Here is a 60,948-nt window from a genome sequence, read left to right as displayed (position 1 = left end):
AATCCGCGCCTTAGTGATTTCCGCATATCCCTTCGTGGACTTCTCTCATGACATAGTTAGATTCGGAAGCTCCCAAACATCGGGCCAACATGCCTTGGAAAGATCTTCTATACAATTGACCTCCCTTGAAGTTGTATCGAGCTGCTTTAGTGCATAGCGCCCAAGATTCCTTGGGATCTTCACATATTTTTTCATGCTCGAGATAGTCAATGATCTCATTTCTCCACTCCCAGACTAAATTGGTCGCGTTTACTTCGTAATAGCCATCTATGTCCAATACCGAATGCATAAGCTGCACGACCATACCAGAGTCGGATCCCTTCATTTCGTGGACAATCCCAGATTGGCTAATGCGTCTGCCTCCGCATTTTCTTCCCTTGGGTCGTGGGTAATTGACCATTCCTTGAACCGTGCGAGCAGAGCCTGGACTTTCACTACATATTGTAGCATGCGTTCCTCTTTGGCTTCGAAGACCCCGTAGACCTGACTTACTACTAATTTGGAATCACATTTGATTTCTATGACCTCGGAGTCCACTCCCCGGTCCAGCTCGAGTCCTGCAATCAAGGCTTCATACTCCGCTTCATTGTTAGTCAGAGGAACAGTTCTTATGGCCTGCCTTAGGGTTTCCCCCGACGACGTGATTAGCACTACGCCGAGCCCGGACCCTTTCACATTGGAAGCTCCGTCTGTGAACAAGATCCAAACTCCTAATGTCGATTCTGACACCATCACTGCCTCTTTGGTAGCCAAAGCTAATAGTCCCGGACTGAAAATCGGCCACAAAGTTGGCCAAAACTTGTGACTTAATCGCAGTCCTAGGTTTATACTCTATGTCAAATTCACTCATCTTGACTGCCCAATTGGCCAGCCTACTTGAAAGTTCAGGTTTATGAAGGATATTCCGCAGGGGAAAGGTTTTCACCACGGCTATCGGATGACATTGGAAATAAGGCCTAAGCTTCCGAGCGGCGACACGAGAGCTAGGGCCAATTTTTCCATATGTGGGTAGTGAGTTTCTGCTCCCATTAAAATTTTACTAACATAATAGATAGGAGATTGCGTACCTTTATTTTTACGAACTAAAACGACACTTACCGCTACCTCCGAGACTGCTAAGTAAATCAGCAATTGTTCGCCTTCCTCCGATTTCGACAATAATGGAGGGCTTGACAAATACCTTTTCAAATCCTTCAGAGCCTACTGGTATTCCGGAGTCCAATCGAAGTTGTTCTTATTTTTGAGGAGTGAAAAGAAGTGATGATATTTTTTCGAAGACCGGGTAATAAATCTGCTTAAAGTAGCCAATCTTCCAGTCAAACTTTGAACCTCTTTCACGCTTGATAATTGGTCAGGGATGTCTTCAATGGCTTTAGTTTTATCAGGGTTGACTTCGATCCCCTTTTGCGACACCAGGAATCCCAAGAAATTATCGGAGCTGACTCCGAATGCACACTTTTTGGGGTTAAGCTTCATGTTATGCTTCCTTAGGATGTCAAAGGTTTCTTGCAAGTGTTTAAGATGATCACCTGCATTCAAAGACTTAACCAGCATATCATCTATGTAAACTTCCATGGGGTTCCCTATTTGTTTCTCAAACATTTTGTTTTCGAGTCGCTGATGAGTGGCTCCGGTGTTCTTTAGCCTGAAAGGCATCACATTATAGCAATATGTGCCGAAGTTTGTTATGAACGAAGCTTTTTCCTGATCCTCCGGGTTCATCTTGATTTGGTTGTACCCGGAGTAAGCATTTGAGAAAACTCATTATCTCGTGCATGGTCGTCGCATCAATCATTTGATCAATGTTTGACAATGGGAACGAGTCTTTTGGGCACACTTTATTTAGATCCTTATAGTCTATGCACATGTAAAATTTATTAATATTCTTTGGAACTACTACTACGTTAGCTAGCCAATCAGAATACTTTACCTCTCGGATTGAACCGATATCAAGCAAACACGTTACCTCTTCTTTGACTAATTTATTTCTCACCTCGGCAATAGGGCATTTTTTCTGCCTCACCGGAGGGATGTTGGGATCCAGGCTTAGTTTGTGCACGACCACTTCTGGCGAGATACCTGTCATACCCGCATGCAACCACGCAAAACAATCAACGTTAAATTTAAGAAATTCTATGAATCCTGACCTGAGCTCGGGGTTTAATCCTGTCCCCAAGTGGAACTTCTTCTCCAAGAACTTTTCGAACAACGCGACTTGCTCAAGTTCTTCTACTGTGGACTTTGTTGTGTCCGTTTCTTCTGGCACCCGAAAATATCTTGGTACCTGATAAGATTTCGACGACTCCCCTCCCTGGTCGACTTTGTTCGGTTCGGGAGCAGGTGTCGGTTCCTATAATTGATATGCTGCATGCTCCTTCCCTTTGCTACTGGAAACTGAGATTGCGTTCATCTCCCTTTCCGCCGGTTGGTCTCCTCTTATTTGTTTAATACCCTCTGGAGTTGGGAATTTTAGAAGTTGATGATATGTTGACAGTACAACCTTCATCTCGTGCATCCATGGTCTCCCAAGGATAATATTGTAGCCCATATCGCCGTCTACTATCTCAAAAAAGACCATTTTCATTACCCTCTCGGCATTCGTGGGCAACATTATCTCTTCTCGGGTTGTCACGCTTGCTAAGTTAAACCCTACGAGGAGTTTTGTGTCCATAATGTCAGCTTGGCTTGCTCTAGCACTCTTCATTGGATAATATTGGCTGAACTTCCTGGGTCCACCAAAATATGTTTAATTTTAAAATCTAAGACATTAAGAGAGATTAGCAGTGCATTGTTGTGCGGCAGCAGTAGTCCATATGCGTCTTCCTCCGTGAAAGTAATATCGTCCTCAGTGACTTCCCAGAGTCTCTTACTGTGGGTTACTGACACCTTCGACTTTTTTTCCACCGAAAATGTCACACCATTAATTTCGTTCCCCCTGAAAATCATGTTGATCGTCAGACGAGGAGGATCTTCTCCCTCTTTCGAGGGTTCCGCGTTATTCCGGTTGCGGCCGTAGTTGTTTTTGGCCCGGTCGCTTAAGAATTCTCTGAGGTGGCCATTTTTTAGCAATGTCGCCACCTCCTCGCACAGATGCCGACAGTCCCTAGTCCAGTGGTTGTTGGTCCCATGGTATTCGCACCACAAATTAGGATCCCTCTCACTGGGATCAGATCTCATTGGCTTCGGGAATCGTGCTTCCTTAGTGTTCCTTATAGCCGACACTAGCTCCACTATGCTAACGTTGAAGTTGTATTCGAATAGCCTGGGGTAGGAGGAATCTCAGAAACCCGATATCTCCTTGTCCTGTAATGATCTGTTGCTCCGGCCGCGATCAACTCTCTTATCGATAGCGAATCTATTCACCGACCGAAAACCTCTACCGCATCCTTCGGCCCTTTCATAGGGCAAAAACCATCCTCCAGAAGATTGTCGATATGTGTCTTAATCATCCTTCGATTTCTCCTTATTCTTCTCCAGGTCTCGACCATTGGCTGATGCCAGGAAACCGAGCTGGTCATCCTCAATTCTTATCTTCGACTCGTACCGGTTGTGAACATCCACCCATGTTGTAGCCTGAAACTCGAGCAATCTTTCTTTCAATTTTTCAAAAGTGTCGGAACTTCTTGGATTCAGCCCTTTAGTAAAATGCTTTAGCTACCTATTCATCTGGTACGACCGGAAGTATCATCTTTTCTTTCTGGAATCTGGTCACGAACACCCGCAGCAATTCAGATTCTCCTTCTGCAATCCTGAATATGTCGGCCTTTCGGGCCTGTACCCTTCTAGACTCGGCATGGGCCTTGATTAAAGAATATCTCGAAAGAATCTATTGAGTGCTCGGGTAAAAGTGAATACCATGTCAGGGCCCTCTTCGTGAGGTTCTCCCCAAATTTTTCAGTTAGACTGACTCAATCTCGTGCGGAGCTAAATCGTTCCCCTTCACCACCATTGTATAGGTGGTGATGTACTCCTGAGGATCTGAAGTCCCATCATACTTTAGCACGTCTGGCATTTTGAACCGCTTTAGGATCAATTCTGGTGCCGCACTTGGTTTGAACGACAACTAGGTGTATTTCTTTGAGTCCAGTCCTTTCAATATTGGTGGTGCACCGGGAATTTGATCCATTCGGGCATTTATTTCTCTCATAAACCACATGACTTCGATTTTAAAGGGATCATTCTCATTGTTATTACCAGATCTGTTGTAGTTTCCCCAGTCCCTGTCGAAGCCGACTTCGCCTCTCGGGGTGTTGTTGTCAACCCTCTACGTTGTTTGATTTGCATGAGCACCGGGAGGATTTGGACCTCGTCCATTTGTGTTGTTGGAAGCACCCGAAAACACATGTCTCAACTCCGTCATGACATGATCCTGTCGCGAGAGGTGGCCCATAATAGCCTTTTGTTGCTCCCTTAAGATCCTCACTATTTCAGCGACATGATCATCTTCAGCATCATCAGAAGTTGCCTCTCGAACATGTCGTGTATATTGCCCCCATGGAACGGCGTGGCCTTATCCCCCTCATTGTGGGTATCACTGATCGAGTCTTTGTGCTGAGGCTGATTTTCTTAGGCCTCAACGTTGTGTATGATGTTGACATTGTTATCTGCCATTTTTATGATTTTTGCTAAGAACAAAGAATCAAACAAGTTAGTAATAGATGTAAGGATCAACTCAATTACACAACTGTCTAAGCCCCACGGTGGGCGGCAAACTGTTTACCCGTAAAATGGTACAGTTGAATTTTTACGTTGTTTATAGACAAGTGAATCGATTTGATCCCAAAATGATAAATAAATTAAACAAGAATGTAAGACTTAGCGTTGAAATCGAGATAAGACCGCAGAAATCTTGGTTCCGGGAGCAGAGCTTCCGGAGGCAGTAGTAACGATATTAATAAGCAAGAAGATAAAATATTATTGAGCTTTGAACAGTATATAACATAAGCTTGTCAGAAAATTCGTGTCCCTTACAATGATTGTTGAACTCACTAGTTATAGTTGCTTCTAGGGAACAAGGTCCTAGGATCAAGCCCATCTTAAATGACAATTATGGGGGCCATTGAAGAATGTGTAACGGTAGGCTATGAATGCATATTCTCTGTAACGGACTACATACTTAATGCTATAAAATATTTTTCATTAAATATTATCGGGTGGCAGACATTTATTTTATCTTTATGAGTAACATTCCCTTCGGGAACCAATGAGATTGCTGCCCTTGAACTTGATTGCCATTTGTCTCGCTTTCCATCTGTCTTCGGTTCCACGCGTCGCTTTATTATGCGAGCATTTAATATGAATATATTTTATCCTATACAATTTGACTCCTTAAATAGTAATATATTCACATAAAATGAAACAACATGAGTAATATTTAAAATATTATTAATATTGTTTTTTAAAAAAAAGCTAAATTTATTGATAATCTTACTATTGTAGTATGTTTACAAAAGCTTAAGAGATTTTGGGCAAAATTTAATATTGACCACTACCAATAAGGTTTACAAATATATTAAGATAGAGAAGGCATCTATTACTCTTTTCGATCAAGTTTAAATTATCTATTTTACACTTTGAAAATTTATTCTCAACCGCATTAGTGAACAATGAACTTTAGAGCAACCAAAAAAAAAAAGGAAAAAAAAAGCTCTCGAAATCATCTTTACACTCCATTTGTTCTTTGCATAGCCAAATCCCATGGCACATGCCTTATTCAATTTTTATTAATCAACAATCAAGTATTACAAAACCATATCTAAACTACCTCAGCTAACTATACAACTAACCAAACCAAAGCAGTGGTGGCTCAATCCATATTGTGGCCTAAAGCCGAGCTTTATTAAAAGGCCTTAAGCCATTAAATCTAACTAGTTTTAGTGTACGCGCGTTACGCGTGTTTTCCATCTCAATGAGTAATATTTTTGTAAGAAACTTACATATTTAAAAAAGAATTGCGTTTGAGTAATAAAGTAAAGTGTAAGCTTATGAAATTGTTGAATATTGATCCTATATAGCTAACACAATAAAAGAAAAAAATTGTTCATATGAAAGTCCTCAATCATTTTATGTTTAATTTCACAAGTTATCATACTTTCTTTTTTGGTTTCGGTAAAACACATAGCCCTTGAAGATTTAAAAAATAATTCTGATTTTTTATTCAAAAGCTATTCTCAAGTTCATTCGAGAAGACACAAACATGGTATAGACTTTTATTATGATTCTTTAAAAATTTGTCAAATAACATATATTAAAAAATTAAATCATATATCTTCTTAATTTATCTCCCTTTAAATATTTCAACGTTACCCATTTAGTGAAGTTTTAGTTGTTGAAACAAAAAAGATATATAATATGAGTACCTAACTTTGTCTAAACATGTGTGTTCAAAGTAAGTATTATTAAAATATGAAAATTTTATAGAAAGAATAAATTACTATAACAAGTTATTGAATTCACTAAGTGCGTGTGTGACTATATATATATATATATATATATATATATATATATATATATATATATATATATATATATATTAATTAAACATTTTCTTATATATAATTTATTTTTAATTCCTAAATATTTGAACTTCCTACATAGTTCAAATAAGAAAAGATTCAATAAGTAAAATTCTAATTGATCTTAAGATCTTAAAAATTAGTAAAATATTTTAATTAAAATTTTATTCAGTATAAGATTTATTTTTAATGGATAAAAGATCAATTAACATTTCGTGTAGAGGTTTCGTACTTTATAATATAAATTTAGGCTTGTACGGTTTAATATGATTGAATATGGTATCAAATAATTATTTTGGGTACTTAATTGAACATGGATTAATTATTTTATATGATTAAAAGAAGAATTTTTAAATATATATTCAATTAGTTTGCGTTAAAATAATTTTAATTTAAACGTTATTGTACTATAATTTTAATGGAATATGTGACTTTATGTCCCCATATTTTAATTTTGTAATTAGAAATCAATTGAATTCACCATATAAGTTCATTTTTATATTGGTTCTACGTATTGCACAAAGGATTTATTTTCAAATGGTACGATATATAAGGTAATACTCATTGATTTTAAATTCCTAAATATTAGGACTTCTTACATTTAATGTATAATATTTTATTGATTTCAAAGTCCTAAATGTTAGAAAAGTAACTTAAATTATAATTTTCTATATTGTAAAAGCTATTTTTAAAGGGTAAAAAAGGCGAACGACATTTCGCTAAGGACCTTCGTGCTTTTAATATAGTATAGATTAAATATATATATATATACTTTTATTTGAAATTATTCTTCTAGCTTTTCGATATACAAAGTTATTATTATTTTTAATCACTTTTTTCTAATATTTCTTCTGAATTTATATTCAATCCATGTAATATATCACTGATATAGGCTATGATTTTATCAATACTAAAAAAGGATTAAATTCAAGTCCGAGAAAATCAATATGGAATTTCACTATTATACTACAAACTCTTCTAGTGTTTGAATTCATTAAGATTACAATAACAAGTATTCTAATTCCATACATAATCTAAAAGGACCTGCTCTCTGATTTATGAATAAATCAAACATGTTAAGAGAAATAGTTGATTCACAAAAATTGAATTGAAATTGAAATTGAAAAGTCAACTCATTATAAACAGAAAAATGAACAGATATACGTGAGGGAGAAAAATGAAACGGGGTGATTGGGAAAGTTAATGCACTGCATGATTGTATCTGTCACGACCCAAAATCTCAACCCGTTATGATAACGCCTAACACACTTGCTAGGCAAGCAGAACATAACAATAAAGAATCAAAATAGTGGAAAAGACAGAAATAACATGAATCTGAAACCTTAATATAGCACAATACCGCTAATACATGATAAATCCCCCAGAAACTGATAAATACAGAGTCATGAGTTCTAATATGGAAATACAAGTCTGAAATGATCAAATACAATACTGTATGAAATAAAGACAACAGTACATAAGAAAAGAGACGCCAAGACTGCGGGCAAGAATACAGCTCTATCTCGTCTCTCGATACTCAGCTCAACAAGCAACTCCGATATTGATGACTGGTCCCAACACCTGGATCTGCACAATTAAGTGCAGAGTATAGCATGAGTACGACCGACCCAATGTACTCAGTAAATATCATAGCTAACATCGGCGAGGTAAAAGAAGCAAGAATTATAAATGATACTTGCTATAACCTGTACAGTTTCACAAATCCAACAAGTACAGACCAATAATGTGATCAAGTATAAATCACAGAAAGAACTACCTCTATGTGTGTGTACAATTATTCAAGTACTCTGCTCGGTCAATGTTACAGCATGTAAAGATGATATACAATTAAATCAGGTAATTGACCACAAAAATTGCAAGTAAAGATGAAATGCAAAATCCAAAACATACACTGGCCAAATTTTCCTCAATACTTTCATAACCGTATCAAACCACTAATCAGTTTTCTCAAATCCGCGTGTACACCATCAAGAGAGAAGCATGAGAGGGTGACCCCAGGGGGATGGATCCATATCCACACGCTGCACGGACAACTCACGCGGTGCACGGACAACTCACGTGCTGCACGGACAACTCACGTGCTAATAATATCAATCGCAAGGACAACTCACATGCTAAAAATATTAATATTTGGATCTGCACAGATAACTCACGTTCTGCATGGACAACAAACGTGCTAATAATATCAACTGCACGGACAACTCACGTGCCAATAATTATAATCCGCCTGGAGTGTTCACAGGCTACTCGTCCAGCTCATAACACACAAAAAGCAAATATACGAGAATACATGTACATGATCAATGATTATCAAGTTCATACTCTTGAACTAGTATAAATAACATACTATAGTGTAAGCATGTGCAATGTGTGCTATCACAACTAGAACAGACAATTTCACCTTGAAATAACAGTTTATCAAGTTCAATTGGGGAATAATCTCAACGAAATCTCAAATGTGATACAAATAACTAACAGAGGGTACAAATAGGAGAAACATCACAAATTGAAGTTTAATAATCAATTCAAGGCATATCATAGCTTAAGCACTACCTCGAGCATGAAAATAGTACCCCGGTGCACGCATATGGGCTCAACCCCATACATATGCGCCACTCATAGCACATATCTATCATAAATAATTCAGGCAACTAGTGTCTCAACCAAGTTTAGGTAAGATACTTACCTCAATCAAGCCAAATCACTCCTCTAACAAGCCCTTCCCACATGTATCAACCTCCGGACGGCTTGAATCTAGTCAAAATAACTTAATACCATCAATAATAGCCATATGAAACAATTCTAAATGATAAAGCTAAAGTCTTGAATCAAATATGTAAAGTCAACCCCTGACCTGCACTCCGGAACCCGAAAAAATTCATAAATTCCGAACACCCATTTAATTACGAGTCCAACTATACTAATTTCATCTAATTCCATCCACAAATCGACCCTCAAACCACCAAATCTTACTCTCCAATACCATGGTTTAAAACCCCCAAATTCCATTTCAAATTCACATAAAGTAGGTATAATAATCAATGGGTAATCAATATTTCTCAACAAAAGTGATTAAAATTTACTTACCTCTTCAATTGTAGCAACCCCCCCCCTCGAAAATTGCCCTTAGCCGAGTTCAAAATCTCCCAAAATGAGAAAACACTCAAACCCTTCGATTTATAATTCTACCCAGTGATCCCGCATCTGCGCTCCAAATGTCCGCCTATCCGGTCTAAAACGCGTATCTGCGCACTTCCCTTAAGTACCGACCTACCGCTTCTGCGGTCCAACTCCCACTTCTGTGAGTTCGCATCTGCGGTCCTAATCCCATCCATCCATACTCCGCTTCTGCGAAAACTTCCTCACATAAGCGCATGCGCTTCTGCGGAACTCTACGCGCATCTGCGAAGCTCCCTTGACCAGACCATCTTGCGCTTCTGCGACCCTTCAGCCGCACCTGCGGCCAAGCCCACCGCAGATGCGATCACACCAGAAACCATAAGCTTCAGCAATAATCACCAAGTCTAAAATGATCCGTTAACCATCCGAAATACCTTCGAGGCCCCCGGGACCCCATCTAAACATACCAACAAGTCCTTAAACACATTATGCACTTACTCGAAGCCTCAAATCACATCAAACAACATCAAAATCATGAATCACACCCTAATTCAAGCCTAATGAAACTAATAAACTTCTAACTTCTAAAACTAATATCGAACCATATCAAATCAACTCCGAATGACCTCAAATTTTGCACACTAGTCCCAAATGACACAACGGACCTATTCCAACTCTCAGAATCGAAATTCGAACCCCGGTATCATCAAAGTCAACTCTCGGTTTAACCTCTCAACCTTCCAAACCTTCAACTTTCCAACTTTCACCAAAAAGCCTCAAACCAACCTACGGACCTCCAAATCAATATCTGCACATACGCCTGAGTTCAAAATTACCATATGAAGCTATCATAACCATCAAAAATTCATTCTGGAGTCGTCTACACAAAAGTCAAACTCCGGTCAACTCTTTCAACTTAAGTCTCCAACCTTGAGACCAAGTGTCCCAATTCACTCTGAAACATCTCTGAAACCAAACCAACCATCCCAACAAGTCACATAACCACAAATGAACATAGAAGAAGCAGTAAATATGGGAATGAGGCTACAATACACAAAAAGATCGGCCAGATCATTACAATGTCTCTATAACCATGCCAAAATTCTGTTCAAGAAGATCTTAGAGAATTTACATTGCATAAACAAATGCTCATTTGATTCATCATAAGCTTAGCACAAAGCACAACATAAATCCACATTCATTCCCCATTTGAATATCTGTAAGCACTCAATAACTTGGCATGCATTAATAACCATATTGTAAATGTGGTCTTTGAGCATGACATTGACGAGCGCAAACACGCACTTAAATTATGCTCGCTAGTCAAAGATAGTATAGTATGATATCGTCTCCACATGGATTGGATTTAAACAGTATTCTCGTAGTTTGTAGCTAGACTTCTATCCAGGAGGATCAACAATGGAGATTTATATAATTACTAATTTGAAATCTACAACTATTGACTAATGACAATCGCAACAAAAGTAAGCAAGGAAGTTATCAATGGGAGAAAATATGGATTGATATGATAGGTGCAAGATAATTATTCGGGATCTAACTCTAGATAATTCACTTCTAATGTTCAAGTGAGTCTCTCGAATTCACTTAATTATCAGTACAATGTTTTAGTAGAAACTCCTCTTTCGATTAAGTCTCAACCTCACAATATGAACCAATTTCATCTCGGTGAAGATATGCAAGAATTCGTAATGGATTGGTCTTTAGGAGAACCTCTTTCGATTATCCTCCTAACTAAGTTTAATCAAGGATTCAACTAGCATCTTTTGATTACTTCGAAGAATCTATGAACTCAACCAACAATATAGGGAAAATATATCACAAGTTATGCCTCTCTCGATTACAAGAACAAGTGAACATAGATGCAACAGTTTAATCTTCCCAAAACGATTCAAATACATAAAAATAGAGTTATAATCTACAAACAACCATCAATACACCAAATCCATCAAAACCCAAAAGGTTCTACTCCATAGATATTGAGAAGTTCTTCACAAATGAAATAAAAGTATAGGAAAACATAAATACAATCCAAACCCGGATCTTGAGTGAGGAAGGAATGATGAAATCCTTGTGCTCTTGCTTCTCCTTCTTCTCCTGTTTCCTTAGTCTAAGGTATGTCAAAAGTCCAGAAATGGTGTTTTCCCTTGTATTTCAACTATCCCCAAATAAGCCCCGGATGAAAATACCTTTTTAGCGAAATTGGGAACATACTCTAACATTTTTGCACTACCACGCCGCATGCCACGCCGCGGCATTGGCGCGCTTGCGGGAAATTCCAGAACGAATTGCAAATCACTTTCTGGGCATATATTACACAGTCGCGCCTCCCCATGCGGCGCGGTAGTGTATTTTTCATAGATTAATTCATTTTTCCAGTTTTTGACATCTGGACTTGGTACTCGACCCCCGAACGCGATCCCGGTTTAATCCCTTGGGCTTCTACTCAGACTTCAAAGCTCCAATTAGCTCCGCAAAATCTAAATAACTCGGAATTACTCCTACACGGCATAAAACACATAATAAGTGTAAAACACTACTAATTAAAGCTCAACATAAGTAAAGTGCTGTGAATTAGAGTGCAATAAGCGACTAAAATACGGCTTTCTAGCCTACCATCAACACCCCGCACTTAAACCATTGCTTGTCCTCGAGCTATCAAACTACACTTTACATAGACACGACCTTTTTAAACAACTGTCCTAACTCATCACACCAAGAATACTAGAACAGACTAAGCACAATACCGTAATATCTTTGCCTCAAGAGTTGACTCTAAAGCACCACACATTTTTCATAACCTGCTCACTTACTCTACAGAGGTCAATGCCATTACCTTTCCTTCATAAATCAAGTGCCCTCAAACAACAATAGAGAGTAGTTCCAAAGATAATAAAGTTTAAGAACAATTAGGAACTCAAGATAGAAAGAATTCACTCACTCTTAGAAGTAATATTCATATGCCACAAAGAATGTACCATAAGCTTTCCCGTAGTGTACTACTCTACTAATTGAGCTTATTCAGTCAATGATCAAGTAGGATTTTATTTGGTTGTAATATAGGCTGTGGGACGGGTAGGATACATTTGGATATATTGGCTACACCTCCCCAAGCACTTTAATACATACAATTGGCCGTTCAAAATCCCACACTTTTGTCAAACCATAACTCCACCCTTACATCAATCTATGTCAACTCCCCACTTCTTTAAGCACACATACATCAAAAGTTACCACTATCAATGAATATTTACACAAAAAATGCAACTATATTATTATTATTATTATTATTATTATTATTATTTTTTATTTTTTATTTTTTTTCAATTCACGTGGCTCTTATTTTTTCAAAACAGTGCACCTTTCTCCTTATTTCATTAGTTCCACTCAAAAGCCAACCAACATCCCACACTTTAACTTTTACAAAGTTCATAACAATTTCAAGTGCTCGCGAGAGGTAAAATGGGTAAGGCTTGTAACGTGGTTGCCAAAGAAACAGGATTGCATGCTCAAAGGGGTTAACTAAGATACATAATAATTAGGTGGGTACAATATATAACTGGCTCAATAAAGAAATGCCTATATCACTTTCAAGACTGAATAAAACTACTATTTCGCTTTGCAAATACACCGGGCAAGTTCTAGACATCAAATGTAATGCACAGAATACATAAAATCTCTCTCACACACGGCACAAAACTCACTCAGGATCAGACTCATCAAGACACTCTAATCAAAGTAGTTAAGCAAAGTTAAGATCATACAATTTAAGGTGCTTATACATGAGTCAAAAATGAACTTAAGCGTCACAACTAAAGCACTTACTATTCTCAAGGCATAATAAAGTCAAGAGATATTGCTTTCATTTAAAATTACAGCACAAGATCTCCTACTCCTAAAAAAATAAAACTAACTACACCCGGTTGAAAACAAAATCCTTGAAAAAAAATCGCGGCACAAAGAAAAACCAAGGGAGAATTATTATACTACCTAAAGAAAATAATATATATATATATTTTTCTTCGACTTAATCCCTCAAGAAACCTGTCAAATGACATCCATCATCGGAAAAAATTAAAAAAATTAAAATTTTCAATCAAATGAACTACAAAAATACACATAAACATTTATATATTCTATACATATATACATCCCCACCCTACACTTTAAATTGTGTCATCTCCCTATGGCACACAAATAAAAAGAAAGAGGTAAGGACAATTTCCCTGAACGTCTAGTCGGGGTTTGAGTCAAAGTTGGGCTCTATCCCTCGCGCCCGAACTAGTGCACTCATCCATGCATATAGCTTCTTCTTAGACTTCATGGGGTACACCCCACACTTATCTTTTTCACTCATTGCAGCATTCTCTGTCACACCCTTCACTTTCCACACAATACTAGCAGCTTGCTTTTCTTTTTTTACCCCCGTTTCTACATCCATCTCAAAAGTCACAGTTTCCTCGCCCACTCTAAGCATGAGTTTTCTTTCATGTATATCTAATATTTCTCTACCCATTGCTAGGAATGGTCTTCCTAGGATGAGGGGGACCTCCTTGTTCTCTTCCATATTAACCACTATGAAATCCATAGGAAATACAAACTTATCTACCCGAACTAAGACATCTTCAACTATTCCCTTGGGTATTAGAGTCGTTTGGTCTGCCAACTGTAAAAATATTGGGTACAGACCTTATCTCTCCAATATCCTTCTCTAGTTTCCTGTAAATAGATAGAGGCATTAAATTAACTGAGGCACCAAAATCACATAGAGACTTATCAAAATTAGTAGTGCCTAAAGAGCAAGGTATGGTAAAACTCCCTGGATCTCCACACTTTTGGGAGAGTTTATTTTGCAATATTGCACTGCAATGCTATGTGAGCTTGACAACTGATGTATCTTCTATTTTCCTCTTCTTTGTCAGGATCTTCTTCAGCAACTTGGCATAAGTCGGCATTTGTGAGAGCACTTCTGTGAATGGTAGGTTTACATGAACCTGTTTCAACACATCTAGAAATCTCTCGAACTGCTTGTCCAGCTTTTCTCTACTTAGCTTTTAGGGAAAAGGCAGCGCAGGCATATGCTTGCTCGCCTCAGGTTCCTCCCTTATCGAGTTTTCTTCCTTCTTCTTTTCGACATTACTTTTCAGCTGCTCCCCGCTTTCTTTTTCATGTCTCACATTCTTGTGGATTGGGCTGAGATATTTCAACACTTGCCCACTTCTCAAAGTTACAACATTCATTGATTCTTTGGGATTTCTTTCTGTATCAGCCGGGAGTGTTCCTGGGGCTCACTCAGACATTAGAGTAGCTAAGTGCCCAACCTGTCTTTCCAGACTTCGAAAAGATGTACCCAATTCTTTGATAGCTGCATCATGGGCGTCAAGCCTCTCATCCGTCTTGATAATGAAGGTCTTCACAAGATCTTCCATGCTGGGTTGATTTGACTGTGGAGATTGATACTGCTGCCTCTGCTGATTTTGAAAACCTGGAGGTCCCTGTTCCTGGAATCTGGGGTTGTTTTGTTGCCATGCATTTGCAGTACCCCCAGGTGAACTCCATGAAAAACCGGGGTGCCTCTGACCCATTGCATTAAAATTATTGTTTCCTACAACATTCACTTCCTCAGTTGAGGCTTGACACTCATGAGTAGGGTGTCCTCTTCCACATATATCACAAGCTGTGTGGTGTACATTTTGCATCAAAGCTACAGTTAGCTTTCGTATTTCTTTAGCCATAGCATCAAGCTGTACTTGCGCAGATATAGTAGCATCAACTTGGTGAACACCAGTTGATTTTCTTCTTTCCACACTATCAGAGGTCCACTGATTAGCATCTTCGGATAACTCAACAAGAATAGTAAATATCTCCTCTGGAGTCTTCTTCATAAAGGGGCCTCCAACTACATTGCTCACTAATCTACGCGAGGTCGGTGTCAATCCATCCCAAAAGTCCTGGAGTTGCATCCAGAGTTCAATTCCTCTATGTTGACACCTCTTAACTATCTCCTTAAACCTCTCCCATGCTTCAAAAATAGTTTCATTCTCTTTCTGGAAGAAGTTATGGATTTCTCTTCTAAAGTTGACCGTCTTAGCTGAGGAGAAATATTTATCAAGAAATTTTCTGGTCATTTCCTCCCATGTTCTAATTGATCCATTTGGCAAGCTTCGAAGCCACTACTTTGCATCATCTTTAAGTGAAAAGGGGAATGCCCTTAAATACACTGCATCTTATGACACCCCATTGTATTGAAAGGTGTTCATAATCTCCTCGAAGTCCGTCAGATGCGTGTTTGGATCTTCGTTCATCTTCCCTCTGAAAACACAGCTGTTTTGGATGGTTTGAAGCAAACCTTACTTCAGCTCGAAATTATTGGCTGCAATTGGAGGTGGTCTAACACTTGACAATCCTTGATTGTAGACTGGTCTGGCGTAGTCACCTAATGCTCTACCAAGCCTTGGTACCACATTCTCGCACTGGTCATCAATCAAGGGTCGATTTAGATTGAATCTTCGACCCCTATTGTCTTCGACAGTTTCCTCAGCAGCTCTATGGGCTGCCTCAACAACTATCCTTGCAGCTGTCTCTACCTCATTTTCATCATTATTAGCCATGTGTTCTTGGGTTGAAGGTTGGCCCAAGAACCTTACGGTTCACTCTTTCTCCTTCCTCAGTTGCCGCAGGTATTTTTCCAATTCTGGGTTGTAAGGTATTACTTCTTTACAAGAAGATCGTATCATACACTACGAACTTAACCTGTTGCCCTGCACACGGAGGAGAAACCCGTGAAGAATAAAATAAAAGTAAAAATAAAAATGAATTCCTGAATTAGCACTACAAACTAATTCAAATACTATTGATTGCCAATCCCCGGCAACGATGCCATTTGACGAGCACAAAATACGTACTTAAATTGTGCTCGCTAGTCAGAGATAGTACAGTATGATATCGTCTCCATAGGGATTGGATTTAAACAGTATTCTCGTAGTTTGTAGCTAAATTGCTATCCAGAAGGATCAACAATGGGGATTTATATAATTACTAATCTAAACTCTACAACTATTGACTAATGACAATCGCAACAAAGGTAAGCAAGGAAGTTATCAATGGGAGAAAATATGGGTTGATATGATAGGTGCAAGATAATTATTCGGGATCTAACTCTAGATAATTCACTTATAATGTTCAAGTGAGTCTCTCGAATTCACTTATTATCAGTACAATTATTTAGTAGAAACTCCTCTCTCGATTAAGTCTCAACCTCACAATATGAACCAATTTCAGCTCGGTGAAGATATGCAAGAATTCGTAATAGATTGGTCTTTAGGAGAACCTCTTTCGATTATCCTCCTAACTAGGTTTAATCAAGGATTCAACTAGCCTCTTTCGATTATTTCGAAGAATCTATGAACTCAATCAACAATATAGTACAAATATATCACAAGTTATACCTCTCTTAATTACAAGAACAAGTGAACATAGATGCAATAATTTAATCTTCCCAAAACAAATCAAATACATAAAAATAGAGTTATAATCCACAAACAACTATCAATATACCAAATCCATCAAAACCCAAAAGGTTCTACTCCATAGACATGGAGAAGTTCTTCACAAATGAAATAAAAGTATAGGAAAACATAAATACAATCCAAACGTGGATCTTGAGTAAGGAAGGAAGGATGAAATCCTTGTGCTCTTGCTTCTCCTATTTTCTTAGGTCTAAGGTATGCCAAAAGTCCAGAAATGGTATTTTTCCCGTGTATTTTAACTATCCCCAAATGAACCCCAGACGAAAATACCCTTTTTAGCGGAATTGAGAACATACTCTAATATTTTTGCACTACCGCGCCGCATGCGGCGCGCTTGTGGGAAATTCTAGAACAAATTGCAAATCACTTTCTGGGCATATATTACACAGCTGCCCCGCCCCATGCGGCGCGGTAGTGTATTTTTCGTAGATTAATTCGTTTTTCCAGTTTTTGGCATCCGGACTTGGTACTCGACCCCCGAACGCGATCCCGGTTTAATCCCTTGGGCTTCTACTCAGATTTCAAAGCTCTAATTAGCTCCGCAATATCTAAATAACTCGGAATCACTCCTACACGGCATAAAACACATAATAAGTGCAAAGCACTACTAATTAAAGCTCAACATAAGTAAAGTGCAGTGGATTAGAGTGCAATAAGCGACTAAAATACGACTTTCTAGCCTACCATCAGACATCATTCTTGAACATCATATGGTAAATTTGCCTAATCATGCTCCTTTTAGCTATATGATTGCATTGTACCTGGTCCAAAATTTCTCTAACATCCAATACTTCCTGATTATTTGTTGGAGTATTGGACTGGTGTTAAATTGCAGTCCTTTGATATAATAAGTAAGGATCTATTTCATCCATAGCTTATCCTGTTCATGAGCCAAATTCCAATAAGTTTTCACTATAGCAGCCTTATTCCAAAGCTATGGATTAGTTAAATTCAACCCACGTGTAGATTTAGGATTGCACATTATGTCCCAGGCTACTAAAGCATTCTTTTTTATCACACTTTCCCTTGGCTAAACATAGCTTCTGCATAATGCATCAATTGCTTTTAATACTTTAGCAGGAATAAAAAACAATTGAGTCCATATAATTTGTATGCCAAAGAGTAGTTTGTACTATTTGTACCTTCTAGCATAGGTTAACTTATTGCATGCCATGAGGAAATTTTGTCTGTAATGTTCTCTATTAGGGGTTGCCACTGTAATAGAGTGAATTTCCTTGTGGATAGAGGAATACTAAGGTATCTAAAGGGTAGTTCATCACAAGCAAATCCCAAATGTTCTAAGATCTTCTCTCTTTTATATTGTAGTACTCCTTCAAAATACACTGAGCTCTTAGTCGAATTTATCTATAACCCAGATACACTAAATTAGACTTTCCTACTTATGATGGAACTGAAGATCCTCTTATTTGGCTTCACCGTTGTGAGAAATTCTTTGTTAACCAGCGTACTCCCAACCAAGAAAAAGTAGGGTTAGCTTCTTTTCACATGTTGGGGAGGCACAATTATGGGTTAATCAACTGGAACTGGAGGAACCCAATTTAACACGGGGTGTGTTCAAGAATATTGTACCCTTCGTTTTGGCCAACCAATGAAAAGTAACCCATTAGGAGAGTTTTTCAACTTGAAACAAACTAGTTCTGTGGAAGAATATCAGAGAAACTTCCAAAATCGGTTGGTTCGTGCTTCATCTATGCGTATAGACCAACAAGTTGATATGTTTACAACTGGGTTAGTTGATTCAATTCATCTCGATGTTGAAATGCATAATCCATCTAAGTTAGTGCAAGCAATGAGTCTGGCAAGAGCATTTGAGAAGAAAATACAGATTTCTTCTGCCACACAAAGGGGCTATGGTTCAACCTCAAACGACAGTGTCAAAGTTTTCGGTACAACGGTGACTTTGAGTGCTAAGACTACTACTTATTCTTATCCTTTTGTGAAAAGGTTGACTCGCACCGAGGTGGTTGCACGACGTGCAACAGGATTGTGCTACAACTATGATGATCCTTATGTTGCAGGCCATCAATGAAAAGAGTTATTTTGGATGGAAATAGAGGATGGAGAATCGGGGGACATAACAACGGACAACGAAGAGCCCGCCATCTCACACTCATGCCATCACAGGCAAATAACATGCAAATACTATGCAATTGCAAGTTGTAATTGATATGTAGTTGTTGCTTAACTTAGTGGATTCGAGAGCACACACAATTTTATTAGCTCTACTGCTACCCAACCTTTAGGATTGCCTATCCATCATCAGGAAAATCTCAATGTATCAGTGGCAAATGGCGAAAAAATCTCCAGTTTGGGCATTTGCAAAGGAGTGTAATTTTCTGTAATTACCCATTCTTTTATTGCTGATTTTTATGTGATTCCTTTGGATGGTTTTAATATTGTCCTAGGTGTCAAGTGGCTGCAAACACTCGAGCCTATCTTATGGGACTTTACCTCATTGACAATGATATTTGAAGTAAATGAAAGGCAGATCACCTTACAGGGACAACAACAACTATTCCAGCCGCACCTACATCTTTCGCTGGATTCCAAGCAAGGTGACCTCGAGAAGATATTGGCCAAATTTGATGACATATTCCAAGAACCTACAGGTCTGCCTCCTATACGTTCCTGCGACCATCGCATTTGTTTACTACCAGGAACTGATCCGGTGGTAGTTCGACCCTATCGCTACCCTCACTTCCAGAAAGATGAGATTGAAATATAGTATGATCAAATGCATCATCAAGGCATTATCCGACCCAGTCGTTCTCCATTCTCATCACCTGTACTGTTAGTTCGGAAACATGATGGAACATGGCACTTTTGCATGGACTATAAGGATCTTAATTCCAAAATAGTAAAAGACAAATTCCCTATTCCAGTAGTAGATGAATTACTTGAAGAATTACATGGAGCACAATTTTTCACCAAGCTCGATCTTCGCTCTAGTTACCATCAAGTCCGCATGGACTCTATGGATGTTGAGAAGACGGCTTTCAGAATGCACCATGGCTATTTTGAGTTCTTTGTCATGCCATTTGGATTGACCAATGCCCCCTCTACCTTTCAAGAAATGATGAATGAGGTATTCCGAAATTACCTACATCAATTTACTTTTGTATTTTTTGATGACATCCTTGTGTATAGCAAGACTTGGAAGGATCATTTGTCGCACATGCGAATCATCCTTGAGTTACTGCAAGCTCATCGCCTTTGTTTTAAAAAATCCAAATGTTCCTTTGGCGAAAAACAAGTAGCTTATCTGGGCCACATAGTTTCAAACACAAGTGTTTCAGCTGATGACAACAAGATCAAGGCCGTGGTGGACTGGCCTCAACCGCAATCAACAAAAATATTGCATGGATTCTTGGGCTTGGCAGGATATTACCACAAATTCATCCAGAATTTTGGTCTGATTGCTGCTCCCTTAACAAGTATGCTTAAGCGACATTCTTTTAAGTGGAATGATGATACACTTGCTTCTTTTGAAGCTCTTAAAAAGGCATTAATTGCTGCCCCAATCTTACAGTTGCCAAATTTTGACGAAGAATTTGTTATTGAGTGTGATGCTTCAGGTGATGGAATAGGAGCAGTCCTTTAACAGAAGGGACATCCAATTGCTTTTTATTAGTTGTAAGCTAGCTGATCTAAACCTAAAACTTCCAGCTTATGAACGTGAATTGATAGGCTTGACAAAGGCAATTCAACATTGGAGACGTTATCTTTTGGGTCGAGCCTTTCTAATTCGAACTGATCATTATAATATTAAATACTTGTTAGATCAACGTCTTACTACTTCTCCTCAACAACATTGGCTTAGCAAGTTGACGAGGTATGCGGGTTGAATACAAGGTCAGGCGCTTGAATACTGCTGCATATGCATTATCACGACGAGAAGGGACTGAAGATATGTTATTTGTTATTTCCCAGCCTCAGGTTTTGATATTTGATGAAGTCTGGGCAGAAGTCAAGCAGTCACCAATTCTTCGAGAACTTCAAACTAAAATTAAATAGGGAGAGATGGATGCCGATTGAGTATTTCGAGATGGATTGTTGTTCTTTAGAGACGAGATTTATCTCTTGTCAAATTCACCATTGGTAGCTTCTGTCTTGTCCGGGTTTCATGATAGCACACATGAAGGTGTTCAGAATACCATGCAACGTATTCGCAAGGATGTTTATTGGCCAACTATGAAGACATCTATCAAGGATTATATTGCTGCTTGTTCGGTTTGCCAACGTAATAAGGCTGTTAATTTGAGTCCAGCAGGACTGTTACAACCTTTACAACTACCTAATCAGATCTGGTCGGATATCTCAATGGATTTTATTGATGGGCTGCCAAAATCATTAGGTAAAATAGTGTTATTGGTGATTGTGGACCGGTTCTCTAAATATGCACATTTTATTCCTCTTGCTCATCCATATAATGCGTCTTCTATAGCAAGACTTTTCTATGAGAATATTGTTCGTTTGCATGGTATCCCAGAATCAATTGTCAATGATCGAGATCCCCTCTTCACAAGTACGTTCTAAAAAGAATTATTTCATTTATGTGGGATTAAATTAAATTTTATCTGCTTATCATCCACAGTCGGACAACCAAACCGAGGTTGTTAATCACACAATCGAGATGTATTTGCGATGCTTGGTGGGTTATCGTCCTACAAAATGGGTAGAATAGATTTCGGAAGCTGAATTTTGCTATAACACTTATTTCCATTCAACACTTCACACGTCTCCATTTCTAGTTGTTTATGGCTGCGAACCTCCCAGATTGCAATCCTACATGACTGGTTCATCTCGAGTTGATGTTGTTGACCGAACATTAATAGACCGAGATGTTGTCTTACAGGATATTCGAGCCAAGCTACAACAAGCTCTGGCTAGCCGTGTTTATCATAAACTTGCACCACAGTATTATGGCCCCTTTGCAGTTTTGAAGCGCATAGAATCTGTAGCTTATCAACTTGATCTACCTGCAGGTTACAAGCTTCATGATATGTTTCATGTGTCACTTCTTAAGCCATTCAAGGGTGAGATACATGCAACTCTACCTACTCTTCCACCAGTTGAAGAATAACGCATTGTTCCCACCCCTTGCTCTGTCCTCCGATCACGCCCGAATCATGGTAATTGGGAACTTTTGGTTCAGTGGTGTGGTTTCTCTGTTGAGGATTCCACTTGGGAGAATGTGAATCATTTCAAATCTGCCTTTCCAGACTTCAAGCTTGAGGACAAGCTTTTTCTACAGGAAGGGAGTAATGTTATGGATGCGTTTGTTGGCAGACCATATACTAGACGAAAGAATTAATAGGATAGATAATGATTGATATTTTCTGAATTATTTTGTCAGCTTGAATAAAATATCCCTTAGGGATTTAGGACTTGTTATTTCTTTTAGTTAGGACTCTTTTCTGAGTTAGGACTCTTGCTATGTAACCCTCTATTTAAAAGAGTTGACGCTTATCAGGTTGAATTTCTTCAAGTCATAGAGATTTGGAGCTTTTCTCAAACAAGTTCTAGGTGTGCAATTCCTTGATTGAATTGCAAATCCAGCAATCATAGGCAAGTCTAGGAACAAGAACAAGGGCATAGACTTTCGTGTTGGGCCTGACTTTCGTGTTAATCGTCTAGCGACTCGATCCAAAATTAGGGACCATAACAATTCCCGCTATAGGTCGTGTTGGGCTGCTATAGGTCGTGATGGAGCCCAACGTTGCCGCTAGGTAAGCCAACAATGAACTATCAACTTAATTATTCATTTTATTATTTTTGAAATTATGGATTTTATTAAGTAAAGGAAATTAGGCGTAGAAAAATATGGAGATATAAAGCATTAATAAAAACTAGTATAGTCGGCCTAACAACTACTCTATAGAACTTACATTTAAGTCTTGGTGGCACATTCTTATCACACAAGATACTAGATGCGAGCCCCTATTTCATTTATCCCCCAAATACAATGGATGACATCATTGTCAATCTCCCAATTACCTTGAATTAATGACCCACGCTACTTGAAACTTTCTCTCTTGGGATGACTTGTGTATCAAGTCTCACTTCCAAGTCCACTTCATAAGTTGCGTCACTGAACTTGCACTCAGGTATTCTGTCTAAATCCCGCTTAACCTGAAACCCTTAGACTTTAGGGTTTGTCTCCAAACCTCCAGCCTAGTGTAACATCGCCTCACGTCTCGTTAATCAGTACTATGTCATCTGCAATGTGACGCGTCAATTCATCCATCACTAAGGAAAATAAGAACATGCTAAGGCTTCATCCTTGGTGCAACCTCATCAAGACCGGAAAGTAGCCTGAGTTTCCTCCTACTGTCCTTACACGGGTCTTGGCTCCCTCGTACATGTCTTTAAGATCAAATGATTTAAAATCTTCCTATCAATTTCTTGGCTTAAAAAGTACTAATATTTGTCGGTGTAGTTGGATGATTAGGGTAAAAATGAATATGTTAGATACTATTATATTCCTTTTGATGCATACACATCAAAATTGTGAAAGATTTTAGTCCCTTTCACTTTTCCTTCTAAAAAGATCCTTTCTTACTTCTAACAATTAGATATGTTTTCTTTGATTTTATGACAAAGTCAAGTTTTAATTCATTTGTTCAATATTTAGATATTCAATGGAAGAAGGGGATCCTTGGCAAAAAGGCAAAATTGGTTCAAGCTATGGAAATAGCCTTTTGTAGAGATGCAAGGTAAAATTGCTTACATAAGATCCAATTTGATCCGGCCTTTCATCGGCCTCCTTGCATAGCGGAAGCTTAAAAATATAATGTACAATATAGTGATGAAGTTTCTTTCATTTAAATGACGATCATAATGAATATCAGCTCAAGGAAATTACTCAGAAGCTTTGCAAAATTAAGGTACACGACTAAAAATTGATTTGCGTGATCGAACTTATGAACAATGCGGATCTTATTTGAAATGAGCAGGGCGATAAAGTGTCATTTCAATGAGCATTTGTTCTTTATTTCTTCAATAGTTACCCTTGGGAAAAGAAAAGAAAGGAAATGAAAGAAAAAAACATTGAGCATTTTACATACAGTTAAAAACAGGCTCTGCTAGTTTGTTATTGAGGAATACATTTCGAGGAAAATAAAACAAAACAATACAGAGACGTGATTTCCAATGTTTCGACAATCAAATTGATAGTTTCTTACAAAGAAACTCATGCAACAACTGAATGTAACTTTTAGAAGCTTTTTCTTCTGGTAACTTCAGAAGGCGAGCAACCTCTTGAAATCCTGCATGTTGCTTTACATACAAAGAATTCTCACTTGCACTGTGCTTCATCTCCTGATTGTGAAGCTTTGTCTTTGACAGAGCCCATTGCATTGCCCAAATTGCTAAGGGCCTCATGTAACACAGTGATCTATAGTGATCATATGTGTTCCATCCCTCAGGCGTTTGGAAACCAAACCTGCGCATACAAGAACCTACAGTTGATCTCTGCTAAATGGTTAAGAAGATCTACTACTTTAATTCCTGTTTCAAAACATGAAATCACCTATCAAACTGTATAAAGGCGAGTGCAGAACTATGAACAGGAGACATTGTACGAGTATCTACATGCCCTAAAATATCAACAGACTTTCTAAGGATGTTAAAATTTCGTTGCAGAGTCGTTTCATGAACTGGAACACCTAAAACTGTAAAGAAAGAGTATGAAATCTCTTAGCCATTAATTAAATTAGAAACTAAATGAAAGTGAAATTAGTAGTGAGGTGTCAGTATGGAGTTGCGTCAACAGTGGATATAAGCTAGACTAGGCTAAATGAAAGCGGAAGCTCACAAAGTTTAGGGAGCTAATCAACTAGTCAATAGAGATGTCATTATAGCTTTGGATTCATATTTCTTCATAGCTTGGCACACATTATTGTGATGCTTCTCTTATGAACAGGCTGAAGCTATGAGCAATTTCATTAAATAATCTATCAAACAAAGGCATAAACATATATTCGTTTTAACAGTGATGCTTAATGGTATGACCAACCTACAACTATTAGCTTGATAAATGGTGATCCTTGACACCCGTAGCAATATAGCCTTTTTCTCTATTCTTGATAGTCAGAATAGTAGTGACTAAGGGAATTTTGGAAATGAAAAAAAAAAAAAGAATGTCACAAGCATCACAAAATAGTAGCACCAAAACTAACTTCCTCTTCCTTAAATAATAGATATCTAACAGAACTTCACGGTTCTGGGTAATGTCTTGCTAAAACAATCTATGCATATCTAAATGGATGCAATCTTTACTAGTATCTAGTTTATCGCAAACAATCACCAAGCCTAGAATAGGTTTTCCCTGATTCACTAGGTGACTTGTAATCATATGATAATGGAAAACTTCTCAACAAAGAGTGGTTTCCAATTTGTATTGCTAAAATGCTGTTTGGTTGATTTGTCCAACAAATAGCTCACTAGAAACCTCATCTTATCCGGACCCACTCAAGTCCCCGAACAATTCATGTATCAGAAAATAAAAGAAGAAAATTATAGTTGCTACGCAATGAAATCAGTATTTCAAGTTGAATGACAACTCATCATTTCAGCCTGGAAATGATAACCTCCAAGCAAAGAGAAAAAAGTAGAGAAAAAAGAAACTTACCCAAAACCTTCTTCTGACCAAGCTGTGGAGTGTATTCCACTTGCTGTATGAAATGCTATGTCCACCAAGCCCTCTTGTATCATATTAGCAGCAAGAGAATATGTGACTCCTGTCCATATTTCTCTTGACTGCATAGCAGACATATCAGGTTTTCCATTTGGTTGCATCCCGTTTACAGCCCCTCGAATCCCTCCTTTATGCTTTAACACATTGAAATCATAGATTTTCTTGAGAGCAGTTCTTATCTTCTCTTCATCAGCAATAGGTGAAAGACCACTCGCTCTCGCATACCTATGAGATAGCATACTAATGAGAAACAGGTTTTATGGTAAAGTTTCAAGTTATCACGGGTCTATCAACCATATGAAACTTCAAAGAACATGAAAAACGCAATATATTCATAGGTGGTGAATTTCAAGTTCTTTTCTCTAAATTTAGAAAAAATTCATCAGTTTAAAGCCATTAGTTCCTCTTGCCCCGTAAGATGAAGAAATAACTCACCATTGACCAGCCAACTGATCAGCGTGAATTGAAGAACTTGATCTACGACCACTATTGTCATAATTAAAGTAAGAACCATTCCATAACTTGTCATATACGGATTTTGCCTTCTGAAACTTTGCCCAAAGGTAATCAGCAGCTTCAGCATCACCAACCTCACGAGCCATCGCCGAGGCAGCTTGCAGAGCTGCTACCCAGAGCCCACCACAATATGTGCTCACTCCACTAACAGTCCATGCATCGTACGTCTGATCAGGGAACCCTTCATTTTCAATCATGCCATCCCCATCCTTATCAAACTGATCCATATATGCTATAGCTATGTATACTGATGGCCAAACAGATTTTCCAAAATTTTTATCACCGGTAGCAACAAAATCCCTGTAAACTTGAAGGACAAATTTCGAATTTAAGTCCTTCCATCTGTCTGAGTTGAAGAAATTGTATGCATTTACTTCAAACCATGGATCATTAAGTCCAATATCATGAGGGACGGCTCCAAGCACTTTTCTGGAGGCCCATGTTCCATCACTCATAATATTCATTTTAGATGGATCATGCATCATTACCGCCATTGCGCAGTCTCTTTGGATGCTCAGCTCAAGTTTTGGGAAGAGCATTAATAGTGCATATGATGCATAAAAATGAACATCATAGGTATTAAACATGTGATATTCAATCCCTTCAAGATAAAGAAACTGGCCAATGTTCTCCTCTCCATCTTGAAGTAGATAAGTGCCAAAAGCAGAGTTTGATGCCACCGGAGTCTGAAGTTCGTTAACAGTAGATTTCATCCTAGAAAGTAATCCCATATAGGTCTCATGTTTTTCATCCAATTTTAATGTTTTCTCAGAATCCAATTTGGCTTTATCGAGGGAAAACTTTTTCTCCCCAATGGTTCCAAAGTTTTGCATGGGTAAGGATCCATCTATGACATTAAAATATAGCGTTAATTAGACACAGTAACATAGCATGCTAACAGAATTTCCTTTCCGTTTACCTGTCCAAATCGTGCCCCCTGCATTAAGATAATAAAGCTCGTTGAAAAGAGTGATGCGGTACCTGATGCAAATGGTTGACACTTCAGAAGTTTATTTAGAAACTGCAATGACATGTATATATTCTGAGGAAAAAGCACTTAAAATCTATGTTTCACCATTCTGGCAGGTTTGTGTCTTCAAGTATTGGATTCTGCCACGCTTCAATCTCACGCTCCCAATTGTTATGTTCTAGTTTAAAGATAGACGAACAATGAAATTAGAATGCTTATATAATGTATGTTCACATCCATCCATTCACAGAAAGCCAGTTTGTTCATAACAAAATCATTGGAGATCATGAGTCATTAGTCATATCTGTCAAATTGAGTAAATTTGCTGTTTAATGATACTTTTGTAATGGAAATTTTTTGTTGAAGCCATTCTCCCTTTTGTTGTGCAGCTCCAAAACATAAATAATACACTAATACTGGAAATACCATAAAATGTACATTACAATTCCATGATTGATATAATTACCTAGAATAGCGTCATGGGCAATAATAGCTGAACCATCACCTTGAACATCATAGAATTTTGTATATCGTCTGAGACAATGTTTAACATCCAAATATATTTAGCAATGAACAATTTTAATCATAAGACTCTAGATACAAGAACTGATTTATGACCTGTGGTAAGTCTTGCCGCTGGGAAATCTTATTTCTGGGCAGTCCCAGGCAAGTGAAAAAGTAACTGTCCGAACAGCACCAGGTGGAATTTTAACAGATGCTGCTAAGGAAGCTCCAATAGATGATCCCTTTTCCGATGTTATCAAGGTCTGAGCATCCTTAAGATGGTCAAATGAACCATGCTGTTATAAAGAAAAATTGCAAAGGAATTAGGAGTCCAGAATAGACATAATGTTAATGCTCATATTCATCATAATCATTTGAATAAACAAAAAGGTTGAGCTTTAAAGTAATGATATAAAAATTAATAACATGCGTAGCTGTTGTTTATATGCAAGAACCAGGAAAACAAACTAACCTTCTCGATTTCCCTCCACATGTCCCTTGCTGTCATAATCTCAGACTCTCCAGATATCAAAAAGCATGGACATTCTGAGACACGGACATCCGCAGTTTCTTGAGCTGCAATGGCAAAGTTCACCGGAGGGAGTCCATCTGAAGTGCTGAACGGAAAAATACAGTTGTATTGTAATAAAACTATCAAGCATGTGGGGAAAAGAAAAGGATTGTAGCTATAGAATAGAGGACAGTTTACACAAAACATACTTGTGATGGAGGAGTATGCCATGGACACAGTCTTCCATCCTACAGAGGCCAATACATATTGATCAGAATTAATCATCCAATACAATTAGCAACGAAACCAAACTGATTCCATTAGACGCTTAATATTTGTGAGAAGACACGGGAGAAAATATGTTATTGATATTGGATGATAAATACAATACAAGATGTCCCTATTTATAGCTATACACTGCAAGGAGATATTACTCCTCTTCCAATGTGGGACAAGACTACACTATACATATTTGTAAACTAACACTCCCCCTCAAGCCGGTGCATACACATCATATGTACCGAGTTTGTTACACATGTAACTAATACGAGAACCAGTAAGAGACTTAGTGAAAATATCTGCTAGTTGATCATTCGACTTTACAAACTTTGTAACAATATCTCCTGAAATTATTTTTTCTCTGACAAAGTGACAGTCGATCTCAATGTGTTTAGTCCTCTCATGGAACACCGGATTTGACGCAATATGAAGAGCAGCTTTATTATCCCACACTAGTTCCATCTTGCCGATTTCTCCGAACTTTAACTCCTTGAGCAACTGCTTGACCCAAACTAACTCACATGTCGCCAAAGCCATGGCCCGATATTCGGCTTCGGCGCTAGATCGAGCAACTACATTCTGTTTCTTGCTCTTCCACGAGACCAAATTACCTCCTACTAGAACACAATATACAGACGTAGAACGTCTATCAATAGGCGATCCTGCCCAATCAACATCTGTGTACCCAACAATCTGCTCGTGCCTCGATCCTCGAATAGTAATCCTTTGCCTGGAGCTGACTTTATATACCGAAGAATGCGAACAACTGCATCCCAGTGACTATCACACGGAGAATCCATAAACTGACTTACAACACCCACCGGAAAAGAAATATCAGGTCTAGTCACTATGAGGTAATTCAATTTGCCAACCAGCCTCCTATATCTCGTAGGGTCTTTAAGAGGCTCCCCCTGTCCAGGCAGAAGCTTAGCATTCGGATCCATAGGAGAGTCAATAGGACTGCAACCCATCATTCCTGTCTCCTCAAGAATGTCTAAGGCATACTTCCGCTGTGAAATAACAATACCTGAGCTAAACTGAGCGACCTCAATACCTAGAAAATACTTCAATCTGCCCAGATCCTTAGTCTGGAAGTGCTGAAAGAGATGTTGCTTCAGATTAATAATATCATCTTGATCATTACCAGTAATAACAATATCATCAACATAAACCACTAGATAAATACACAAATTAGGAGCAGAATGCCGATAAAACACAGAGTGATCAGCCTCACTACGAGTCATGCCGAACTCCTGAATAATTGTGCTGAACTTACCAAACCAAGCTCGAGGGGACTGTTTCAAACAATTTAGTGACATGCGCAATCTGCACACACAACCATTAAACTCCCCCTGAGCAACAAAATCAGGTGGTTGCTCCATATAAACTTCTTCCTCAAGATCAACGTGGAGAAAAACATTCTTAATGTCTAACTGATAAAGAGGCCAATGACGTACAACAACCATGGACAAAAAGAGACGAACAAATGCTACTTTAGCCACGGGAGAGAAAGTATCACTATAATCAAGCCCAAAAATCTGAGTATATCCTTTTGCAACAAGACAAGCCTTAAGCCGATCAACCTGGCCATCCGGGGCGACTTTGACTGCATAAACCCAACGACAACCAACGGTAGACTTACCTGCAGGAAGAGGAACAAGCTCCCAAGTGTCACTCGCATGTAAAGCAGACATCTCGTCAATCATAGCATGTCGCCATCCTGGATGAGATAGTGCCTCACCTGTAGACTTAGGGATAGAAACATTGGACAAAGAAGATATAAAAGTATAATGAGGTGACGATAGACGATGATAACTTAAACCGACATAGTGGGGATTAGGATTAAGTGTGGATTGTACACCTTTGCGGAGTGCAATTGGTTGACTAAGAGGAGACAAGTCCGCAGTAGGTGCAGAATCTGATGCGGGTCGTGAATCACCTGGGCCTAATACTGGATGTGGACGACGATGATAAGTCAAGAGTGGTGGAGCTGCAGAAGATTGAACTGGATTATGTGAAGGAACTGGAGCTATAGGTGGTGGAGCTACAACCAGAGCTGTAGGTGGTGGAACTGGAGCTATAGGTGGTGGAGCTACAACTGGAGCTGTAGGTGGTGGAGCTAGAGTGACTGAATCTCCAAAAGATGAAACTGGTAGTACCTCAGAAATATCTAAGTGATGACCTGAACCTGTGAAGTATGATTGGGTTTCAAAGAAGGTAACATCAGCGGACATAAGGTACCGCTGGAGGTCAGGAGAGTAGCATCGATACCCCTTTTGTGTTCTCGAGAAACCCAGAAATACGCACTTAAGAGCACGAGGAGCTAACTTATCTGTTCCTGGAGTAAGGTTATGGACTAAACAAGTGCTTCCAAAGATACGGGGTGGAAGAGAGAACAAAGGTAAATGGGAAAATATGACAGAGAATGGAACTTGGTTCTGGATAGCTGAAGATGGCATACGATTAATAAGATAGCAAGATGTAAGAATTGCATCCCCCCAAAAACGAAATGGAACATGAGATTGTATGAGTAGGGTACGAGCAGTTTCAATAAGATGTCTATTCTTTCTATCAACTACCCCATTTTGTTAAGATGTGTACGGACAAGATGTTTGATGAATAATCCCATGAAATTTCATAAACTGCTGAAATAGGGAAGACAAATACTCTCGGGCATTATCACTATGAAATGTGCGAATAGAAACCCCAAATTGATTTTGAATTTCAGCGTGGAAGGTCTGGAAAATAGAAAACAGTTCAGATCGATTTTTTATCAAAAATATCCAAGTGCACCTGGAATAATCATCAATGAAATTGACAAAGTAGCGGAATCCCAAGATGGAACAGACCCGACTAGGACCCCAAACATTTGAATGGACTAAAGTAAAATGTGACTTTGCTCGATTATCAAGACGCCGAGGGAAATGGGAGCGGGTATGCTTACCGAGATGACATGACTCACACTCTAGAGCTGACAAGTGAGATAAACCAGATACCATTTTCTGAAGTTTTGACAAACTGGGATGTCCCAACCGTTTATGTAATAAATCTGGTGAATCAGTAACAGGATAAATTGTAGAAGGAAGACAAGATGTGAGTCCATATGATTTAGCAAGGATAAGGTAATAAAGTCCGTTTGATTCACACCTGGTACCAATGATCCGCCTCGTACTGCGTTCCTGTATAAAAACATGGTCATCAAGAAATAAAACAACACATTTAAGCGATTTGGCTAAGCGACTAACAACAATGAGATTAAAAGGACTATTGGGAACATAAAGAACTGAATCTAAAGGTAAGAAAAGAAGTGGGCTTGCTTGATCTATTGCAGTTGCCATGGTTTGAGACCCATTGGCCATTGTGACTTTTGGAAGAGATTGAGAATACGAAATAGTAGTGAAAAGAGATTTGTTACCAGAAATATGATCTGATGTACCTGAATCAATGACCCAAGACTCAGAGGATGAAGATGGGAGAAACAAGTCACGCTATTACCTGTTTGAACAACAAAAACTATCTTAGAAGATGTCTGCTTACATGCTATATACTGAAGGAACTCTATATACTCTGCTAAAGAAACCATCCGACTATTCAAAGTATCGATTCCCATGTCGCTACAATTTGTAGTAGTAGGGTTAACTTGAAATAGAGGAAATAAGTAACTCCTGTGAGAAAACTGAAGAAATAGCTTGGAAAACACTGTTTACAGTAGGAAAACAAAACACTGTTCTGTGCCGGAAACACTGTTCACGCTGGAAACACTGTAGCTCGCCGGAAAATTCTAAAGTTGTCGGATTTTGTCGTAACCAAGATGGATAGACTCGGAATTCCTTTGCGAGCAAGCTGTCCTGAAGAAATGTTTTCAAAAAATGGCTGGAAAGGTCACTGTTCACGCCGGAAAAATATAAAAGTGGTCGGAATTTGATTTAAACTAGATGAGTAGGCTCGGAATTTTGAGGAAAGCATACTGTCCTGAAGAAGCTTCGCGAAAAAATGGCCGGAACCCTCGCCGGAAAAGTTGTTGTTGACGGCGCGTGGAGGAGCACGGCGACTTTTCTGCTGGATAAAATTTCAGGGGTTGGTCGTCGGAGGGTGATCTACCTCGTGGTGGTGTTGGTTTTAGCACAACACCGACAGAAAGTGACTTTCACTTAGACAAGCCTTAGGTCACCGGAAAAATTGCACGATGACTAAGTTCTTTCTTCCCGGTTAACGCTGGAATGACGCACAACGATTTTTTCTCACTAATGCTCTGATACCATGTGAGAAGGCACGAGAGAAAATATGTTATTGATATTGGATGATAAATACAATACAAGATGTCCCTATATATAGCTATACACTACAAGGAGATATTACTCCTCTTCCAATGTGGGACAAGACTACACTATACATATCTGTAAACTAACAATATTAATTGATGATGAAGTAGGAAATATTCTTACAAAATCTTCTTATTAACATGTCCGCCAGAGAATTCTGAGATTCCACCCACCGAATTCTGAAGATAAGATAGTAAACATGCTGAAATAAGTTGCACAGAAAATTCATGATAAGCATTCATTTGATACAGTAAGGAATGCTTCTACTAGAAAGAAAAATGCGTCGACATACAGCCCATGTGAAAAGTAAGGTCACATCAGCATCAGTCTTCCCAGAGTTAGAAAGCTGCAGAAATTTTCTTGAATAAGATTTAACATATAAAAATGTTAAGACTGGTCAAGCTATTTGTAAAACGTCTTCTACATGCTTAAACCTACCGTAAACGTGAATACAGTGACCGGCAAGCTGCTATCCTTATAATTATGTGGAATAAATGGTGAAAGCTGACGACAAACAATGCTGAGTTCGGGATCTGGAACACCTGCTTGATGAATGATTTAAAATATCATTTATTAGTCTGAATTAGATAAGAGATTCAGACTTTATACTTTTGATTTATCTGTACATAATACCATCATAGACAGTCCATGCTCTTGGATACAAAGCGTGATATGTGCATTTCTCCCCGTCTAGCTTCCATTTCCATGATTCAATACCCAATCCTGTGTTCGTTCTGTATGACTAGCTGATTCAGTATCATTTTATAATGTTTCTACAGCACTAGGCTCCAACTAGAGCCTTTGTGTGTCATTTGATGTCTTGCATCAGTTAAGCTGGTCACTTACTTGAGCTCTTCCGGACCTCTAGAGCATAGTACTGTTGAAAACTTTTCTCCGTTTGGGCGAGAAATGAATACCTGTTAAAGGAAAATTACAAATCTGTTAAATGTCTTCCCATAACGAAGGCCCTTACTCTGCATATCTTTATTCCTTTAGAATTGCCTACATATCAACAGCTATTTTTACATGAATTAATAAGACGTTAAGAAATCAAAAACCTCTTTGGAGTTTGCTACCTTAATCAACTTTCGAGATAAATGTTTATGTATTTATAACATTGCAGCAGCATGATAAAAAGGTTCTGTTGCCAGCTAATGTGGTATCACAAAGAAAAGTGAGAGTATTATCTTTGATTAAAAGCAGTAGTATTAAGTGAATTACTTACTGAAAACTGGTTTGCAAGAATAGGTGTATCTTCACATTTTCTGGGGAATAATTGAAAGCGCTGAAATTCACCTCTCAAACTTCTTCCAATACTTCCTGCACTGCAGATTGATGTTTCTATTACAAAGGTCATACACATTTGCAAGACTCAAAACTATGTGGAGACAATGAAGTGTAAAGTTCAACAGAGTTCTATATCAATTCAACATCCATCAATGGAAATAAATTTGCATTTGCTTCAACAGAGTTCCCATTGTACCCTTCATGAGATGATTTATAGCCACACAAATATCTAAAGCTTGTTTTAGACAACAAGTTTAAAAAGTCTTCATTTCTTACTTAAAACTCCGTGCCAAGTCAAATGGTGCCACATAAATTGGGACGGAGAGAGTACTATTTGCACTTTCAATAGATTGTTAGTAGTCAAGAACCTTAATACATGGTGAAGTACTTTCCTGTTAAACTGAAACACCGTCGACTGACCTTTACTGGAATGAATGTTACCATTCATCATTTAGCACACTTTATTTCACAGTTCAATTATTTTTCTATTAGATTATTTCTACTATTAAGCTACAAAATCATTTTCGTCCGCTCCCCATACTTTACATTAGTGATTAGATTGATACAAATTATATGAGAACTCACCCAATACCACCTAATGGAACGCCATGATAACATGAGAGAAGACGCTTGTTGTACGGATCCATGATTGATGGCTGAAAACATAAATTAGAGGACAATGGTGGTAAAGGGCAGAAGATAAGTACACCATTCATATGGTCTGCTACGTTATGAAACTTTAGAACATGGGTAACAGGTATTACACATTACCGTTCCTTTTGCAGCTTCTTCATTTATATGCCTCCACAACCTAAGACCAAGTGGAAGCTATCCACCAAAAATAAAACGATAATTATATTACTTCAAAAGAAAGATAATAAAGGTTTGTCTTAGGTAGATATACAACAAATTACCTACTAAGTGTAGCACAAATATATGCAGATGAAGACTGGCTAAGAACAAAATCGGTCAAGATTTCTGATGCTACTGATGTAACCAATATTTAAAGCATAAAAAGAACTAATTATGGCCAAAATGCAAGTGTTTTTCTGAGTGAATACTTAAGCGTGTTCCCAGTAGAACAGAGATAGGAAATATGAAAGCTTACGAGGTGTAAAATTTCTCGAATGCTAGGAGCAAAATGTGTAGGGGTACTTCCTGAACAATTTAGCTTCCGCTGCCATGCGAGTAAAGGAGGTTTTCCAGGATCAACCTATATGCAAAAGGATGAGACATGATACATTTATATAACAACAGTTGCGTTCTCTTATAAGAAAAAGCTAAACAAATTAAAAAAAGTTCCCGATATCAAGCGCTTCACATACAGTAGCATAATTTTTCAACGATAACAAAGGAACCAAGAATCATAAGAAAGGACCAAAGGCATCATGAAGGTTAAGACACTACTCGTCTTTCCTTCTCTTTTTGTTTTACTATTATTATCATTAAATTAAATTTCTTTCATTTCTTTGGGTTTTGAGAGGTTGGAGGGGGCCTTGCAAAAGCGAACCAAGAAGATGCTCAGAGAACCCTCCAGCAGATGCAAAGCAGACAAATACATTAACACATGCTAACCTACTCTTTAAGACAAAATCAACTTTTTCCAAAATCCAAAATGTCACTTCAGATTTTTGTCATAAAAATACCCAACTACAAGAAATTGATTCATCAAAGTATATACTCTTGCGAATGGTCTACTGAAGCATCTTTAATACTAGTAGTATAGTAGTATAACAACTTGTATAAAAATTTGTACCACCATGATAAAAGCTTTCGAAGATCCCAATGTTTTTAGCCAAGATTGATAATTAGGGGATTGTGCAGATCTTATTCCATCATACACAATTTCCTAAAGAAGGAAATTCAGTATTTGATTAAACTAAGAACTTTTCTGCCAAATGGTTGCATAATTTCAGTTAACAGTTTCACCTTCTGCAACAATGAATCACGTCCTTCTTCCTCATCGACTCCATTTTCCAACATCTTGCCTAAGAAAGAACAGAGGAACAACTTAGCTAATGTCGCAATGGAACTTGTAGTACTAGAAACAACTTAGCTATAACATTCCAGAAAAGAAATAAAGGGCTGTCATCCACCATTCAACTTGCTTTTCGTCTCTTACCTACAAGTAGTACAAGAGGACAAGATAATGAAACACAAAAAGGAATCAAATTTAACCTGAGAAGAGATAACTACCCCACGAGATATTTTTTTTATATAACCATCTGGTATTCGGAATCCACTGGCCGACTAATCCAGATACCCCAAGAGAAGTGGCTTCAAGCTTTAATCTTATCGAGATAAAAATATCTGAACGATAACTAACAATGTAAAAAGAAAAGACTTCAATGGTCTTTTCAAGAAATGAGAATAAAACCTGATCATCATCAACTTATTTTTGCCAAGAAGCATACTTCTTGAAGGTTTGGTATTAGCTGTAAGTCAAACTTTTTGACACTTATGGCTAAAATTGGATAAGAAATAGTTTGATTAGAAGACTTAAATCGGTCCAAAGAGGCAAAGAAGTGAGGACTTTTTCTTCCATTCTTATCCTCTTCATTAAAATCCAACTTCCAAACAGTCCCCTCATCCACTTGAGAAAAGTCAAGATTCTAGATATTACTCTTCCAAGAACTTGAAATCTACTCATCAAAACAAAGTTAATCATTCGCCAGATTAATGCAGTAAGAAGAGAAAACAAATAAATATAATGCAACTGGTATATACATTGAGAGAACTATTTCGTCATGATTAAACTCTGATGAACATAAGACTTTAATTCAAGCAAATGTAGACTAATTTCAACTTTAACCACAACAATAGAACTAAAAAGCCGCAATTCAAATCAATGATGATCAACATTTGAAACTACAGCAATATAGTAAAAATGAGAGAAAATTCATATTTTTTTACTTTAAACAAAAGGGAACACAAATATGTAAGTAAACGTCAAGAAACTACTAAAAACTTACCTGGACTAGAAGAAGAAGAAGTGGCAGTTCTATTTTTGTTTCCTTAAGTTTCAATTGCCAACTCATTTTATAGTAGAACTTTATTAAAAAGGCGACAATAAGCAATGGGGTTGGTGGAGGGATAGCATCTTCTCAAGGTGGTGCAAAAAAAGTCCAAAAATATTTCTTTCGTTACGACTAACACATAATAATTGAAAGGTAGCAAAAGCGTCATTTTCAGTAGTGGACCCTTGACAACAACTAATCCAAATTCCCAACATGAAGATTTATATGCTAGGGATAAGTTGCGCTCAATATTAAAGAAATTATAATAGCTGTAATTTTCATAGAATAATGATCTAAATAAATCGTTTTCCCTCATCAAGTCGTAACCCGGCCAAAGTTTAATATTCTTTTTACGTTGTGTAAAAGTTAGGAAAAAGATGATGTACATATATTGTCGGATTTAACTTTTCTATATTGATAGTATAAAGTATAATTTAACATCTCATTGTAACCTTTATTTTTTCAAGCAACTGATTTTACTCACAGACAGAGACAGTTAACCACACGATGTTATATTGATAGTGTAATGACCTTTGTACGTAGGTCGATCCCCAACTTTTTTAATTTGTAGTTTTAATAACCTCGTAGCTATGGTGCATCTGGGCACCTTTCTCCCTGCACGTCTTTAACTTAGTTAAATTAATATATACTAGAACTTATAGAATCCTTTTGGTGACGTAATGGTACAAAAGTTCTCTCCTCTGTCAGTTTAATTATAGAAGTTAAATTATATATTTTTTTAACGTACCAACAAAGCGTGGGCATACCAAGATAGCTAAGATTAGGAATAAAGTTATTCAGAACAAAGTGGGAGTGGCCCCGTAGAGGACAATATGCGGGAGTCGAGACTGAGATGGTTCAGGCACGTTAAGAGAAGAAGCATTGATGATCCTGTTAGGAGGCCTGAGAGGTTGGCCATGGGGGTTTGAGAAGAGGTAGAGGTAAGTCAAAGGAGTATCGAAGAAATGTGATTAGGCAGGACATAACGCTGCTTTAGCTTACTGATGACATGACCCTTGGTAGGAGTTTGTGGAACTCGAGAATTAGGGTAGAAGGTTAGTTGGTAGTCGAGAGTTTCCCCTTTCCTTACCAGTAGTATTAGTAGCTCTCTTGTATTTTCATATTCTTATATTTCTATTACGTCATGTTATTTCGTTCGCTTTAGGTAGAAGGTTAGTTGGTAGTCGAGAGTTTACACTTTCCTTACCAGTAGTATTAGTAGCTCTCTTGTATTTTCATATTCTTATATCGCTTTAGCTCTCGTTTCGTACTACTTCTTTTCTTCTTCTTCTTTTCCTTTTTCTTCTTTCTTTCTTTCTTTCTTTCTTTCTTTCTTTCTTTCCTCCTCCTCCTTTTCATATTTTTCTGAGCCCATAGTCTATCTGAAATAGCCTCTCTATCTTCACTAGGTAGGGATAATGTATGCATACACACTACCCTCTCCAGACTACACCTGTCAGATTATACTGGGTTTGTTGTTGTTGTTGTACCAACAAACAAAATGTTATTTATTTAATACGATGTTGATTAGAAAAATTAAGTGAAATCAAAGTTTATTGATATGCATTATTAGAGTTTGAAAGCAAATACAGTCTAGAGAGAAACCTTCTCTCTAACTTCCCACTCCCAAACTCTCCCGTCATTTTAGATTCACACCACCAGATCTAACCAAATTGAAAATTGATGAGCATCTCCATTGACATATTTGGGGCCCCACTCCTCGACTCCCAGAACCCCCAGACCCAAATACCAGCGAAAATGTAGCCAGAATTAAAAACCCCTAATTCAACAAAGCCAGTGGGGCTTTGGAAGGAAGCTCTGATCTGAGCCAACAAAACTCATATATTGATGTATTGGGAAACATGAGAACAAATTCTAACAAAAATAGAGTCTGATTACCGGCGTGCACTTATGAGATGGTGAATAGTAAAGCCACAGTGATTTTCACAGAAGAAAAGCATGCAATGCTTGCAGAAACATGTTGGGGGACGATAATTGGAAAATTTCTCAGAGGTAAGCCTGCAATTGAAAAAATTAGAACTGATTTCGCTAGAGCTATTTCTCTTAAAGGAAAAGTTAAAATTGGTGCAAAAGACCTCAAATATGTCTTCATTGATGTTGAAAATGAAGATGACTTTAATATTATCTCCTCTAAGAGCTGGATACACTTGGATGGGGATAACAACATGAAAATTGTTAAATGGTCTCCTAAGTTCAAACCTGATGCTGACTCCACCTTAGCTCTACTGTAGATTAACTTACCCGACTTACCATGACACTACTACGAGTGGGATGCGCTGTGTAGAATTGATAGTCCCATAGGAACCCCAATAATCATGGACAAAGCAACTCTTGCAAAGTCAAGATCTACTACTGCTAAATTAAGGGTTGAGATTGATTTGGCCAAACCCTTTATATCAAAAGTCTTTGTTGAGATAAGGAACTCACAAGGCAAAATGGAAGTATTTGAACATAAAATTGACTATGAAACCGTCCTTTCATATTGTTCACATTGCAAAAAGCAAGGACATATTGATGAAAAATGCAGAATCTTACATCCTAAAATATAAAAGGTTAATAACCTTGGCAAAGGAGGGACATATACAAAGAGGGGAAACGCCATTAGTAGACAACAAAATATTGAGAGGGGGAACAAAAATGAACAGAGATTCAACCAGAGCAAAGGGGACAACCAACAGAGGAACAACTCAACTAGAGACCAACATGACAGAGGACTAAACCAAAGAAATGAGGAAGGAGCTCAAATGATCGATGACGAAGGATGGCAACAAGTGGAAAAGAAAAAAGGGAAAGGAAGGAATTATAGAAACCAAGGGGAGAATGTCCCTAGAAATAGACACAATGAAGCATCGGAAACATCTACCACTAAAAGCAAAGTCCAACAAAAAACCAGTAACAAAGAGGGAAGTAGCAATAGTATTGTAGACATTGAAGAGATGGAAACTACATGGTACAACAAGACTATGGAAAAGGCACAAGAAATTTTCCACCAAAGACAACAAGTTTCAAAACACACTAGACTGGATAAGGCTCAAGTTGCAAAAGAAAAGGAAAAAACAAAAAAATAATAGGCTAAACTCAGTGTCAAAATAAATAGATATGAAAATGCTCTAATTCTACAAGATGCACAAGTCCAACTCCGGGGTGATATGGACAACCTGCTGACAATTAATAAGGAGGCGATTAAGGAGCTCAGCAAGAATAGGAAAAGTAAAAAGAAAAAATAAATATACCCAAAGGTGTTGTCCTAGAAGGGAAAACGAATCAAATAGCAGGAGGAGGTACTCAAGGTAGCCTATCTCTAGAATGGCCAACTCTAGAATTGGAAATGATGATTCCTTCTTATAGATATCACCGGCGGCTTGAAAGCTTACCTTATTATTAGAAAAAGGTTTGGAACCCTAACCAAGGAAGGTGGAAGAAATGAAGTCTCTCTTCTTTTTTTTTTTTGGGAGGGGAGGGGAGGGGGGAGCAGAGTAGTCAAAGAATGAACCAAACCAAATGATTGTTCTAGAATGGCTATTCCTCACAATTGCTCCTTGTGATGCAGCGAAACCATGGCAATTAGGATCTCAAGACGCAGCAACACCTATAATGCAAGGAATAACAGACTTAGACAAGTTGAACTGGAGTACACCATGGACCTCTCAAATGATGGAAATAAAGCTTCTAAATCTGATGATAAAATCATTAGAGAAAAGAGCAATCATGGGAAGTACAATGAAGCTATTGAGCTCTCTAATCAAGTCCAACACAATATCACACACTAAAACAACCTATCTCCAAGGAATAGTCAGAACACTGGAGGTAATTTTTGCCCCAATAATAACCTGGAAAACATACAAAAAGATGATCAAAGTGAACCTACTCCTTCTGTTTCTAATGATTAATACAATCTCATAGAACATTAGGGGGATAGGCTCAATGGGATCTCTAGAGAGACTCCTCTTATTGAAACAACAATTTCAACTTTCTTTAATCTGCATTCAAGAACCCATGGTGGATAGCAGGAAATTGGAGAAATATAAGAGAAGATTGAGAATGCAATATGGCTTCTACAATTGCTATAACAAGATATGGATCTTTTGGACAAACGAGGTTGACGTGAACATTATCCAGGACAAAGAACAATATATTCTCATCAGAGTGGCACACCTTAATGATCCTTATTTTTCCCTATCAGTGGTCCATGCCAAATGCTCAGAAGACTTCAGGAATGAGTTATGGGATGACATGAGAGGTACTGCTGACACTATTCAAGGGCCCTGGGGAGTCATTGGGGACTTCAATATAATTACTTCCAGGGAAGAAAAACAAGGGGGAGAAGCCACGCATAGAATTAAGGACAACTTGTACTTCTTAAGTTGCCTGAAAAATTATGGTCTTCAAGATACGGGATATAGTAGTTCTATATTCACATGGTGTGATAATAGGGATCCTCCTCCTACTATTTGGAAGAGACTTGAAAAATTGGTGTATAATTCAGTCTGGTTTGATGCTTTTAACTCTTCCTCTGGTACGCATTTATCCAGAGCTTGCTCTGACCATGCCCCTCTCCTGGTTAGGATGAATAATAAGACTGTTAACACTACTAAGTATTTCAAATTCCTTAATTTCTGGACTGACCATCCCATCTATATTCAGACAGTCTAGAATGTCTGGGAAGAAGAAGTCCATGTGAATCCTCTTTACATTCTCCACCAGAAACTCAAGAGCACCTCTAAGGTCCTCAACATATTGTCTAGACACACTTTGGGGACATCTATGAGGAACCTAAAAATCTTGAAATTCAGATGAGGACCTTAGAAGAGAACTTCCTGAATTCCAACAATGCTGATAATAGGAATGAATTGTCTTAGTATAGAGTTGATTATACAAGGTACTTAAAGCTCCAGGACTCTATCCTTAGACAAAATGCTAGAGTCAAATGGATCCAAGAAGACGATGTCAACATAGCCTACTTTCATGCCATCATCAAAGGCAGAAGAAGAAGGCTATCCATTAAGAAAATCATGGATGAGCAGGATCAATGGATTGAGGGTAATGATGCTATAGTTAAAGCTGCAGTGAGGTATTATCAGAAGATCTTCACCCCAGAAAATCAAAGCTCAGACTTTGATGTTCTCAATTGTCTTGAAAGATGCATAAATGAAGAAGACAATGATCTTCTAACAACAACTCCTACTATGCAAGAAGTGAAAGATTGTGTAATTTTCATAGACCCAGACAGTGCACCTGGCCCTGATGGACTTAGTATATATTTCTATCAGAAATCTTGGCATATTATTGCTCATGATCTATACAAGGCTATGGTATCTTTCTTTTGTGGTGCTACCCTCCCTAAGTACTTCACTCACACATGTATTTAAATGTCGCTAATAGTGAAAGAGTACCTCTTGGTGGAAACAAAGGTAGCAAATGCTAGAAAACATATTACTATTAATTCATAAAATAAAATATATCTCATTGAATCTAAACAATCCAAAGGAAGTACTAGTCGAAAATATTAATATCACAACTTTTAAATTAAACTTGTATTGATTGAACTGATATAATTAATCCTATCAAATAATATCTTCAAATAGTTTCGGCAACTCTTCATCATATTGAAATCTTTCACTTCCGAAAACAAATGACCTGGAAAAATAAAATAAATATGTCAAAACATGGAATGTAATGTATAAAATATCATGAGTCTATCATCTAAATATATTGTGAATTCTCAAAACAATGTGAAAAATGAGGCTGCATGCGAACTAGGGTACCAAATTCATCATGGTTAAAGATATTGAAATGTAGTTTCTAATAAGACAAATCGTTCTTAAGTTGAAGCTCCCTACATCAAGTTATAGTATTGGAATACAATAAAAATATTTTGTCTAAGAAAGAACAAAGGATGACAAAAGGAAGAAAAAAGAGTTAGCTAATGTGGCAAATGAAACTTGTAGTATTAGAATACAACTTAGATGTAAGAATTGAAGTTTAAAAGTGAAGATATGAGGTTCTGGGTTGAAAATCCAAGAAAATGTATAAAGGTTGGAGGTTGGAGGTTGAAGATGAAGATATTAAGGTTCAAGAAACAAGGTATGAATATTTGAGAAAGACGAAATCCTTTGTGGAGTTCGAAGGTAAAGACTAGGATCAGAAAGTGAAGGAAGTAAAGGGGGGCGAAACTTTTATAGAGGGAAATTCGCGACATTTCGCATTCGAAGGTGACCAGCCATTGAGTGACACATGTCTGAAGTCAGAGTGAAGCGACTGATGAGATGTTTCGGCTTATCCGCCATCTCGTATGAAAATAGGGAAAGAAGGAACCAGGTTTCATCTATCGTCTCCCATTATTTCTGTCACGACCCAAACCAATAGGCCGTGACGGGCACCCGGTACATTACTCAACCGAGTACCAACGTAATGTATCTTTCTTATTACATCATCATGGGTAAGTGGGTCAGAAGGGGCGTCATGAAATAACTAGAGTATATATGAGAAAATGCCTGACATAGAACAACCCAACCTGATATATTGATTTATACATATGACGTACGGGCCTATAAGGCCAAAATAATCACTCATACACTGAACATAGTCCGACAAGGCCATACAATCTTTCATATACATGACATATGTCTACAAGCCTCTAAGAGTACATAAACGTCATAAGGCCGTGACAGGGCCCCGACATACCAATCAATACATGTCTAAATCATACTAACCAAATAAGCAACTCCCGAGCAAATCTAGCACACCAACATCTTCCGCTGAGCTGATAGCCTACTTGGAGGACTCTCAACCTGTCTATCGGGACCTGCAGGCATGAAACGCAGCGTTCCCAAGCAAAAGGGACGTTAGTACAAATAATGTACCAAGTATGTAAGGAATGAAAATCAGTAAACAATAGACATGAGAGAAACATGGAGTAAAAGACTCAACATGTACATATGAATATCTATGTGAATCATTTAATATTATAATGTCATGCATATGCGTATAAATGTCATACCATGCATGGGTATGTACGTTTATAACATCATCAAGCCTCTCAGGGCATCCCATCATATCATCTCTGTCACTGTGGGCAAATCATCAGCGTATACCAGCTGATCAGGTGGTGGTGCGTATATAACAACGTAACCTTTTCCCATATCCCATATATATATATATATACGTGTATATAACGTTGTCTGGTCATGGATCAATGTAAATGAATGCAATGCATGAGAAGTATGTCAATAAAATCTTTCGGAGTGTCATAAGACCATTATGCCTTTGATTAATATCATGAAATAAACTTTATCAACTTACGTATTTTCTGAGACTCACAAATAGATGATAGAATAATAAGACATATGGGAAATCAATAATATAAGCATCTCTAGTATTTCTATGAATAGAATCATTTATGGAAATTGTGCATTTGCTCGTTTCGTTTGTGTCATATAGATCATGCCAAAAGAAAGAAGGGATAGCCTTAACATACCTGAGCCGATTCTCTGACAATCCCTCTAACACATGCTGAATGCGACAAAATATGTAACGGCAGATCGAAGTAGTGGAAAATCTGTATGATATTCTTGAGAAAGATTACATTGTATTCCCTTAGAATCGCAAAATCACGTTACTATTTACACAGTATAACATTGTGTGAAATTTTATTGAAGCTATCTATGTTGCCATAGCAGATCCGTTATGCTATCTTTCCTAAGTGAATGAATAAGTTAGAAAGGTCTCTTATTAGAGTGGTGTGGGACCCATTTATAAGGCTTACTTTAGCCACCTATCAATCCCTTATAATGCCACCTTTCTCATGATTTTAAGAGTAATTAAATTGGCTTTATCTTGCTGCCAAGTCTTCCTAAATCACACGTGGATTTGTCCCCCCCTAACAATTATCCACAAAATTCAATTTACAAGTTAATCTCCCACTTAAAAATTCATAATTACCCAATTATCCACATAATTAAGAATTATCTCAATTTACTTAAAATACTACTCACTTTTAATACACTTTATACATCTTACTATCATGACCATGTGGTACCTTGTATGGTACTAGTACATGAATACCGGGTATTTTAGCTCGCATCGTATTTTATTCAAAAATGTCAAACTTCGACAAAAATTCATTTTCTTCGATTTTCTTACCCTATCACCTTCACGAATTTACTCATCACTTGTTTGAAATAGTATAATGCCTATAATCTCAAAATAATCTCATTCCCGAACTTACGTCGATTAGCTTACGACGAAACTTTACCGTACAAAAATGCGGAATGTAACATCTCATTTCCGAGATTATATCAATTTACTTATGGAGTACTTCTACGTACGAAAACATGGGGTGTAACATCATTCCCCCTTTGGAATATTCGTCCTCGAATGTTGACTGATGCACTTATCATTCTCATAACCCATAGCTCTTGTGAATACTTTTTACCCTTCTTGCCATTTAGGTAACTGTTCTTTGAATAAATCCAAAGTTCAGGGCATTCCCCCTTTTAGGCCTCTTTCTCACACCACGGTCTGTGGTCAGAATTCTTCCAATCTCTTAACTCTTGCTACCTTCTGTCATGTAGCCTATACGACTTTTTTCTTGTATGTGCGCCTATGCGACTCTTCTTTCCTTTTTCCTCCAGTTTTTAACCAATCTCTAGGCTTCACTTTGTAAGCATATACAGAGCTTAATAAGATGTCTCTCTCGGCATCTATAGGTATACCAAAGTTTTTTGCTCGATACTTTGTTGAACTTACGAATATTGTTGTATCTTATTTCATAGACCCGGTTATCCATCCGTATGACTTTACTACATCTAGGTAGGTCATACTATACCATAACTCTTACTTCGATTTATCGTTACTTAGGTCTACTACCGAACTCCAGGTTACTTTCGTTGCTTATCCCATATGTATAAATCTAAGTCCTTTAATGCTTCCTCATTATTGTCCATCTTAAGAATGACGGCCTAATCTCATCTCATACTTTGTGACTTTTGTCCATCCATTGTTGATTCATCTCAATATTGATCTGCAATCTACCACTGATAACTTGATCTCTTATGTAACACTGTCGCTAGTAATTAGATTGATCCACCTATGGCGATACTATACTTCCATAACCGTATGTTATAACATCCCACTATGACTCACCTTACATGGTTATTTTAATCATGTACAATTCATGAAATCCTCTTCAAGTTATTACTTAATCGAAGTCCCAAACGTCATCCTTTATCTATCACAATCACACCCTCATTCTACTACCTGGGCAACATTCCATTTCTTCTAGATGCTATTAGTCTTAGACTCCTTTGAGTTCATTCAGGATATACTGAACTTTCTATAACTTAGAGAAACCATTAGCTCTCTTGTTTTTATGGGCTTAATACCGAGGACTTATCCATTCTTGTCCCCTTCTCACTCGCCCTTTCTCATCCTTACTCCTGTCCTAAAACCTTGTCGCTTTACTATACTTTAGCTTGCGACCTATACGTATTTATTTATACTATTCGCAACCTTCCTTAAACTTGCTTGCACCATAGATTTACTTATTCTATTCTGGAACATCAAGCGAGACATCACATCGTCTCTAACTCTTCTTTACTCACTTGGCTAGATCTCTCAGTACCTAGAAACCATAGGCTAGGCCACTGACGATGCCGCTATCATTCCTGGATACCGAATCCCCGCACTTCTAGCCTTTTATCCGCAGTATGGACTATTCACAACCTTCTGTATTTGAGTATTTCGTACGTTGTTCACCTTTACCTTACTACCTTAAAATCTTGCATCGTATATTCTATTTCTTTCATCACCTCTCTTCCACATAGGTATAATTCATATCCATAACTTGAAGCTTTATTATAATACTTGCACCTCTGGTGCATACACAATCCGTTAAGAGCTTTGTACTAACTTCTTATGAGGCTGGTACTTTTCTAACTGGCTTTATCGTAGGGCCGTTATAGAATATGGTTGTTGTACTATCTCTCTTGTACCTCTGATATTAAGAGTAATCCTGCAATGTTCTCAATCACGATGTCTATAATTTTCTGTGTTCAATAATCAGACTCCTTATTTACTTGGTTGATGTAACTTTTTAGTCTCCTCCTCTTTCTGATCAGCCTTTATGTAGGCTTAAGCTATCTTCCGATCGGCGGCTTATGGTATTAGTTATTACTTTAGCCTTCTGTGGACGCATGGAATATCCATGATACAATCTTCTAACAATTCAATCCTTTGTCTATGACCTGAACTTAATTCTATCTTTTAACTTATACTAGAGTCTTCTACGGATGTATGATTGCCAACATATATGTTGCATGGATAATACTATGAAATATTGAGTGCATTCATAACGTAACTAACTCTGGATCATTGATCGAATTATTCCTTTCGTTCCTTCTCAGCTTTCTTTAAATGTAAGCAATTATTTTCCCTGGTTGTTCTGCCACTTGTTGCATGAATACTTGGCTTATCTTAGTGCCCACACATATTGAAATTCCATACAACCCATATGATCTTGAATATCACCCTTTTGATTTTGTTTTTCTTCTTCCCGTTCATTAACCACGATAGGTGCCACTTTCTTATGGAGTACATACAATGTTGTTGTGAGACTATTGTTATAAGACCATTTCCTCTTTAGGTCACTGTGCTTAAGTTGAAGCCTTCTTTCTTATTTCCTCAGCTAATCTTTCATTGTAGTACTTAGGAAGGACCCTCTGACTCTTATAAAGCTGCGAGTTTATTACATCGTATTCCCGATAGAATTTTTGATGTTCGTGCTCACTTGTAATTATCCTTAGTTACTTACCTCCACACTCATATGCTCGTACGGTTGCTTCTGAACTGAAGTTTTGACTGTTTTCCTAGTGGAACTCTCTTTTATTTCTGTAACACTCATACGGTACCTTTAACTACCCCAACTCCTATCTGAATATTTCTCAAGGATTACCTTGCCATAACTGCGAGGCTGAATTCACTATATTGGGGTTTACTATGTTTATCTTGCACGATCTGTTGATTTGTCTGTATCTTCTTGTCTAGCCATAACTAGGCTCTTCCTGAATTAACTACTAACTACTCATTGGCCCATTCTTATATCAACATTCTGTGTAATCTTTCTTGGGTTATTTCCTTTGCATTAACTTACGTCTCGCACTGGATCCTTATTTATCAATAACATCTAGGGCAGAAACCCTTACTTCCTCTCCTTGACGTTGTGTTTGCATAATGTTCTGGAATCGTAGCATATCTGTAGGATTTGGGTAAGTGTAAGCTCACTCCTTTTTCATTTTTATCGCATTCTTCCTTTACCATTCCATAATTACTAGAACCATTTAATTCAGACTTAATGCCACATCACTCCATAGCCCTCCCCCCCCCAAGGGAGTACTAAGAGTTAGAGCTACGGCGATCTACCTATAGATGTTTTACCTCTTTATCTTTAGCGTCTTTTCACATCATCGACGACCCTTACTCACTTTGCGGTAATCCTTCTGTACCAAGGATAACAAAATTTCTTACTCACGAGGGTGACACTTAGTATAACAGGAACATACAGTCCCTTAAGCTTGACCATTGCTTGCTTTAGGGAAGCGTCTTCCTGAATGACCATTCCCTGAATTTCTCATGAATCTTCTTCTGTTGTCCATTCTATTATCGCCGGAACGAAATCCAAAATTCTCATGATGTCGACCATTATCAAATCACTCAATCCCTAATTCATGTTTAGTTTACCTTGTTCACCAGTTCATACTAATTTCTATTACTCTGGGGTCTAACTTTTCCTTTTGGTAATCACGTTAGAGTCACGAACTTATTTTTCAAAATGAGGACATGACTTTATGGCCTATATTCTTTTGTGGTCTCAAGGCTTGTCACCTATCATATTTTTCTTCACTTGATTATAGACTCTGTAATACTGTCATCATTTTTTTAATCTACCGTTGTCATCCATGTATCATATCTTACTCATAATGCTTCATTGACCCTCTTCTTATTTTTCGCTAACATCTATGTCTATCACTTTATTCTAAAAACTCGAACAAGACATTCTTTTACTTTTAGCTCCCCTTGCTCCATCCATTGGCTCTTTGGGTTGCCTAACATTCTTTATTCACTAGGGAAGGGAACTACACTAAGGTAATATTTATCCCTTCAAGGCTTTTAGTGTCTATCTTTGTAGTATTCATATCTAGTTGTATTATTTTAGAGTGCACCATATGGGTATCTCACAAGGAGATCTATTAGCACATTTGCAATATCCTTCGGAAATGTCAGCTAACGCTAATAATCCATCCACCATTTTGGGTTACCCTAACCTCAGCTAGATCCTGACATCATGCCTTCTCTTATACTAATTCTGTTAGCCCCCATAGGGTATAAATGAGATGGGTGTGGCCGATTGTACATACCTCTACTACTGTTGAAGGTAACTTAAAATGCTTATATCTCCCTTCTTGAATGGTAAATAATGATAATCTTCACTAGCTGGGTACCTCGTACCCTTTTTCATCTTGCTTCTTTTACTTGTTGAAGCTTGTATCTACCTTCTAAATCTCTCCTTGCTTTTTACCATATGGGTGGATAGATATTCATGCCTTAGGGCTCCTTTTCCAGAAGCTTACACATTTTAGTACACACATGATCTGCTGAAGATCTCATATTTATCCATCATAAGCATGATGCAAAAATCGAGCTCCTCTGACTCAATTCTTCCATGGCTATATCTCTTACCAATCGTCTTTCTGGATATAGGCATCGTCGTATTATGAATAAGATAGAGTTTAGGAAATTGAGTTCTTATAAATGAGCTCTACCACACGATCTAGAGTAAGAAGAAAGAGTGACAGTCCTAAATGCCATGTAGCCTCCTGCTTATAAGTGTGGTGCACGACACACCCATAAACAAGACTCTACTAGACATGACTTGTAGACTCCCTAGGACAGAACTACTTTGATACCACTTTTGTCAAGACCGAAACCGATGGGCCGCGATGGGCACCCGGTACCTTACTCAACCGAGTACCAATGTAACGTATCTTTCTTATTACATCATCATGGGTAAGTGGGCCAGAAGGGGTGTCATGAAATAACTAGAGTAAACATGAGGGAATGCCCGACATAAAACAACCCAACCTGATATACTAACTTATACATATGACGTACGGGCCTATAGGGCCAAAATAATCACTCATATACTGAATATAGGCCGACAAGGCCATACAATCTTTCATATACATGATATATATCTACAAGCCTCTAATAGTACATAAACGTCATAAGGTCGGGACAGGGCCCCAACATACCAATCAATACATGTCTAAATCATACTAACCAAATAAGCAACTCCCGAGCAAATCTAGCACACCAACATCTTCCGCTGAGCTGATAGCCTACTTGGAGGACTCTCAACCTGTCTATCGGGACCTGCAGGCATGAAACGCAGCGTTCCCAAGCAAAAGGGACGTTAGTACAAATAATGTACCAAGTATGTAAGGAATGAAAATCAGTAAACAATAGACATGAGAGAAACATGGAGTAAAAGACTCAACATGTACATATGAATATCTATGTGAATCATTTAATATTATAATGTCATGCATATGCGTATAAATGTCATACCATGCATGGGTATGTACGTTTATAACATCATCAAGCCTCTCAGGGCATCCCATCATATCATCTCTGTCACTGTGGGCAAATCATCAGCGTATACCAGCTGATCAGGTGGTGGTGCGTATATAACAACGTAACCTTTTCCCATATCCCATATATATATATATATACGTGTATATAACGTTGTCTGGTCATGGATCAATGTAAATGAATGCAATGCATGAGAAGTATGTCAATAAAATCTTTCGGAGTGTCATAAGACCATTATGCTTTTGATTAATATCATGAAATAAACTTTATCAACTTACGTATTTTCTGAGACCCACGAACAGATGATAGAATAATAAGACATATGGGAAATCAATAATATAAGCATCTCTAGTATTTCTATGAATAGAGTCATTTATGGAAATTGTGCATTTGCTCGTTTCATTTGTATCGTATAGATCATGCCAAAAGAAATAAGGGATAGCCTTAACATACCTGAGCTGATTCTCTTGACAATCCCTCCAACACACGTTGATTGCGATAAAACATGTAACGGCGGATCGAAGTAGGAAAAAATCTGTATGATATTCTTGAGAAATATTACACCGTATTCTCTTAGAATCGCAAAATCCCGTTGCTATTACACAGTATAACATCGTGTGGGCCCCACTTATAAGGCTTACTTTAGCTACCTATAAATCTCTTAAAATGCCAACTTTCTCATGATTTTAAGAGTCATTAAATTGGCTTTATCTTTCTTCCAAGTCTTCCTAAATCACACGTGGATTTGTTTATGTCCCCCCCCCAACAATTATCCAAATAATTATCCATAAAATTCAATTTACAAGTTAATCTCCCACTTAAAAATCCATAATTACCCAATTATCCATATAATTAAGAATTATCTCAATTTACCTAAAATACTACTCACTTTTAATACACTTTATACACCTTACTATCATGGTCATGTAGTACCTTGTATGGTATTAGTCCATGAATACCGGGTATTTTAGCTCGGATCGTATTTTATCCAAAAATGTCAAACTTCGACAAAAATTTATTTTCTTCGATTTGCTTACCTCTCACCTTCAGAAATTTACTCATCACTTGTTTGAAATAGCATAATGCCTATAATCTCATTCCCGAACTTATGTCGATTAGCTTACGACGATACTTTACCGTATGAAAATGCGGAATATAACATCTCATTTTCGAGCTTATATCAATTTACTTATGGCATACTTTCACGTACGAAAACATGGGGTGTAACAGTTTCGGCAAACCTACTCTCTGAGAAACAAGGGGACTATCTGTATACGGGTAACATCGGGGGTAACATATACCCCGATTTCCCGGTGGGTCAAACGAAGTAAAGATATGATTGCATGGGATCAGAATCGAAGCCAGGGACTTCTCGTACCAGGGCCGAACGGAGTGTTCGCCACGAGGCCTGGCAATTCAACACTCCCCGAACCTAGAGCGAGCTCCTAAACCTCGGAAAGAACTATGAACACGACGTCGATAGCATATCAGTAATTGACGAGAAAGGAGGAATTTTTACCTTTTTTAGAATTGTACTAGGGAAGAAACTCTCCTACTATATAACGGGGAAGCTTTTTCATTCAATATAGATTGTAACATGCATATCAAGGCAATACAAAATTATTTCTCTGCTTTCTAGCTATTAAAATCTTCTTATTTTAATCATAGTTCTTCATTCGTATTTGGCTTCGAATCGAGGGTCCGATCGAGGGCAAAACCATTGCCCGGACCCAACATCATAACTGGTTTGGTTATTTATCTCATCCTTAATCCGTTTATCTAATATTTTTGATTACTTGTGTTGAATCAATCAACATATCCTTAAAATCGTGTATAAATATAATTGTTATCCGTTTTAAGGGTAAACAATTTGTAGACATTTATGGCCAGAATAATATTTTTAAATATTTAATATTTACTATTTGTAATTTGAAACTTTAATTTGTAGTAATATGCCAAGATTTCTGATAGAAACATGCTTGGAATTACTTAGGGAGGGTAATAACATCACAACTCCTCTTTTTAGGTAATAACATATAGAGTAATTTTATTGTCAGATTAATTGCCTCTGTTTTATTTACAATATACTGATACTTTGTGCTGTAAATGATGGTAGGCAGGGGGTATACTTAGAAGTTAGGTTAGTCTTGTTTAATTGTATTCGGCTCTGTTATGTTTAACTAGATCTCTGAACCATATGTTCTTTATTTTAATGAATTCTTGTTCTTTAAGTTCCACAGTTGCAATGGTTGTTATGGTATTGCAATTACGTGTCTTTATTTTTGAAGTATTAATGAATAGCAACAAATATCTTTGACAAGTTATGTTGTTAGTTTCTAGACATAAAATAGAAGACTGATTGTTGCAACTTTGAAATTAGTTAAGGGATGTTTGTTGTCTACTATAATAATAGAAGGATATACCTTTGGTTTGGGTCATACTTTTAAGGATGTTTTTAGCCGAAAACTCTCCCCTTCCATGTCCAACTGAATAAAATGATCTTTTTACTATGCTACACCTAGTTTTTGAGGGATTAACATCAGTAACTTGCCTTTGCTGATGTTGTATAATCTCTTGAACTGCTAAGTAAAGTTGTCCTTCGCTGAATCCATGGAAATGATTTTCTTATAAGCTAATTTGCAGATTCATCATCTTCTTCCTCATGTTAATGCACTCATTTTCCATACTTGTAAGATGGAACTGTACAAATTATATCAAAAAGATGAGATTAACAACACTCACATTGTTCACTTCAAAAGTATATAACCAACAGAACATGTATATCTATGGCAGACAAGTATCGTTTATATGAAATGGTAGCATCTTGAATTCTTGTCAGATGTTGGCTCTTTATTTTTTTTTCATGTTGGAGTCACAAACTTATTTCTTGGAATGAGGATATGACTTTATGGCCTATACTCTTTTGTTATCTCAAGGCCTGCCACCTCTCGTCTTTTCCTTCACTTGACTATAGGCTCTGTAATACTATCATCTTTTTGACCTACCGTTGTCATCCATGTATGACATCTTACTCATAATGCTTCATTAACTCTCTTGTTATTTCCCGCTAACATTTATGTCTATCACTTTATTCTGAAAACTCGAACAAGAAATCCTTTTGCTTTTAGCTTCCCTTTGCTATACATCCAGTGGCTCTTCGGGTTGCTTAACGTTCTCGCTCTACTAGGGATGCGAGCCACACTAAGGTATTATTTATCCCTTCCAGGCTTTCAGTGCCTACCTTCTGAATTTTTTTGATCATGCTAGTATTCACATCTACTTGTTGAAACTTGTATCTATCTTCTGAATCTCTCATTGCCTTTCACCATAGGGGTGGATAGATATTCCTACCTTAAGGCTCCTTATCAAAAGGCTTAGACGTCTTAGTACACACATCATCTACTAAAAACCTTACATTTACTCATCATAAGCATCATGCAAAATCGAGTCCATCTGACTCAACTCTTTCACAGCCACATGCAATATCTTATCAACCGTCTTTCTAGATGTAGGCATCGTCGTATTATGAATAAGATAGAGTTTAGAAAATTGAGTTCTTACAACTGAGCTCTACCACATGATCTAGAGTAAGAAGAAAGAGTGACAGTCCTAAATTCCCTGTAGACTCCTGCTTATAAGTGTGGTGCACAACATACCCATAAACAAGACTCTACTAGACACGACTTGTAGACTTCCTAGGACAGAACTGCTCTGATACCACTTTTGTCAAGACCCAAACTGATGGGCCGCGACGGGCACCCGGTACCTTACTCAACCGAGTACCAACATTACATATCATTCTTATCGTACTGTCATTTGCAAATGGGCCAAATGGTCCGTCATGGGTTAACCAGAATAAACATAAGGGAATACTCAATATCGGACGACCCAATCTAATATAAAAACTTATACATGCGAGAAAGGGCCTATAAGACCAAAATTACACTAAACATACACCGACAAGGCCGTACAATATTTCACGTGCACGACATAAAGGTCGGGATAGAGCCCCGCCATACCAATCAACACATGTCCTAATCATACTGACCAACAATAACTCCGGAGGAAATGGAGCGCACCAACATCTTCCGCTGAGCTGATAGCCTACTTGGAGGACTCTCGACATGTCTATCAATACCTGCGGGCATGAAACACAGCATCCCCAGGCAAAAGGGACGTCAGTACAAATAATGTACTGAGTATGTAAGAAATGAAAATCAGTAAATAATAGACATGAGAGAAACATGGAGTAAAAGACTCGACATGTACGTCTGCATAGCTGTGTGAATCATTTCATTTTTTATGATGTCATGCATATGCGTATAAATGTCATACCATGCATAGGTATATGTGTTCATAACATCATCAAGCCTCTGAGGGAATCCCATCATATCATCTCGGCCCCTGTGGGCAAATCATCAACGTATACCAACTGATCAGGTGGTGGTGCGTATATAACGCCGTAACCTTGTCCCATATCCCATATACATATATATATACGTGTATATAACGCCATCTGGTCATGGGTCAATGTACATGTATAAACGCATGAAATGCATAAGAAATAAGTTAATAAGATGTTTCGGAATGTCATAAAAATAATATGCCTGTCGGATAAATTTTATCAAATACGTATTAAATGGTCATTAATGGAAATTGTGCATTTGCTCATTTCGTTCGTGTCGTATAGGTCATGCCAAAAAGAAAGAAGGGATAGCCTTAACATACCTGAGCCGATTCTCTTGACAATCCCTTTAACATATGTCTTGTGCGAAAATACGGGACGGCGGATTGAAGTAGGGAAAAATCCGTATGATATTTTTGAGAAAGATTGTACCGTGATCTCTTAGAATTGCAAATCCCATTGTTATTACGTAGTATAACTTCATATTAATTCCTTTGTTGAAGATCCGATTCTTGGAGATTTTGGTCAATTTGATGAAACTCTTGAATGGCTTTCCTTGCTAGAACAGTAATGTTTCCATTCCTATCTTTATGAATTGTTAAAGATGCTTATAAAATCTCACGTTACTTTGAGTTGGTGAAGATCTTTCGTTGCTTATGTTGATATATGCAGATGCATATTAGAAGGTCTCATGTAGTTTATGTTGGTTATTCATGACTTCTTAAGGTTGAGATGTTTTATGACTTCTTAAGGTGGAGAATCTCACGTGGCTTAACCACATACCTTGAATCCTTAATCTTTGCCACATAATCCCTAAGATTTAAGAGTCATAAAGCTTGGGTGGCTTGTTGCCACGTGGGGTTCTTCAATTATCCAAGAATTTTAATTAATCTCCCACAAAAAATCATTAATTACCCAATTATCTGCATAATTAAGAACTATCTCGACTTACTTAAAATACCACTCACTTTTAATACACTTTCTACACCTTACTATCATGGCCATGTGGTACCTTGTATGGTACTAGTCAATAAATACCGGATATTTTAGCTCAGGTCGTATTTTATCCAAAATGTCAAACTTCGACGAAATTTATTTTCTTTGATTTGCTTACCCTCTCACCTTCACGAATTTACTCGACACTTGTTTGAAATAGCATAATGCTTATAATCTCAAAATAATCCCATTCCCGAATTTACGTCGATTAACTTACGATGAAACTTTAACGTACGAAAATACGGGATGTAATATCTCATTCCCGAGCTTTCATCAATTTATTTATGGCGTACTTTTACGTACGAAAACATGGGGTGTAACACCAGGTCTGCACTTCTTCGCGTCTGCGATCGCAGCCTCACGTTTGCCAAGGCTACCGACTCTACTGCTTCGCGTTCACGGTTGGAGCTCCGCCTTCGTGAAGGCCAAACTACTCCAGGCTCCCCGCTCTCTATTTCTTCTTTGCTTTCGCGACCCCTGTGTCACGTTCGCGAAGGCTTGCTCAGCTCCTGCCTCGCGTTCATGTCCACTGCCTCGCGTTCGCGAAGGCCAAAACCCAGTAGCCTCAAAATTCCTCTTCGCGAACTCGAGACTCCCTTCGTATTCACGAAGAAGGAAATCAGATACCAGCAACAGCAGTCCAAAGTAGCTCGAATTGATCCGAAACCACTCCGAAACACACCCGAGGCCCTAGGGACCCCGTCCAACCACACCAACCAGTCCCATAACATAACACAAACTTGCTTGAGGCCTCAAATCACATCAAATAACATCAAAGTCATGAATCACACCCCAATTCGAACTTAATGAACTTTAGAACTTCAAACTTCTACATTTGATGCCGAAACCTATCAAATCACATCTGATTGATATCAAATTTTTCACACAAGTTACATTCGACATTACAGACCTATTCCAACTTCCGAAATCGGAGTCCGACATCGACCCCGGTCAAACTTCTCAAAAACCTTCAAATTTCTAACTTCCGCCAAATGACTCCAAAATGACCTACAGACCCCCGAATCCACTTTCGGACACGTTCCCAATACCATAATCACCATACGGAGTTATTCCTAGACTCGGAATACCAAACAGACATCGATAACATTGAAATACACTTCAACCCAAATTTATGAAATTCTTCCAAAATGCCAACTTCTACAATAGGCGCCGAAACGCTTTCGGGTCATCCAAAATCCAATTCGGACATACGCCCAAGTCCAATATCATCATACGAACCTGTTGGAACCTTCAAATCCCAGTTCTGAGGTCGTTTACTAAAAAATCATACTTTAGTCAATTACTCCAACTTAAGGCTTCCGAAATTAGAATTCTCTTTCCAAATCAACTCTGAACTTCCCAAAATTCAATTCCGACCACGCGTATAAGTCATAATACCCGAAGTGAAGTTGTTCATGGCCTCAAACCACCGAACGACACATTAGAGATCCAAATGACCGGTCGGGTCGTTACATTCTCTCCCACTTAAACATACGCTCGTCCTCGAACGTACTAAGAACTGCTCTGGAGTTGATCCTAGGATATGATCCTTTGTGCTTATTTTGTGTGTTATGTTTCCCCTTTTGTGGTGGATTTATAGCATTGCGCTTCGTTGTGGTATCTGTTGAGTTGGCGGGATGTCTTCTTCATTCCTATTCTCTTTCCATCATTGGGTATATTTGAGTTATTGTTCGTTGGTGCACAGATTGCATGGTATGTGGCTCTAGGTAGGATTTGTGTGACAGGTCGGTCGAGTAGCTTGTACTGGATTAGGTGAGGTTATTGGGCCTGAAATGAGTGCCATCAGATTTGATTAAGGTATGTTTGCAAAAATTGTATAGTCGACCTAGATTTTTGCTATGGTTCTTATCGGGCAAGAGAGCTCCATGACTTGTTAATCTGATGGGTGGTTATGAGTTTTTGTTTGTTTCATTCATCATTGGTAGTGTACGAAGGTTCAAAACAAGGTTTAAGTAGATATGAGGTTTATTACCGGTGTCGGGTTAGTTATCGAGCAGCAATAGCGGTCGAGAAGTTATTGCTATGAATATTAGAGTTATGTGAAATATCAAGTGATTATATCTTGAGATATGGTTATGGATTGATACAGCTTCTTCAGAGTTATACGGTACATAGATGCAAGAATCGGGTCATATAATGAGTTTCGGATGTTGGGGATTTGGGTTTTAAGGCTTTTGGACTAAGGTTGAAGTAAGGATCCTCTGTTAGGTAGTGTTGTCGGGTTTATATGGATTGGGGTGATGTGGTCTTACCCATGGTTATGTGTATGGTGAGGTTATATGGTGATTAATGGCTTTGAAATGACTCTTGGCATGTTCGAGGATGAACGTATGTTTAAGTGGGGGAGAATGTAACGACCCGACCGGTCGTTTTGAGCTTTAGCGTTCCATTTGGTGGTTAGAGACTTTCAGTGGCTTCATATTATGTATTATGACTGACGTGTATGGTTGGTTTCAGTTTTCGAGTGGTTCGGGATTTATTTGAAAGAATGATTCTCGTTTTAGAAGCTTTAAGTTGGAAGAGTTGACCAATATTTGACTTTAGGATAAACGGACTCGGAATTGGGTTTTAATTATTACAATAAGTTTGTATGATGAATTTGGATATCTTCACTAAGTTTGGTTAAATTCCGATGAGCTTTGGATAAGTTTGGGTTGTATGGTGATTGTTTTCGGTTTCGACGTCGATTTGAGCATAAAGGTTACCATATTGAGCAAGCGTCCTTTCATTCTTGTTTCGACTAAACCATTATATCCGTATCGTAATTTTGAAACCATAGCAACTGAAAGTATCAAGTTTCGACATCGTACAAGAATATTTATGGTCATTTTACTAAGAATCGGGTTGCTAGATTTTTCAGATTAATTACGAAACTACCACAGAATTCGTATTTAAAAATGTGCACTATTTCCAAATATTGAAACCAACATATCTCCTTCATTATAAAGTCAAATTGAGTGATTCAAAAGCCTAACTTGACTGAAATTTTACGAGGAATCCATTAGAGGCATGAAAAGCGAGTTTCATGATCATTTGGCACAAGAAACAAGGCAGAACAGCTGGGCATTTTTGGCTATTAATGTTGTTGGAGTTTTTCTCAACTAGAAAGTTTAGGATTTGGAAAATTCAAGGATGTTATTCAAGTTTCCTCCATGGGTTAAGTTCTAAACCATAACCTAAGTATTTTCCTTTGATTCATTCCCGTGGTTTAAGCTATAATCCGTGATTTTAATTAAAAACTCATTTAATTCTTTAAATCGAGACCTAGGGTTGTGTCCTAAATTTTGATAATTGAAAATGAGTTAGAGGCGTTTATTTCACGACCCAAAATCCGACATGTCGTGATGGCGCCTATCATGGTACTAGGCAAGCCGACGTCTTACACAAACAAACATTTTTAAATCCCAAATATACGGAAATAGGTTTAAATAAGTAAGAATTTCGTAAAAACTGAATATAAACATCATAACGCAGTTCAAACTTCTCCCAAAAGATCAGGGTGTTACGGAGTACATGAGCATCTACATAACAACACGGTCTAACCAATGGAACACTATCTAGGAAAGTAGAACAGTATAAACAAGACTAAAAGGTAAAGGAGGAGAGTCAAGATTTGCGGACGCCAATGCAGCTGCCTCGATGATCTCTGAACTGATGAAACGCCAGGAATCTGCAACCGTCATATCCAAAAACACCTGGATCTGCACACAAAGTGCACGGTGTAGCGTGAGTACAACCAACTCAATAAGTAACAAGTCTAACTTGTGGTCTGAAAGCAGTGACTAGCTCAAACAATACAGTAAATATATAGAGTTTAACAATACAAAAAAGTAGGCATGCTTCTAAGTTCAACAATTAAGTTTAGCACAGATAAAATATGCTAAGTGTGACTGATAAGAAGAGTATGACGTATTTATAGTTACATGCCAATGTGAATACCTTATGTGATGCAACATAGTGAAATCCCAAGTACTCACACTCTCAGAGCACTCAATTTGTCCATCTCAATTCTCGCTCGTCACGCTCAGTCACTCAGCACTGTACGATACTTGTTGCGGCGTGCAGCCCGATCCACATATAGCCATAAGGTCTGTTGTGGCGCGTAACCCGATCCACATAGATATAACTATAAGGCTTGTTGCAGTGTGCAATCCGATCCACATATATATAGCCATAAGGTTTGTTGCGGTGTACAACCCGATCTACATATATATAGCTATAAGGCTTGTTGTACACACACACACACACACACACACACACACACACACACACACACACACATATATATATATATATATATATATATATATATATATATATATATATATATATATATATATATATATATATATATATGTGTGTGTGTGTGTGTGTGTGTGTGTGTGTGTGTGTGTGTGTGTGTGTATATAACTCACAGCACGACACTCAGGTCACAATTCAGTCACCGATCTCTCCAGTCTGTCGGGCTCAAAACACTCATGCTAAGCAGCCCTAATCCATGATACAAGATGTGACAATATACGATAACAG

At 37.8% G+C, this 60,948-nt stretch overlaps 2 protein-coding genes and 1 non-coding gene across 11 annotated transcripts; 2 read left to right on the top strand and 1 right to left on the bottom strand.

Moving 5' to 3' along the window:
* Nucleotides 1-15,647: 15,647 nt before the first annotated feature.
* LOC142180561 (small nucleolar RNA R71) lies at nucleotides 15,648-15,754 on the top strand. The gene has a single exon (XR_012709178.1). It is a non-coding gene; the product is annotated as a small nucleolar RNA R71 (small nucleolar RNA).
* Nucleotides 15,755-20,051: 4,297 nt separating this feature from the next.
* LOC142180056 (putative mitochondrial protein AtMg00860) lies at nucleotides 20,052-20,825 on the top strand. Its single transcript, XM_075250976.1, has one exon. It carries the CDS (start codon nucleotides 20,052-20,054, stop codon nucleotides 20,823-20,825), a length of 774 nt encoding a protein of 257 aa, XP_075107077.1.
* A 3,370-nt stretch (nucleotides 20,826-24,195) lies between these two features.
* LOC107816121 (uncharacterized) lies at nucleotides 24,196-37,422 on the bottom strand. Of its 9 annotated transcripts, none has more exons than XM_075252264.1 (22): nucleotides 37,284-37,422; nucleotides 36,241-36,299; nucleotides 35,420-35,524; nucleotides 35,083-35,139; nucleotides 34,897-34,967; nucleotides 34,250-34,349; nucleotides 33,871-33,941; nucleotides 33,658-33,758; nucleotides 33,463-33,569; nucleotides 33,317-33,370; nucleotides 33,148-33,226; nucleotides 32,139-32,197; nucleotides 31,850-31,881; nucleotides 28,633-28,671; nucleotides 28,385-28,529; nucleotides 28,027-28,208; nucleotides 27,875-27,942; nucleotides 27,514-27,586; nucleotides 27,358-27,419; nucleotides 26,358-27,285; nucleotides 25,857-26,147; nucleotides 24,196-24,668 (listed from the first exon to the last, which is right to left on the bottom strand). In XM_075252264.1, exons 2-22 carry the CDS (start codon nucleotides 36,292-36,294, stop codon nucleotides 24,389-24,391), a joined length of 2,958 nt encoding a protein of 985 aa, XP_075108365.1. In that variant the 5' UTR covers nucleotides 36,295-36,299; nucleotides 37,284-37,422; the 3' UTR covers nucleotides 24,196-24,388. The 9 variants fall into 9 exon arrangements, with proteins under 9 accessions (XP_075108365.1, XP_075108368.1, XP_075108366.1 ...); XM_075252267.1 differs by having other exon boundaries at nucleotides 33,463-33,566; XM_075252265.1 differs by lacking the exon at nucleotides 37,284-37,422 and adding an exon at nucleotides 37,039-37,151.
* Nucleotides 37,423-60,948: the final 23,526 nt, after the last annotated feature.

Source organism: Nicotiana tabacum, chromosome 4, assembly GCF_000715075.1.
Source record: "Nicotiana tabacum cultivar K326 chromosome 4, ASM71507v2, whole genome shotgun sequence".
Taxonomy (NCBI): domain Eukaryota; kingdom Viridiplantae; phylum Streptophyta; class Magnoliopsida; order Solanales; family Solanaceae; genus Nicotiana; species Nicotiana tabacum.
This window is presented reverse-complemented; position numbering and strand designations above follow the sequence as displayed.

Bases quoted from the DNA above. Each gene is read 5' to 3' on its own strand.
- LOC142180056 (XM_075250976.1), top strand. From the start codon at position 20,052: ATGGACTATAAGGATCTTAATTCCAAAATAGTAAAAGACAAATTCCCT.
- LOC107816121 (XM_075252264.1), bottom strand. From the start codon at position 36,294: ATGTTGGAAAATGGAGTCGATGAGGAAGAAGGACGTGATTCATTGTTG. The intron at 35,525-36,240 runs GTGAAACTGTTA...TTTTGCATATAG, and splicing joins GTGATTCATTGTTGCAGAAG to GTTGATCCTGGAAAACCTCC. The intron at 28,209-28,384 runs GTTAGTTTGTTT...TCTTTATAACAG, and splicing joins TGTGGAGGGAAATCGAGAAG to CATGGTTCATTTGACCATCT.